At 35.1% G+C, this 65,355-nt stretch overlaps 4 protein-coding genes across 8 annotated transcripts; 2 read left to right on the forward strand and 2 right to left on the reverse strand.

Moving 5' to 3' along the window:
- Positions 1-1,136: 1,136 nt before the first annotated feature.
- Positions 1,137-21,517, reverse strand: LOC128231291 (prolyl 3-hydroxylase 1-like). 3 transcript variants are annotated; one of them, XM_052943918.1, is made up of 19 exons: positions 20,807-21,517; positions 20,467-20,619; positions 19,568-19,739; positions 18,806-18,931; positions 18,138-18,271; positions 16,894-17,007; positions 15,743-15,922; positions 15,166-15,222; positions 14,836-14,995; positions 13,288-13,369; positions 12,924-12,999; positions 12,477-12,609; positions 12,072-12,176; positions 11,627-11,733; positions 7,869-7,994; positions 5,349-5,499; positions 4,127-4,238; positions 3,269-3,341; positions 1,137-2,073 (listed from the first exon to the last, which is right to left on the reverse strand). In XM_052943918.1, exons 1-19 carry the CDS (start codon positions 21,224-21,226, stop codon positions 1,621-1,623), a joined length of 2,934 nt encoding a protein of 977 aa, XP_052799878.1. In that variant the 5' UTR covers positions 21,227-21,517; the 3' UTR covers positions 1,137-1,620. The 3 variants fall into 3 exon arrangements, with proteins under 3 accessions (XP_052799878.1, XP_052799879.1, XP_052799880.1); XM_052943919.1 differs by lacking the exon at positions 7,869-7,994 and adding an exon at positions 10,103-10,198; XM_052943920.1 differs by lacking the exon at positions 7,869-7,994.
- Positions 21,518-21,558: 41 nt separating this feature from the next.
- Positions 21,559-33,873, forward strand: LOC128232794 (leucine-rich repeat-containing protein 56-like). Of its 3 annotated transcripts, none has more exons than XM_052946528.1 (14): positions 21,559-21,656; positions 23,465-23,509; positions 24,235-24,388; positions 24,732-24,880; positions 25,102-25,281; positions 25,628-25,742; positions 26,015-26,201; positions 27,150-27,362; positions 28,023-28,177; positions 28,381-28,401; positions 28,819-28,922; positions 29,311-29,528; positions 31,299-31,716; positions 32,121-33,873. In XM_052946528.1, the coding sequence occupies exons 2-14, from the start codon at positions 23,475-23,477 to the stop codon at positions 32,275-32,277; spliced, it is 2,106 nt and encodes a 701-aa protein (XP_052802488.1). In that variant the 5' UTR covers positions 21,559-21,656; positions 23,465-23,474; the 3' UTR covers positions 32,278-33,873. The 3 variants fall into 3 exon arrangements, with proteins under 3 accessions (XP_052802488.1, XP_052802489.1, XP_052802490.1); XM_052946529.1 differs by having other exon boundaries at positions 29,311-29,510; XM_052946530.1 differs by lacking the exon at positions 28,381-28,401.
- Positions 33,874-35,741: 1,868 nt separating this feature from the next.
- LOC128229963 (uncharacterized) lies at positions 35,742-47,590 on the reverse strand. The gene is made up of 6 exons (XM_052941890.1): positions 47,173-47,590; positions 38,957-39,126; positions 38,514-38,698; positions 38,047-38,182; positions 37,093-37,222; positions 35,742-36,126 (listed from the first exon to the last, which is right to left on the reverse strand). The coding sequence occupies exons 1-6, from the start codon at positions 47,558-47,560 to the stop codon at positions 36,041-36,043; spliced, it is 1,095 nt and encodes a 364-aa protein (XP_052797850.1). The 5' UTR covers positions 47,561-47,590; the 3' UTR covers positions 35,742-36,040.
- A 204-nt stretch (positions 47,591-47,794) lies between these two features.
- Positions 47,795-57,805, forward strand: LOC128231741 (uncharacterized). Its single transcript, XM_052944899.1, has 2 exons — positions 47,795-47,959; positions 49,661-57,805. Exon 2 carries the CDS (start codon positions 49,667-49,669, stop codon positions 52,106-52,108), a length of 2,442 nt encoding a protein of 813 aa, XP_052800859.1. The 5' UTR covers positions 47,795-47,959; positions 49,661-49,666; the 3' UTR covers positions 52,109-57,805.
- The last annotated feature ends 7,550 nt before the right edge of the window (positions 57,806-65,355 follow it).

Consider the following 65,355-nt stretch of genomic DNA (forward strand, 5'->3'; position numbering starts at 1 on the left):
GATGGTCAATGTCTCACGTGATGGTCAATGTCTCACGTGATGGTCAAATGTCTCACGTGATGGTCAATGTCTCATACCATGTGACTCTCTTGGTCAATGTCTCATACCATGTGACTCTGTTGAGGACCATGAAAGTGATGGTCAATGTCTCACGTGATGGTCAATGTCTCATACCATGTGACTCTGTTGGTCAATGTCTCATACCATGTGACTCTGTTGAGGACCATGAAAGTGATGGTCAATGTCTCGAACCATGTGACTCTGTTGAGGACCATGTAAGTGATGGTTAATGCCTCACACCATGCGACTTTGTTGGTCAATGTCTAATACCATGTGATACATTGACCATCACTTTTGAGAACAGTGAAAGTGATGGTCAATGTCTCAAACCATGTGACTCTGCTGAGGACAATGAAAGTGATGGACAATGCCTCATACCATGCGACTCTCTCATACTAGTGGCTGTGGTTAGGGCAATACAATTAAGAGCCAAAGTCTCATACCATGTGGCTGTAATAAAGACTTTGCAAGTACATGTGTAGGTCAATGTCTCATACTATGTGGCTGTGTTGAGGACAGTGAAACAAGTGAAGTCCAAGTTCTCATACCATTTGGCTTAGGTAGGAATTATTAAAATGAAGGTCAAGGTATTATACCATTTTGTTATGTTAATGAAAATGAGGAACAAACAAAACAAAAAGGTCAAGGTTTCATATCATGTGGCTATGGTAAGAACCATGAAAGTGAAGCTCAAGGTCACATACCATGTTGCTATGTAAAGGACTTTGCAAGTGAAGGCTAGGGTCTCATGCCATGTTGCTATGTTAGGAATATGAAAGTGAAGCTCAAAGTCTCATGTGGTTATGTTATGAACTATGAAAGTAAAGGTCAAGGTCTCCTACAATGTGGTTATTAAGTTAGGACTTAACAAGTGATGGCCAAGGAATAATACAAATTTTGCCAAGACTGCAAAGAAAGGTCAACATATCATACCATTTTGCTTTGTTCAAGACTGCAAGGAATATTCACATGAAGCTGGAAGGTCTTATGTGTGGCTATGCTAAGTTATGATCAAGTGACAGGAGTGTATTTCTTTTTTACAAATTGTGTTTGGGGTTTGTTTTAATACAAGAATATAAGAATATATGCAAGTTTTATTTGGTATATTCAGACCATGCATCATGGACATCACTGTGCTTTAAAATAAGCTATAAATGACAAAGATGAGTATGGAATAATGAGCAAAAATGTATTGCATTTTACCGGTATTTTGGCTTTAGAAGCAGCTATATCTAAAGGGGCTCTCTCACATTTTGTTGGGTCAGACAAATTTGTGTTTAATAGTAATGTGAACAGAAAATGATGTGAATGGTAAATAGCCATTATTAATTCAAATATAAATTATATATCATCTATATTTAAACAAACCATAATTATGCTTTAAAGCATATAAAATGCTAATAAAAAACAAATGATTTAAGGCTTCAATTTACAAAATTCTCTTCATCTACTAGAATCTGACTGTTGCTTTTGGTGCTTGAATATAATGGCTAAATTAACAAATTTTGAAAATTTGTTTGCAAAATGAAATCTGCAAGAGAGTCCCTTTTAAAATAATAATCACAATTCATCATGAGATTCTGCCTTCTCACTAAGGTCATCAGGTAAACCCTTTGCATGATCACTTAATGTAGAGTCACTGTGAGCGTCTGAGTGACTGGAATCACTCATATCTGGATATGTTAATTGTTCATCAGGTTTCAATGGCTTTCTGAGGTCACTTTTGTCTTCACTTACACTACTAACAGGATCGTCTGTCAAGCTTTCTTCATGATTTAATATAGCACCTTCCATCTGAGATTCTGATTCCGACTGTTCACTCATTTTGTCACCAGGTTTAAAAAGCTTGTCTATTCTTCTGGAGGCGTGTAACCTGGCTACTTCCTGAAAGTTTGGGTCATGAGTGAACCACATGGCAATGGCACATCTCTGGCCTGAGGTCACAGCCTTCACACCATGGAACTCGCCCGCATTGAAGGCAACCAGCCGCCCACATACTGGACTTACAGAGATCTGAAAAATAACAACAACTAGAGATTTCTATTTTTTTAAAAGCGCTTGTCTTCCCCATTGGGTGGTCGTAGCTGAGATATAATCAATGATAGACATGAAATTGGTACATTTGAAATGTCACTGCCAACAAATCCTATTTCACCCAAGGTTACTGTGACCCTGACCTCAAAATCAATAGGGTTAGTCTACTTATCTTGACCAACTCACATACCAAGTATGAAGATTCCTGGACCCAAAGGATCTCCAATTATTTAACGAAACCATTATTTCACCTTAATGTATCTGCGACCTGACCTACTGATCTCAAAATCAAAAGGGGTCATCTACTGGTCATGACTAACCTGCATACCAAGTAGTCCTTAGTCCAAGTGTTCTTAAGTTATTGAGCGGAAACAAAGTAAGACAAACAGACTGGTGACCAACAAATCGTTTTTCACCACTTTTTACCTACATATCTCAAAATCAATAGGAGTCAACTACTAATCATGACCAACTTGCATACCAAATATGAATTTCCTGGGCCCAAGCATTCTGTAGTTATTGAGAGTATACTGGAATTTTCACCTCAAGGTCACCTTGACCTTTGACCCAGTGATTTCAAAATCAATAGGGGTCATCTCCTTGTCAAGACAAACTGGCATACCAAGAATGAAGTTCCTGGGTGCAAGCATTCTCTAGTTATTGAGCACAAACTATTTTTCACTTTAAGGTCACAGGTAACACATCAATTTTTACCTCAATGTTACCGCCATCTTGACCTTTGACCTACTGATCTCAAATTCAATAGGGGTCATCATAACACACTGGCATACCAAGTATCAAGATTACTGGAGCCTAAGGATCTTCATTTAATGAGCGGAAACCATTTTTATCACCTCAAGGTCACTGTGACATTGACCTTTGATCTACTGATCTCAAAATGAACAGATTTCATCTACTGTTCATAACTAACCTGCATACCAGTATGAAGTTCCTGGGTCAAAGTGTTTTATAGTTACTGAGCGGAAAGAAGTGTGACATACAGACGTATGGACGACAAATATTTGGGTTCATTACTACTATTAAATAGATTAAGTCATTTTATACATGTTTGAATGTGTACAAAATATATGTGTAGCAAATTATTTTGTCATACCATAAAAAAGAGCTATATTACATTTGACATTTGTATGTACTGATACATTATTTCTCATACCTGCTCTGATTTATTTTTGTGGGCAAAGAAAAATTCTCCACCTTCAAAGTCATCATTCAGGTAGAGGACTGCGCTGTAAAAATAAAATGAAATAATGAAAGCTTGTTACATAGAATGTTATAGATAATTAATAAAAACATTACATTTTATGTAACCATGTAAAACAACAAGAAAGGCTGCAATGCAATGAAACCAGGTTCTCAACGACTGACAGTAAAATATGACTCATTTGAAAACATTTTAAAAACAGTTACATGTATTAATAAATGAACTGTAACTTAAGTTACAACTGTTTTTCTATTTTTTGTAACATTGACATTGACAGAGTTTCCCCCGTTTATATAGTCTATTTTTGGTGTCTTTGGTAGACCTTAGGGGCCCCAAATGCATTCCCATGAAAGGTCTTCATAAACTCTCCTTATATACCAAGTTTGGTTACAATATATCACCCACACCTAACTAAAGTTCAGTTTTATACGCAAGTTTGAAGGCGCCCGCCAGGCGGTACAATGATTTACGTCAGTCTAGAACCAGGTTTCACTTTGTAAAAACCTGGTTAAAAACAAAATACCAATGCTCGTCAATTTTTTTCCCTCTACTAAGAGGCATAACTTGATCAAATATTTATATGAATGTATAAATGGAATTTGGAACATACATGTATGTGCCTATTGTCAAAGTTGTTATGTTTAAAATAAATGTAACTGTCATTTTAATCTCTTAAGAGTTTACATGTTTTGGTGAAAAAGGTCTTTGCATAGCACGAGCATTGTTCATTTCCAAGACTAAAACACGTTTGAAAAATTGTGTGTTTCCTGATGAACTTGATCAAACAAATCCTACTATACTGCTGCGTACCTGTAGCTTCTCTGTGTGTAAGCTAGAGGGTCACGGATACACGAGCCATCATCCTGGATCACACAGTTGTCAGCATGGACTGGGTGGCTTAGAGACAACTCTCCTTCTGCACCTGTAAACACCAATTCAATAATAAATGTAATTTGTAAAGTATCCAATATACAATCAAGCATTACATTTGATCAAGATATTGACACTAATGCTAAGTTTGGATGCCTAATGTTATGGTGGAGTCATTTTAAAGGGAATGGATTGCTGATACGGTAACGAATATGTAAACTATATGACCAAAAGTTCACTCAAAATGCTTCTGGAGTTATAAGTCATATACTATCATTGCACATATTAAATCAGACAAAGAGTATCACTGGAAGCAATGGTTGCTCCCCAATCGCCTATTTTCAATGAAAAGGCAGAAATTGAAAAACGATGTGCTGGAAGGTGAATGGTTGAAGCATTATTGTATACAAGTTAAAAAGCACATATTTTCGAAAAATATAAGGTTAATTAGAGATTACTAAATAATTATGCAGGGTAAAATTACAATTCTTGGGTACTTCACTTCCTCTTATCTCCAGTGCAATTTTACATTTTGCTGTGTTTAATATGGTAGGCCAAATTAAATGTATTGACAGGCATAACCAATCTCACTATTGCTAAATATACAGCAGTTGCTCAAGTTTATAGGTCAACCACAACTGTTATTTATCTGGGATAGCTGTCCAACAGACAAGGTGTATGTACTCAAAGTAAAGGTGGCATGGTAGCTGCAGGTATATCTCCATCAGCAGTTGGGTATGCTCACATATGTCCAACAAGGTCAGCCATTGGCTTATCTGATAGGGCGTTCAGATTTCAGTGTAGTCGAAGTGTTGTGAGAATGGCAGATGAAGTTATTCCAACAGCCCAGGGGAAACAGAACAACTGTTTACCTAGGATTGCTGTCTGACCCACAAGGTGTGAGTAGGTTGAAGGTTGAAGTAAAATGGTACGGCAGATGAAGGTATCATTCCTCCGACAGTCAGGAATTCCCACTAATGAAATATGACCACTCACTTCAAGCTAGAAAAATATTAGTTGTATACCTGTCAAAGCTGTCCACCACACACTGTCAAAAATGTGTGCATGTAGTCAAAGTAGCATTGGGGTGGTAGACAGAGGTATCGCTCCACCAGATGAGACTACTTGCCACCAGTGTAGAGGACACAGAACAATCGCTTACCTGGGATGGCTGTACGACACACTAGGTGCGTGTAGTCAAAGTAAAGTGGGCGTGGTAGACGGAGGTATCGCTCCACCAGCAGACGGGCATTTTCGCTGACATCCAGCAAAAGGCGGAGACTAGAGGGTGAGATACGACCTTTCTCCGCAAGCTAAGGGGATACAGGAACCAGGTTATATCAAGGGATGACTTATTGGGGATGCAGGGTCCTGTTTCATTAAAGAATCTCAGTGGCAAATATGCCGAAGCATCAGTGTAACAAGATGAAACTGTTGGTAATCACCTGCTTGATTATGCATACATGTCAGTAGCATCTTATGATACAAACTAAAATAAAAAAAGGAACTATGAAGTTGTTTATAATGACACAAAGGAGAATATAATACTGATTTTGAGATGCGACTAAGATTTTTCAATGAAACTTACTCTGGACACACAACCCATTTCATACTTGAATACAGTTTCTGAAAGTGATATACCAGTTAAAGTTCCACAAGAAAATGAGCTAAACAAAGGATGTTGTATATAAAAAATTTAAACAAACAAAATATCATGAGAGACAAAAGAAAACTTAAGAAATATTTTCATTATTTTTACATAATTCATCACTTTAAATGAAATATGTATTTCAAGAAATTGAAAGAAAAATAATTGCATTACATGCAGCAAACAGAATGTAATGAAATGTGATGTTAGAAACAAATCATACCTATCCCCTACACCTTTACCGCCAAAAAATCATTAAAGATGTTTTAAGATTTTATCATGGAAAGCAATTCTTATATGCCATTAGATAAGGTCTTCAATCTAGTCAGAAAGTTCAACTGATGTCTAAGGGCGCATAGCTCAGAAAATAAGTTGGGTAAATGAAAACAATGTTTGCAATGGTTCAACAATTTACTATGCTAGCCACTTCAACCCATCGTGGTGGCAATGTTTACAATGTATCAAAGTGATATCTGTAAAACTGTGGGAGTAGTTTCACTCCACAAACTCCAAAATAGCCAAAAGTGCCAAGAGTACACAACTCTTACACGAAATCGCTTAAGATCACAAAAAATATACTGTAGTGTAAACCAGGTCTCAGAGTGATTCCTCTTAAACTGTGGGGGTAGTTTGCTCCAAAAAATCCAACTTAACCAAAAGAGCAAAATTCTTATTCAAGGGCACATAACTGAAGGACGTAATTGCTGTATGCCACCAAAAATACACCGGGCACTACTACGGTTGTAATGAGTACCAAGTAATAGAATGCTTCCTCTTAAACCGTGGTAGTAGTTCACTCTACAAACTCCAATATAGCCGAAAGATTTAAGACAAGGCACATAAGACAAAATGGCTGTAAGTCATGACAAATACATGTATACCAGGCACTATTACCAATCATGGCGGTAATGTGTACCATGTATCGGAGTGATACCTCTTGAACTGTGCCTGACCATATAGCAACTTCAATGTACCCCTAACCCACCCCCAACCCCTTCAAAACTTTCATGTTTGTGGGGTTAAAATTTTCATGAAATAAAGCAGTTATCTGTGTTATCTGTGTTTCATGCATTCTTTGACTAGGAAGTAAAACAAAAAAATAAGGTGGACAAAATCATTGATGAATACTTATTTTTTAAAGAAAAAACCCAGAAAATAATGACATAAATGCGAGTGAACAAAAATGAACACAACATAAATGAGATGGAAAGCAGTTCATTGGAAAGTGCATGTTGGTAGACTTTCATGATGTCCCATTCCAGGAATAGAACATGATATCATATTCAAGCAGTTTTAATCAAGAAATGTTATCTTTGATGTAAATTTTTACCATACAGAAAATTTTAAGCAAATTGTTAATAAAAATAGTCATTTCCTTATTTGAGTTAATGTGATATCACGGACCAAAAGGTGCACTGTGCGTGTTAATTGCTCTATAAAACTACCTGAATACAACACCAAGGGGTGCTTGATTGGTAAGAAGAATTGTCTAAATTTACAGAATGGCCTATCAAGTGCAACAGAATTTGATTTCACCGTGATTCCAACTGTTCCATCAGAGGAGGTTGGGTGAGCGGAACCAAAATAGCAGACTTAAGTACTGCAATGTTCACATGAAAGCATCTTCGTCTATAATTACAAGTTTGCAAATGAAAAGAAAAGTACAAAGGCAACGATACACTTTTTCCCTTTTGTATGGTTTCTAATGAACATCATGTCCAAAGGCCAAAATGTAATCAAATCTGTTACTACTTAATAGTAGACTGTTTGGAATTGTCAGAGTAGGGGCCTGTTGTGTTAAAAGATATCTTAATCGTAAATTGAAATTATCCTACTACATATTTTCGTTGTTTTGCTGTATTCTTGTACATTATAACTTCAACCGGTAATAGAAATGAACAAAAGGTTAATGAATTTATTGACGTTTCTATACCTTTAAGATTATCGCAGTTACGATCAAGATCCTTGAATGAAACAGGCCCCATGATTCCATATTAGCAATCAAGCATGCCCCGAGTTATGTGCAATACCAACCATGAGACTCCTACTGATATTCAGACCCTCAAACACTTCAAATTTCGTGTAAGGGGAGACAAATTTTGTAGCGACCGGATTGTGAGACTGGTCATTCCTATATCCATCCCCCTGCAGTTTGCCCAACTGACCAGTACAGAAAATACATACTCTCATATTCACCAACACCAGTATGGATAATGAAAGAATACATGAGGGTATAGGTCTGGATTACATGTAAATATAAGAACAACATGGAATACATACAGCTGCTAAGGAAAAAGATTCGAAACAGGAAAAAATAACTAGTGGAAACTGCCTTCTATACTGCTCTTAAAGTTGATACAAAATTTTACTTTGACCTGCTGGTGCAATAATAAAAATGAACAAAAACCTTGAATATTATAAAGCAGTGTCAAAAAGGCAATTTCCTACAAAAATAGAAAAATCTAAATAAACACACTTTTCTAACTAGACATCGCAGTTAAGGACTTGAACATTTGGAGACATTTCCGGCATTTGTACAAGCTTCCAGTAACTTACATTTCTACTATTGTGATATACAATACTTGTATTCAGACTGCCTTACCTTTTCATTGTAGTTGCTTTGTGACAATCTGTGAGAGAGACACTTTAAAGTTTAAATATTTTTGAAACATTTAAAATCACATGTGTCTAGTTAGAAAAATTGCCATGCATACTTAAGAGAGCTGGCGTCTAGAAGCTGCAAGAGAGAACAGGAGATTAATGGAGTGAGAGACATACAAACAAGTCTGGCTAAAGTCACTCATATAATAAAACAACCACTGTGTTATTGTTACTCTAGGTTAATATGATAATGTTCACATAGATATTCTACAAGATGGCCATGAAAGCCTTACACCTTAAAGCCATAGCTTTCAGAATTTCAGTAAGATTGTAGAAAATATGGTATGGAGACAGACAATTATGTTTTATTTCAAAACACATAACCTAATGACCTTGTTGTCTTGACATGAGCCATATATGGTACTGGAATTAGATGAGAGTGTTAAGTAAAAAACTCCAATCAAGTTTGATGATGAAGAGACTGGGGAAAAGATGTGTTTCTAACATTTGTCCTCATAACCTACTTTTTGACCTGATATGACCCATATCAAAACATGACACAAACCTTTTAATTTCTTATTAAGTTTTAATGAGTATAAAATGTTGACTCTAGAATGTTGACAAGGATTTCCTACGAAATTACCAAACGTTAGTTCTGACTAGTGAACAGACATGATCCATAGCTAATCTTGACCTAAACTTAATAAGGACAAAATGTTGATCAGGATTGGGTAGATATGTTGCTTCTGAAATGTTTACATGGTTGTTCTAGAATTAGATCATGTCGGAATAAACTGTTTAATATAACCTACCCATAAACTAAAAAATCATTAAAACAAAATTTAAACAAAGTTTCATGGAAATTAGAATTGTTACTTACTTCCTGGCAAAAATATAAGTATGAAGTCTGTTGATTTTGGCTATAACCAAAGCTTTAAAAATAAAACATTATATACAAGATTGAAGAAATATCCTGTATGTTATCATTCCACACTAACTACAAATTACACACACTTAAAATAGTTTACAAAAAAACCCCACCAATTTCGATTTTAGAATAAAAAATAAATAACCAACTCTTCGAATATGAATTGGCAATCTGAACACAGAAAGTGTACCTTAGGCCTGTTAATTAACTTTCAAACAAATGAAAGGCAATGGCACAACACACAATCTAGCTAAATTGGCAATACTAAACTATCTAGATTTAATTCAAGTGTATTAGCAAAAGAAACTTTTTTTGCAATGAAATATTATGCAGTCATATATAATGTACAGTATAAAGTTAAATATTTGGCTCCATATCTTTCAGAATGTCTTATATCCCGAGAAAAATTCATCGCCCTTAAAACATCCATGAATGCTTCTCCTTACAACTCTTTTGTGCCATTACCTACTAGACAACAAAAGGGAACTTCATACCATATAGTCATCCTCGGCATTACATATTTTAAAGTCTTAAAAAAGGTAAATAGATAAAGTAAAATACCAAAGTAATATAAGCTATTCTTTTCTGTTAAAAATACATATGCCTTTTAAACAAATGAACTCCTCATCTATATTATCAAAAACTACTTATATCAATGGACTGAACTTCCCTTTTGTAACAAAAAAGCAGCAAACATTAACAACCAAGCCTCTTCACTACAAAATGAGGGCCTCTGTACCTTATAAGCATGCAATATGCTGACACCAGTGAATAATTCAGCGTCAGAGTGTGGGGAGGAGCGGCCGGCATAGCCGTCCCCGCCTATGCCCTCTTTCTGTAATTTCACAAAGAAACAGGTTAGTTTTGGCTTTACGTTATAATAGAGTTTTAGCTGAAGAGTTATGAAGAGGTGCTGCACCCTGTCCCTGTTCAGTAGCACCCTTCTGCTCTAATGGGGACCAGCATGGGTACCATCCTGCCTTAATAGAATTAGATTATAAAAAAATATTTCTTTTCCTTTGATTAAAACTTTCAATATAATCATAAATTTATAAAAAAAAAAAAGTGACATATTTGGCAGTTGAAACCTAATATTACTTAAAATTAAACATATTTCCTGTCATAATCTGTGATAATCAGTATAATATGCCCTCTTCTCCCTTCGCACAGTCTTTTTTCTGCAGCACCCTGTCCTACCAGGCTAAAACCCTACATAAGAATATACAAATTTGGGAATCTATACATAAAAGGTTTATCTGTCAGGAATAGCTTGGCCATTTTTCGAGCTTTCAATTTTTTGCAATTTTATTTTACTTTCTCAACTGACGTAACTCATGTGCATTGTTAGTTACGGGGTTAGTAGGTGACTCAAAATGGGATATACAGGGCAAAGGAAACCATATCATTTGAGAGCAAAGCTCAAGCCCAAAAATGGTTTCCTGCGCCCCTTATATCCCTTGGGTCACCTACTAAAGATGTAACATATATATCACGTCAACAACCTGTATATATTGATAGATGTTTCATTTATTCATTAGAATTGGAAAAAGACGCCATTTGGGTGTGAAAAAAGGATAAGTGACACAACACGGAAAAATATGGGGTCAATGCGTGACAAGTGCTAGACCAATGGCGTTGCGTCATTCATGTTTGAGGCGTGATATATGTCAATATTGAAAACTTCTACATGTAGTATACCCCTGCCTGTTTACTTAAAGCATTTAATTCTACTGACAGCAATAACCACCTGCTAGGCATCAAGAATACTTTCAGCTGCTAATTTAAAATAAAGAAACTTTATGACTCACTACAAAAAAGGATCTGCAAAGAGAATAAGCTTCAATGCATTAGTTGAAAGGACAGCTTCAGCACATACATGCAAAATAGTTTATCACATGTTAAACTGTTCATCTGTCTGAAATATGAAAAGATAATTCCAATGAGAACATGCATTTACACTGTGGCCACTGAAGCGAACAACACACTGTGCGAACATGGACAGGGGATGCAGGTACAGAAGTTACATCTCAAACATGTATAGCTTTCTGCAAGCAAAAATTATTTTCACATGTACATGTATGTACATTTTTCAAATTATTAGCAACAGTAATAGAAAAGAGCCCTATCAATTTCACCTAAAGCAAGTGTACTGTAGTAGGACAACAGTTACTTTTATTTTTCACTTTTGTAATTGGGACAATACTTTTAACAAATAAATACAATTAAAATTAATAAAGAAACAGGTCAAGCATGTGAAGCGTACCTTAGCAATGGCAATGAGCTGGTCACACTCGACGGGTGTAGAGAGGTCATCTGCCACAAACCTCTCTTTCCCTAGTAACTCATCATCTTTTTGAGTAATTTTCACACCTGTGTTCACAAACATGTATAAGGTGTATAATTCAGATCTTTGAAACTATTCGGATCCTGCTAATCGATTTTAGAGTGATCACAAGTCGACTACTAGTATAACGGAATAGTTAAATAGCAGTACTACTAATAATAATTCATTTCAGGGTGTATATAGGTAACTAACGCTTGAAATAATGGACACTGACATCAACTAATTTATTTTTGAGTTATCATAAGGTGACTATTACTATAACCGAGTGGTTCATGGTTTATAGCAGTACTACTAATAATTAATTAAACCATGTTTATAGTAAAACAGTGCTTTAAATAATGGAATGTATTTCAGTATTTATGACCTTGACTGTAAAACTGGTTCAATATATCGGTGGTATCACTGTCTGGAAAGCCTTTGTTTCGATTGGAGTCCAGCTTCTGTAGGAATTTCTTTGCATCATCCAGACCTGTCAATGCAATAATGTCTTGCAAAACAGCAATGTCAGACATGGTTGCTTGGCCTAAATGCACAAAAGATGTACCTTACATTTGACTATTCTTCCAGTTTTAACCCATCAAAACATGTAATGTCTGATGCTTTTAAAGTCCAAGAGAAAGCAATTTCAATGAATGATGAAATTTTATTTCTTGAAACTTTTCCTGAAAAGGTTTTCAGGAGTATTATCATTCAAAATCTGTTCTTTTACAGCAGTTCCGATATTTTTAAATTGCTTATATATCAAACAGGAATACCACTGCATTCTCACCCTGTGCCTTGGGTCTGTACTCAGAGAGTGTCAACACAAGGGCGCAGCGTTCTTGGTCCCAAGCAGGGCTCACGCCATGATGACTCTCCCCTGTGAAGCCCACTAGCTTGCCACACTCAGGCTCCACCTTGGACTGAATACAGGATTTACAAACAGCATACATACTAAGTTAAAGCATAATTTGAATAAGACTTTATGTAAAGGATACTAAAACTGACAAATGTTTGAGCAATGTCAAAAATATTTTAATCAATAAATCTTAAAAAAGGAACACAACTCAGCTCTTTAATGTAATTTGAAGCCACTTTCCATTTTTGTGCTTAAATATGTACATAATTTCCATTAATTAAGTCTTCAACTGGTCACTACAACCTCTAGGACTGGTGTGAAGCGGACAACATCACTAGTACTCTCTCGACCGCTTCATACTTTTCCCTATCACCCTACCTGCACATCCCCGTCATGGCCCATGAAGTAGAACTCCCCAGTCCCCTCTGTGTTGTCTGTCAGGTATGCTACCACACTGCACAAAAGTACGGAATAAGGCACAGCATGTACTACTGTATTATGTATATACTTATAAATCATTTTCCTCAACACTTTTTTTATTTTATTTTTTTATCGTCATGAAAATGTGATATAAATGTAAAAATATTATTAAAACTTAAACCTTTCATATAAATAAATTTAATGTTTTTATTTAAGTTTAATAAATGATAAATCAGTTTATTTTGTTACAACAGACTATGAAACAACCATTACATATGTGATTATAAATGAGAAATGACGGTTTTATTCTCCCAGTTCTTACGTTACTTGATCTCTGTCCTTCCAATCTTTGCCAAGACACGAACCATCCTCTTGTGGCACACAGTCTTCGGAGAGCGATTTCCCTGCAAAACAAATAAACTCTCCAAGATGGACTAGACACTTCAGTTGTTTTAATTTCATGTTTTTTGCAATGGATTATAGAAATTTATCATTGAGATATAATTGATATCTCATTGTTTCAAAACAGTGAAATAACATTTTGCTAAATGTCATCTTTTTAAAAAAAAAAAATTGGTCAGTTTTACTGTTTAAATCAACTATGAGCGGGCACACAGCTGGAACAAAAATTCAATGGCATCATTTCCAAAATAATGTCACGTAAACACTAAATTTGGCACACTTTTCAGAGTGTATGCAATTCAAGTCAGTTTAAATCATTTTTAAACATACAATAAAAAGAATTGTTTCAGTAAGATATCTTTTATATTTCATTTTGTGAACACTGAAAGTTGATATTTTCACTATTTGCTGCACCACTTTCAATGCTCACTCGATGAAATATTATAAGTATCTATCATGTGTTTCCGGTACGGATAGAAAAATCCGACCCGAGGGCACGTGCCAGTAACGAGGCTTGCCGAGTTACCGGCCACGCAGCGTGCCCGAGGGTCGGATTTTTCGATCCGGACCGGAAAAACATGATTGATAATTTTTCTTGCATATCTAAAATTATCAATTTGTGGAAAAAATGACGTTGAAAACGAGATTTTGTACAATTACACCAAAAAGCGCGTGCGACGTTGTTTACTGACGTCATAGCGCGCAGTAACTAAAAATAGCGTTTTTTTTACGAATATTTATTTTCAATTTTAATTAAAAGTCTTGCAAACATATATATTTGATTGCTCTTTATTGAAATGGCATAATATATTTTTCATAAACCATACAATAAATCAAATAAGAAGTGGCGCGTTGTTACGCGTGAATCATCTTACATGGGGTATGTAAGATGGGTTTTTCCAGCACTGGTCACATGACCGGAAACACAGGTCCGGTATGCAAGAAAACAAATATCTAACTGAAACAAACAATTATCCTCTGGCCCAGACTTCTCGAAACTTCTTAAGTCCCTTATAACAGGATTAAGCTAAGCTCACTATTTTTAGTATACAATAAATTGCGTAATAATAATTTCTTTAAGAGTTTTTATACTTTTGAAAGGAATTATCATTACAAAAATCACATTAAACCATTTTTCATTTATCAAGATTCAATTTAAGTATGTATTTTGGCTAAAATAAGCTACTTAAGCCTGTTAAGCTTAAGAAGTTTCGAGAAATTAGGGTCTGTTTGATAAGGAAGAGATAGCCATCTTAATATTTTCATCATTTATCATTGAACATGACCCAACAAATATCAAGCCAGAGATTTGGAACATGCTTCACATGTGTTTCATGTCTTTTGCATTTTTCAATTAATAGCAAACTTTTAAGATTTTGTTCAACTGAATGGACATGGCCACCAACACCAGGCAATAACAAAACCTGATTTTTTTAAATGAAGAAACGGAAAAAGCTAAAACCCTTACCTTTAGTAGCTTGTTCGCCACCATGCCTACAGACAAGTGTTATGTCAGCCACACGGAGACCAGATCGGCTGAAGTATGCTGCCACGTAAGAGCTCATCAGCACATGGGCCCTCAGCAGCAGGCGCAGAGACATCTCAAGATCCTCATTCTCTGATACCAACTGCAAGGAACATTGTTAACAAATAACAACGCATAAAATATTAGTTCATCTTTTCATCTTTGAAATGTATCAATTACAACTTCAATTAAGTTAGGCAAATAACACACAATATCAAAGTGTAAATAGGCAACTGACACAAATAAAGAGTTATCAAATAATCAGTTAATCACCTTTGTGGCCTCGGATATGTTGACCTTCTTCACACCATTGTCATCTCCTGGTTTTGCCTAAAATTCAATGACATGCTGAATCCATTGCATTGTTCATATTGGCTCACATTTTAATTGATTGTTAGTCGTATTGCATTTTTATTTATCTATTTATTCTTATTTATTTTACAATGATCGTGAAACAAGTAATTACAACATTATATTAATCACTCTCATTGGCACGATGTTATGTGAGAGTGTGGTCTCATGCTGTGAGGGAAACTGGAGTACCCATAAGAAGTCCATGTGTCAACTTAGTGTCTTCAAACCAAACTCACATGTGCCTTGGCTGAGAATTAACAAGGTTTGCCTAAGTGAGAAGTGATTGCACTAACCACCCACCTACAGGGCAACCAAACCATGCTCTTTCTTTAAGAAGACACTAGCGAAATTATAAAACTGATCAAACTTAAACAAGCCTGTAATTTTGTTAAAGGCATGTACTCCACAAAAATAAAAAAGTTCTGTTAAAATATTGCTACGTCTAAAAAGTAACTCATATATATATTGAAAATGCTCCACAAACTCAATGCCATACCATAGCTAGATCAGTGAGTGTCTGACATTGGTCTTCTCGTATGAAACTGTCAGCCACAAATCTGTCCTCCCCATTCAGATCCTTCCCCTCCGACTTAAGACGCATCCCAATAGACTCAAACATGGCTACATTCTCCTTTCTGCTTGCCTGGCCAGTGTCAATCTGGTTACCCCATATGTCCTGAAATAATATGTAAACAAAATTATTGTAGTTATCTAATTGTTGTTGTTCATTGCTATGTTCTGCATGCATGTGAACATTATAATAATGACATCAAGTTGCATTCAAATGACAACAAATAATGTAGCTGTCAGGTATGAGCAGTGAACAACTGCCGCTACATCAGCCAGGGTAGCAAAAACTGAAACACAAATCTCTTTATTATTAATTTTATCATTGTGCTGTCTTTTCTGCATATCCGTCACACAAGAAAGGCAGCAGACGTGATGATGAACCCTTTCTTCTTACATCTTCCATTCTATCTTATACATTTTGCATTTTAATACAAAAATATTTGAAAGAACTTGAGAGAAAGTTCTAAAGCAAGCCTAATAACTTTTCCGGAACAAGTTTCATAAAATTTGATATCAAGGCATCCAATTTACAGTTATGTGAATGTTGGATGCCTTGTGACCCCATATCATTTTAACAAGCTTTTTAAGCCTTGAAATATTGCAAAATAAGATCTTTCCCATCCAATGTCAGTTGCAATGAGGAACAAAAATATAAATTTCTATAACTTTATCATGAATAAATAATGAACTTTAGGACATTTATTTTACATATCGATAAACAGAAAGCAATAGCCCTTCAAACTACTGGTATACCAAAATCAGATTGGATCACCAGGCATGAACGTTAAACATTTCAACCAATGGCACAACAAATAGAAAAACTTATTTGTTCATTTGAAATCGTATATGTAAATAAAAATTTAAGTATTTTCATCACATGACATATTAATTTTGTTTCTAAACTGTACATTTTATTCATTTCTTCGTGAATATTATACACGCTTCATTTATAAGGCAAAATGACTTCAATGCTACTTATATTACACTATTGAAACGTCCATTTAATGATAACATCTTCTTCAGTTTAATTTTCACTATTTTTTCATAAAAAATACAGACAATTTTTTTAAGCTATACCTGATCTTTAGAATCCTCTGCTGCAATGAAGTCACTGGACAGAATGTAATGTTCCCTCACAAAGTCCAGCTTGTGATCAATGGCTTGCCACATCTCCACATACTGCTTCACTGCCTAAAATTTACAAAACTTAGAATGTCATACATTTAATAACATACAGTCGAAACTCGATGGCTCGATATTCTAGGGACCAGCCAAAGTACTTCAAGCCTCGAGAATATCGAGCCAAGCGGGATTGCTTACAGAATGTTATTTTTTCATTTGTTAGATAAAGCCTTATTTACCTCGTTTGTTATTGGCTACGCTATCTCCGCAACAGAAGGAAGAGTACTTATTGAGCATAGTTGCACACCCATAAATTTCGTAAAATGACTTATTCGATTATTAGAAAATATCATTTTATTTTTTTATTTATAATAAAAATACATTTATGCAAAAACAAGCAATTGTAAACAGTGGGTAACATAAACATAGCATTAAAAGGTATATCAAAATGCATAGTAATTAAGGGATGGATAACAATTAGAGACAGAACTTAAAGTGATGGCATGTTTATTCAAACTGTTAAACCATTTAAATTCGATAATAATTATAATATCAGTCAAGCAATTTTAATCGATTAGCGCTATGTGCTAAAAGAAGCCAATCAAACAAATCAAGTTGTGAGATTCTTAACTGAACCCGTGAAAATGACATCGACCCAAGCAAACAAATCAAAGTGTGAATTTCTTGTATTGGACCACGAAAACGACTTCGAGCGTGGAGAAATATCGACCCTCAAGATATCGAGCAATCCGATCGAAATTTATATGACCAAAGAGTAAATAAAAATCGGTCCTTTTAATCTGGTTCGAGCCAACGAGGATATCGAGCCATGAGATATCGAGCCAACGAGTTTCGACTGTACATGTATTGAACACTCAATCTCTACATAGGCCATAATCAAGCGGATATCGATTTATATGCTACTATATATATAAAGTTCATTATTGAAATGACAAACATACAACAATTCCATATGAATAAAAGCAAACATTAAAATAAACTGTCTCATGAGGTTGAGACTAAACGGAAATGGTATAAACCACCATATTTATTTTTTCACTCACAGACATCATTTTTATATACATATATTAAATTATTAATGTGCACTAGTAGTACATGTACTGTGGTTGGTAAACTATTGATACTGTCAATAAAACTACACTGTAGGATGCACAGACATTAACACTTCCATTACATACCGGTGTGGGTTTGAAGGAGTTGGGCGAATGTCCAAGTGTAGTGATGTAGTACTTCTTGTTGTTTAACATCTCATCCGTCGACTTGAACAGCAGGAAGTTGGCAATGGCTTCAAATGCCTCTTCAAACTTGCCAGCTACAACAAAGAATGATAGTCATTAAACATTGGTGTAATAGTACAGCCTAATAATGCTACGATGATGACAAAGGTGAGATGATTGCATTGCACTATTGTACCATCATTATACAATTGCTTTAAATAACAGGTAAACAGAAAGGATGGATAAATATCGAAAACCAGGATTCTTATGAACTAAGAAGGATACCATGTTTAATTTGAAAGGTGCAGAAAATGCAGTATTTCTACCTAATGAGGTTATAGTTGATTACTGTAAATCATTTAGGACCCACCAGTCATTTGATATCTGTGCATTTTCAGCTATTAAATACAAGGTTACAATCATGTTATCAGTAATTAATATTTTCCATCAATGCATTATTTAGTAAGTAGTATAAGGTTTAATATAATAATAAAAATAGTAGCATTGTTTTACATTTATATATAGGATCAGGGCAAAAATCTAGTGCCATATGATTGAGTGATAATGAAGTAATGTATCATAACTGGAGCTACACGTAGCCGGAGCTAGCAAAGTGTTAACACCCTTACACTGGTAGTAGGCGTATTGGAGGTAATTGAAGTGTTCCAAGACATAGTCCTTTACTTCATCCATGCCGAATGTAGCCAACTTCTTAAGGCACTTCTGCTTGCACACTAGCACTGCCACATAGTGATCTACAAACATTAAGTGGAATACATTCAGATCAGATGTGCTCCTTAATTAATATATAGTTGTCAGCAAATACAACATTCAGTATGCAGTGGATAAAGTTGACTGATCAGGAGTTGAGAGCTTCCCTTTTACAGTTTTAGAGTTACCAGAATAGGGAAACTAATTACCCATATTCTATATTATTTCGTAGTTTTAATACTTAAATGTGTGTTGTTGCATTTTAACTACCGGTACATGTAATTCATTGTCTAATTCAAGGTCTAGTAATGATGTTTTGGTTGAGTCATATGATTAGAGAATTGTTCAGTGTAAATATTGCATCATTATTAGATTGTATCAGTGTGCGGCAGCTGTCACTGATTGAGTGGTACATGCTGCTGCACTGGTAATTACATTTTAATGTTGCGCAGTACTGATTCACATAATTTCTGATCGCAGAAGCTACTTAAAAAATATATTGAACAAAACTTGAACAATGCCCAAAACTAATTCTAAGCAATGGATTTTTGTTAAATTTTACCAAGTTAAATCAACTGTGTATTGGTCATTTAATTGTTTATTGCTATTAAAACTACTACTGTAGTTAAATCTGAGGATGGTCAATACATGCCAACCCTGGTCAGAAACAGTTTACCTACCAGCTATAGCATTTATGAAGTCAGGAAACATTCCATGGACAAATCCCTTCTCACAACCAAACCTACACCGCTCTTCCTCCCTAAAGTAATCCTGCAGAGACCTTTCAAACAGACTACTGGCCTCCTCCCAATCCCCAACATTGTAGGCATTCAAGCCTTTGATATACAAGCTCTGAAATTTGATAATTTAAGTTTGAATTTGTAAAGAAACTATAAGAATTTAGCATTTAATATACCTTAAATGGGGTATGTATCAATTAATATGTTTCCTCTACAAACAAAGCACCGCAAGCAAATGCCAATAATTGAATGTTGTTCTTTTTTCTTTAAATTGAAAAGTATAACTCAATAGTCATTTAGCCAGAGTTATTTGCCTTGCTACACATGCACTTGCAGTCTCTTGCAACATGTCCTCAAATCTTGAACTAAAGGCTATCACAATACAATGACTGTTAACAGATGAGCTAATAAAAAACATTCAAAAATAAGGACCGGAAGATTCTGAAAACAAGGAGTTACCATGATTATAAAAGAGCGAATGTTAATGCACGTTTGTTATTTTACAAAAGGGGAATAACTCAGCAATTATGAAAGCCAGAATTATGGGTCTAGGCTAGCTATACATGTGTGCATTGTGATTGTCTCTGGAAATATGTTTACATAGTCTCATTTGACTATCTTGGACAGTTTTTCAGTTATGGAAAATGTTATCATTTCCACAAAGAGAACTCTGATGATGGCAACAAAGATATGTCATGACAACTATTTTTTATGCAAAAACGGAAAAGCTGAAAATTACATAGTTACATAATACATTAAAGTTACATATTTAAATTTATCATAATGATTACAAATTCCGATGCTAGCAAGATATTTTTTTTATAAGAAAACAGAAATACCTGATACAGTTTTCTCTCCAAATCTACAAAATCGAGGTTTTCAATGCCACTCAAGCCCCTGTAGTAATGCACACTTTCTGTGATCCTCTCATCATCCTGGTGGCTCACATAGTAGGTGAACGCAGCTGATGCTGCTTCTTTGTATTTCTCATCCTGAAATAAAATTGTTACTTTGTATTTGTTTCTATATTTATTACAGTGTATCTATAGTTTACAGAAAAAAGTATGTTTGAATAGTTTACATATTCACTGCAAAATAGCAAGTTTTTTTAACATGTTACTTTCTTTCAATCAAAAAATAATATAGCAGATAATATATCCCAAATGTCAAGAACGTTACCTTGTAGAAACAGAACGACATGTAGTTATAGGGATTTCTATCTTCAAACTTCAACTGAATAGCGTATGAAGTTTCTTCTTCTGCTCTCAGTCCTAGAAGTTTCTTCTTGCAATGCCGAAGACAGTTACCTTTTTCCAAAATTGTATCAAACAGAATACTACTTGTATCATTTTTATAACATTTCATTCTACAGTCGATTAGAGTATTGTGGTAAAAGTGATAATCCTTCACTGCACTGCTGAACAAGGAAGAACATTCAGACCACTTCCCTTTCTTGTAAGCCTCCATTCCCATTTCATACAGTTTCTCATAGTTGGTCAACTGATCATGTTTCAAAGACAGAACACAATAAATATTTAGAGAGAAAAACAATATAATAGAAAGCTCCATGATTGTTGTTACATACAATTTCATTTTCATAGGTTTTTCCTTTTGAATAATTTCCCATGGGGTTAAGTCATAATTTATTGTAGTTTTCTTCAATGTGAATGTGAAGGCATCATGTCATGTACAAAATGTACATGAATGTTTACGTTTGTAGAAAAAATACGTTTACGTTTACTGAAAAGAAGTCAGTGTCACACATAAGACATTGAATATATCATTATAATTAATCATTTAAATCCTAAAAGAGAACGTGTTGTTTATAGAATCTGTTGCAAATAATAACACTCAGCATCCCAAAACTTCGCTGTAACTTTGCAATCAACTTCCGGTTGAACACGAACTTTTTATTACGCATGCGCTGTGGTGAGAAATTCCAAAATGGCGATAGTGCGTCCGTTGCAACCAAAATGAAAATCGCATGTTTGTCGTGTAACCGTCTCTTGTTTTAAGTTTGTGGATTTTTGTAAGTGAAATACTGTCATATATATATGGTCTTTGCTTTTTTGTAAATGACATCGATTGAATATTCAAGAACATTTTAGCAATTTACGAAATTCCAATTAAAATTGTTCCCATCGTTGTCATGGACCTTATCATGATTTCATAATGACACAGATATATAACACAGGAGAGGTGTTCAACAAACTGAAATAGTTGTAAATGTGTTGCTGGTACTTAACCAGGATAATATTCATGTTTAAGAACCAGCTGCACGGTAAGTTCAAATTATCGGTGGCAATGGGCGCTGGTTAACGTATCGGCCTATAACTGGGTCTAAGTCAGAGGTTCAGGGTTCATCACCACATGATGATAGAACGGATAATCACTCCGGATGGTGAATGGCTCTTAATCTCATGTACATAGCAGACTTTAAAAACTGTACATATGTTTGTCTCTCAAAAGCTTGACAGCTTTAGAAACTAAACCAGTTCATTTATATTTTAAATAAATCTCTTACTTTATCTCAATTTTTGATCCATGCTGACGATAGCTCATATCCTGCTGATGTCATTTATGACATGTCACATGGTACCAGTTCAGAAGTTGTGTTTTGCCAGGCATAATTTTCAACCCTTAGGTATATAATATACTTTATTTGAAGTAAAAGCACATATTTGCCTGACAGGTTAATAAGGGAGGACAGCATTGTGTATGGCCATATGTATTTGAATAATAACCAACAAACCAACTTGTTATATTTGTGTTTCAAAAGTGACGGTAGTCATTTCACTCCTAACATATTTAACAGTTCTTGTTTTAACTTTAACGCCACACCGAGCCCACTTTTTCTCCCTGTTTATTTCTTAGTGTCTAAAGTAAAATGCTGGAGAGGTGCCAAAACAATGCTTGTTTTTGTACATTGTCAAATACCCATGTGTAATACATTATTCATCATCATCATAAGGAATCTATAAATCGTGGATTTCTAATGCTCGTTTCAAGTAAAAAAAATAGTAGAGGTTCATATTGTTGTTTTATGATAGCAAGGAAAGGCGTTCAAACACTTTGTCTTATCAATTAACTTCACATTCATTAAGTCGTACATTGTGACCATGACCTCTAAACCTCTGACAGAATAATAAAATGTTAAACAACAAGTTTTTCGTTATAGAATTGTATTTGTTTTTCAAATATAGTCGAGTTGCATAAATATCACTAATCTATTTCAAACAGTATTCAAATAGGCATAACAAAAATGCAACATAAACAATAAGCAAAAAAAAGAATTACTTCATGAAGCATAACTTCTGCATGCAACACATAACTTAAACAGCACAATAGTATATAACTTTATAAAAGAATGACATTATGATACCTAACACTATGTATGAACTTAACAAACAGTCATACATACTCAATGTGAAAGTAAAAGATAATATGTCAAGAGCACAGCATGAAACATAAATCACAAATGTATGAATTGAAGCAGACACATAAAATAAACCTTTTTGTTTATGCAACATATATGCAGCCAAATGACACAACGAAATACACAATAAACACAGTCATATTTACAATACGCCACAAAACATCAACACAAATTAAGGTTAAGAGACTGGATAAAACTGTTTTCATGAACTAGTTGAAGCAACTCAGCAACTTAACCAAAAAAAGGGTATAAAGCAACCACAGAGTTTTTTACTAAAAATTGACCCTTAAACATTATAGAGCAGAAAAGGCAAAAAGAAAGAAAAAGTAAATTCACAGTTAATAACTATTTACTCAAGAATTAAAATAGTGCAATCCTTTGTTATTAAATTTTATTTTTAGGTATGGTAATATGGCCGTAGCACAGGAAACCAGGCTCCAACACAGGTAGGTATCTTATGTTTGGGGCATTGGTTTTAGTACTGCTTGTTAAATTGTGTATATAATCAAAAGGTTTAAAACAAATTTCTATGTCTATATCTAGGAAATTTTAATCTGTATTTTCTAGCAGGCTGAGTATGAATGTATAACTTTCATTAGGCCTAAAAAAAAAATATGTCCGTTTCAGGTAACCCGACCCTACCTATAAAAATGCGCCGACCCTAACTATTTTTTACTGTTTCTGAGAAAAAAAATATTCGTTAGCGAATAGAGAGTTATGAATGGCAGATAAATGCGAATTGGACGCTTGCCAAGATATTGTAAAGCGCTCAGACGATTAAGATTGGTATTTTTTTGTTATACGTGTTTTGGTTGGTTGTGCAGTATGAATGTACGACAGATTTTGAAAAAAAAAATATAAAATAAAAAAAATTCCCTACCTACCCTACCTAGAAATTGTGGGAAGGTTACCCTAAACAAACTTTTTTTTTTGGCCTTAGGCATATTGCTAAAATTTAAAGCAACATATATTGGCTGAAACCCAACAGTTTATTCAAAAATTGTATTTAGATATTATATATGAATATAAACGGTTAGATCTATATATTTTGTTGTTACTTTATCATTTATGTCCAGTAAAATGCTTTTACTCTGACTGGGACTAGCAGAAGTATCTATCAAATATTATTCATTATTTATAATTAATGACTCAAAATTATAAAACAATACAGTTTGAAGATGGAGCCTGGTATTGAGCGTCCAGGGAGCGCCCTGACACGTGGAGTACAGATAACAGAATTCAATGATTCGAGAGTAAACCCGGAGCCCATTGTACTAGAGGAGACTGATTTACTGCTGGAACAGTTCCTGTCACCAAGAAAACTTGTGAGCTCTCAATTCATTATTCATCATGCGTTTGTTTTTCAACAACCGTGAATTCTTAATTCCCTTTAAAAAGTTCTGAAAACGGCTGACAGCAAAATCATCTTATCTTTATTTTTGAAGTTATTTAATATGTTGTAAAATATAAATTAATGCTTTCTGAGAAAGGCAAACACCTGAAAGGATTTATAAGATTAGATTTGTTAGGGACATCATAGCGGGGAATAAACGTTTTTGTTAATGCCAGAAGCCTTGTACACACGAAATTGCTTTGATGGGTTTTGTGTTGGTTTATAAATACGGTAAAGCCTTTCTCTAACATATCTGTTTCTGATTGTTTATTCAGATGTTGCTGACGGGCGTTGACAACCTGGATGACATTCACCAGCTTGAGATGAAGGTGAACACAACAGACACGAGTCTTGGAAATTTTGGTCAGCTGCTTCACAACCTCAGGCAGCTAAAGGTGTCCAACAGCACCATACCTAAAATCAGGTACCTCACACAACTTCTGTTTTAGGGAGAGTTGATCCTGTTTGTGTAGTTGCATCCATCCATCAGTATTCTGTCGAAGCACCTCTTCAAGATGTGAAGAGGGGGCAGAATTAAGTAACACTGGCAATGATCTTTAATTCCAGATGTAAATAACAGATGTGCCTTATTTATATTAAATGTTGCATGTTGATATATTTAAAAAAAATGCTCATTTGTAACAGGGATCTTGGTTCATCCCTACGGAGCCTGCATGTGTTGTGGGCGTCCCGTTGTGCCCTGCAGGAGCTAGACGGGATTTCGTCTATAATTGGTCTGCGAGAACTCTACCTCTCCTACAACGAGATATCTGACATCAGTCCTGTCAGCATGCTTGAGCACATTGAAATCCTGGATGTGGAGGGGTGAGGTCTTATAATAGTGCAGTTTTTATTTAAATCTTCTGCTTTGCTTGAATGTAAAAATAAAGAATATTCACACAAAAAAACAATCAAAATGTTTATTTCTACCATGTATATTTAATCATCAGTAGCCACAAAAGGTAGAATTTAGGTTACTTAAAAATAAATTCAAAGTATTTAGTTACTTACAAAAGGTCTGTAAATTTGCAGAAAATTTGTCCAGAAAAATGTTTATGAGTACACTGGTCTTACAGGCTTGTGCCCTTTAGTTAATGTACAATCACTTAATAATTAGTTATAATGCCCGAAATGAAGATGGTATGTAACTATGTTATTGTATGCATTTCAGGAACAACCTAGATGATATAGTGCAGGTACAGCACTTGGCCATCTGCAGCCGGTTGACCAACCTCACTCTGGATGGCAACCCATTGTGTAATCAACCAACACCTGCAGAGTTCATTGTAGGTCACAATACATTACATGAAGGCAATTCTGTGACTTTAGTTAAATGTGCAGTATCTGAAGATGGAAAAAATCTATATATAGACGTTTGACATTCAACTGTTGTAAGAAAACGTTGGTTTTGCAAGTTTGTCAAAGTCCCTGTTTTTGACCGTGTGATTGTCTAATGCTTCAAAATCTATATAAAAAAGTTTAATATGGGCTGGATTATTGTAACAGAGTTATTAGGTTATTTAATATATATAATTAAGCCATTGTTGTATCCTCCCAGGAGGAATACGATTACCGGCAGGAGGTGAAGAAAGCTATACCCCACCTGAAGACCCTTGATGATGAGCCACTCATAGATGGGGTGGGATCCTTCCTCAAACATAACGTGTTTGATGCAGACTGGGCATACCTCGAGGAGCTACAGAGAGATATCACACTACAAGATGATTCAGATTCTGTTGTATCAGGTGTGGTTCTGTTTCTGGATTGTTATGCCCCGAAGAGAAGCATATAGTATTTGTACTGTTCATGTGTCCATCCACAACAAAACTTTGTCTGCTCAATTACTTGTTAGCTGTTTCACAAAGGATAATCAAACTTCATTATTAGTTTCCTTGACCAGCAGATGACCCCTATTGTTTTTAGGGTCACTAAGTCAAAGGTCAAGGTCACAATCAATAGTCTTATGAAAATGTTGTCCACACAGTATCAGTTTGACTAGGACCATTAAACTGTATTGGTATGTTGCCTTTGCCCCAACAATTTCTAGAGTCATTGGTCAAAGGTAGCAGGTAATAGTCTTATGAAAACTTATGCGGAAAACGTCTTATGAAAACGTTTTCCGCATAATAATTAAAAAATGGTTTGACCTAGGACTATGAAACAGTGGCCGTTTGCCCTGGGCCAGTAGATGAACTCTAGTCATGTTAATGTTGGTAGGTCAAAGGTAAAAAATTGATGCATTTTTTTCAAATGCATCTGAATCTCAGTGCAAAAGGGCCATGCTTTGACTAAGAGTTGCAAATCAGTTCTCTTTGTTTTATGCCATTCTCTAACTACATTTCATTTATATTTGATAGTGTTGTTTTTATTCGTCCTTTTGTTTCACTATTCATGTAGCTGATGTTATTAGCTAAGAGGACAACTTGCTATATTTCTGGTCAATTTGAGCGCGTTTATCATTTGTGACAGCTCTTTATATACATGTATTTATGTCTTAATGAATATGTTCTTATTTTTATGTGTTAATGATATCTGTTTTTCATCACTTCACTTGAGGGTGTATGTAACATTCTGCAGTAATTATCAATATGAGATAACAAAATTTTATGTGACACATAAAAAAACATTTCCATTATCACAGGCTTGTCATATCCAAATGAGTTGTGTTAACAGCTGTTTATTGTTATACACAGATTCTAGTCGGCCACCCAGTGGTAACCGGCCAAGTACAGCAGCCTTGAAGCCCAACACAGGGTTCCGGCCTGGGTCAGCCCTGAGGCCATCCTCGGGGTTCCGACCAATGACAGCAGGCACACGACCAGCCTCCACAGGACACAGGCCAGCCACAGCTATAGGAGGCATGAGGCCCAGCTCAGGCTCTGGCAGGCCAGGGTCAGGAAGCAAAGGTAATTGGGAAGTTACTGAAAAGTGGTTTGTTATATCACTAAATGATGTGATTTTAATTTGTCCTGCAACAAGTCACATCACTGAATCTTTTCTGTTCTTTATTTTTAAGAAGACTATGTTATAGTTGGACTGTTATTTAGCTGATTAGAGAATTGACTAGTTTGAAAAAAAAATGACTTGATCCTTTTAAGCTTGAAATATATGCAAATGAAGTTGTATTTTTATTATTCCCATACCGGTTTCACCAGAGGGGACTTAAGGTTTACCCTCCGTCCGTATATAAAATGTAGTTTGTTTTTTTCGTCAGACAAATTAATGCAGAGTTATTTCCCTTGACATTAAAAATATAGCCAAATTGGTCCTGTGATAACTTCAAAAAGTGTCAAAGCTAGGTTAATGAAATTTAGTATGTGGAAAAAGGGCAATATGGAGATTATGCACATTATTTTATTTTTTTCGTCAGACAAAGTTATGCAGAGTTATTGCCCTTTACATTTGTTAAAGTTTTCATGGAGATTCTCTTGAGACACGCTCATTCTTTTCACAAGGCTTTAAACCAGTAGGGGACACTTGGCGCCCACTGTGCAGCGCTCTTAATTTGGTTAATTTAGTCCTGTGTCAATGTTTTAAACACGCCAACTATCATGATTTTCTAACAGCGGAGATTGCAGACACAGGAGATGCCAGTGACCTGACCCTTGGGCGTGTGATCTGTGGGAACCCCTCAAAGGCTCTCCTGTCCCGAAGGAGACTCAACCCCGATGCTGCTGGAGAACTTGAGGGGCAGGAACAGGATATAAAGTTTGAACCTAAGGTTTTGTATGTTTTGCAATGAATCTGTTTTCTTCATTTCAGATGAGATTTACAGGTTTTTCGAACCACTGATTTGAGGTTTAAGGAAGAATGACTTGCAAACTGCATGCTAATAAGTTAATTACTTATATTAAAATGTTAACCATCAAATAATTTCGGTTTCAGTAATACTTTTTATGTTATCACTAATAATTTATAACTCAGATAATGCAAGAGCTCAAACAGGTATTGTGGTTTCATTATTAGCATATAATAGACTGTTCCTTTTCTTGACGCTTAACTTTGTCATATTTCTACTTATTTACTAAATCCACAGCATAATATCTTTTAACCTGTCTGCCATCTACTTGAGCACTGAGAATGAAGACTGGGACAACTTGTTTTCTTGTTATTCTTGTCTCACAACACTTGTCTGTTAAATACACAAAAAATTATTTTCTTGTACACACTCACACATAGGCAAATATACTTTATATACTAAAAAATAGTAAATATGAATTACAATCTCATTATAATCATTTCAAATTGGCTAAATTATGAAAATTGTATTTCATGTAATTTTTAGCTAGATGTACTTTTATTGAAATTTCATAGCAGCAAACCTAAAACAGACTGTTATTTAACCATGCATTGCGTTGACAGTTCCAGCATAGAGCAGAGCACACATACGACACTCTGCAGGAGGAGGAGAGAGACCATTCTGAGATTGTTGATGAACTCAAGGCATGGAAGCAACAACATGAAAAGTTAGTAACACATTATTGCTGGTTTTCTGTTTTTTAAGGTAAAAATTGGAGACACTGTCATACTGTGGCAGTGTGCAAAGATTGTATTCAAAACTAAAAAACTATTAAGGACTACAATATATATCAAACAAAACTTGTTACACATAATAACATAAATGATAATGGGCATATAAATCTGTTTATAACATGGTTTGAGCGATGCCCCTTGCCCAACTAAAAACCCTTGTAGGGCTCTTTACACCCTCTTGTTAGATGAGAATGGTTTGAAGAGGTTAAAGCAAGAAAATAATATCATGGAAAGTTGGTTTATTGCCAAACAGCATTTACACTTAAAGAATAAAACATTAATTTTAATTTATCTAAATCAAACCATACATTTGTTCTACAGGAGGATGGAAATTATCCGTCAGAGCAAGGCTCCCCAGGTGTTGCGTATTGATTATGATCAAGCTGATGATGCCATCAGTCTCTCCGGTGACTCAGATGTAGATTCAGACACAGAAGAGTTGTCTCCCATGCGAGACAGTGATACAGAGACGATCCACCGCGTTCAGGACGAGAACATCGGCACTGAGGGAGACCAAAATTGTAAAGTCTTGCCTTCAGGTTCTCCTCTTTTCTCTTGGCTTTGGTTCTCCTCTACAAGGCTCAATAGATACAGGCTGCTTTATGCGCAGTTAACTATGTTCAGTCAGAGGAGGGTTTTCTCCAGCTCTAGCCTTTTATTTTGGGGAAACCTATCATGGGAATCAATTTGCAAAGATAACTCCAAAAATTGAGAATGACTTTTATGATTTGTAAATGAATTTTTCATGGAAAACCCTGCATGTCACTCAAAACTCCAAAGCTATTTCACCCTGAGTCAAGAAACCTTTGTGGAATGTAGATAAAGGGATGAAGTTCTGCACCTGGGGTTTCATTTTGCTGCACTAAGTAAAACCAGAGTAATGGCTTTTCAATTAACAAAAATTGACATTTCAGGACTTTTGTCATTTAAAACTCCTAAACTTTTTTCATCAAGAGTCAAGACACATTGGATGAATGTCATATAAGTGATGAAGCTGTGCACCTGGCTTTTGTTTCCCGCTGTACGTGGTAAAACCAGAGTTATGGTCCTTGAATTAGCAAAATATCATTTCTGGACTTGTGTCGATCAAAACTCCTGATCTATTTCACCTAAAGTCATGAAACTTCGGAGAATGTTATTTAGGTGATGAAGGTGTGCACCTGGGGTTCTGTGTGCTGCTGCACAAAGTATATCCAGAGTTATGGACCTTAAATAGCAAAAAAAAATTGGACTTGTTGAACTTGTGTCGCTCATAACTAAGTTATTATTACTCATGAGATCTTTCAGGAATGTATTTGATGTTATCAAGTTGTGTCATAATTTTGATGCACTTTTATAGAGAATGGAGATAATAATGGCCCTTGCTCTTGTGACAAACTTGGCATATGGGGGCATTGGTGTCCTATGGGCAGATTTCTAGTTTTTAAGATTTTATTCGATATGTTAGTTGGCTTTCTGCATTTTGTCTCGCCAGCTTGAACAATGCTGAAATGCATCTTAAAAGACTTAGGAAACTGTACTGTGATGCTTCATTGTGAACAAGCACCTTTGCCTGTTGAGCCAAGAAGAAACATCTGGACCAGACTGGTGTAACTTTGTTATTGTTTTGGTACCTGGTATTCTTTATTGATTCATGATTTATGTGGAATTATGGCTTACTCTTCATTTCTGTAATTTATTTGAGAAAACATTTTAGCAATGAAGCATTTGCACCTCAAATCTTTTTAATTAAAAGGAGTGTAGTTTTCAAATCCTGGTTATTTAGTGTACAACTTTGTGAATGTGTTTACAAATACTGATACATTGCAGTTTGAATCATTCTGTGCATTTGATCATCCTAATTAATATTTGCATTAGGCTGGATGTTTGGGCATTCTAGGCTTGCTTATTGTAACATACACGGTACACCTGGCACTATAAGCCAGAAAGTTTGCTCTTTCAAGACTACATGTATGACATTTTTTTTGTATTCTGAGCTTTAAATCATCCTTTCTTTGCATAGCCATGTGTGTCAATAAAATTATTTTACAACAATATGGAAACAATATATATATAATATATATCTGTATATACAGTTCATGATCCAATGTTTAAGTAAGGGTTTTGGTCAAATGAAAAACAACATATATTACACATAAAATCCCATTCAAATTGATAAATAAAAACTACAAGGAGATAATAAATAACCGTTTAATTCGCTTGATTTGAATTATGTTCATACTGGTGTATGTTTAACAGTAAATGATTTCATTATCATATTCCATGTATCAAGTTTCACTTGCTTACTGATCCTCGACCTTTTTTTTCAGTTTCAAGCTTTGTACCGGTGTCAGTGTCACCAAATGAGTCCTTAGACACGCCAGTTACAACAAAACCAAGATACAGTGACTCCAGTAAACCAATTAAAAACAAAGTGCGAAGAAATGTATCAGAAGAGGAGGAAAGTGACTCTTTACTTAGATCAAGTGTACAAAAACCCTTTAAAATATCTGACCTAGCTAGCAGGCAGAGAGCTGTGATACCTCCTCCCAGTCAACGGGACGTTGTACGTAAACACATAGACACTAGCAGCCAAGTGAGGGCTCAGAGCCCCCTAGGCAGTCTGTTGTCGCCTGCTCAAGGACCGATGAGAGCTGAGGCGCGTGGAAATGGGGCAATCAGAGTGAACAACACGGGGCTTCCCCCTGCACCCTCATCAGGTGTTCCTATTATCAGCAAGATGAAAAGGTAAGGCCTGGATTACAAATCATATAGATGGGTGAAATAATTGATAAAAATTATTCTTGTTTGTGAATATAATGAAACAATACTATATTTTTTCATTTCTGCAGATAACACATGTCATGACTTTAGGTGTATGGAAAATTGAGCCATTATCTATTTTGGAAACTTTTTAGCATCAAATGTTAATTTGGCTTTTGCAATTCCTTTCACCTTTGATTTAACATATTAAAGAAGTCTTGAACATATATATATATTTTCACACCATAAATGATTAAAATATATCCTTTTCATTTAAACCGATGCAAGCTTAATTAAACTTATGTTTCTGCACAAGACTGTAAATTTACACTAATAAACTAATCAGTAGTTGTATTACTTGTATCAAACCAATTTTACTTGTCTTGCAGGGAAGAGGGTGCTAACCCAGTCATTAAGAGTGGCTCATATGAACGGGCAGTGCCCCTAAACCAGCGCCCGTCTACAGCCCGTGCAGCGCTGGGCATGCGAAGATCTCTGCCCACTGTCCCCTCCCTACCATCCAAACCTGCACCACCCAAGTCCTGAAGCCCTCAACCACTGTTGCAGTGACTCGCATCATCAGCTGAGGGAACCTGGACCAGAAATACCAAAACCATGACCATGCTTGCTTGTAATGGATGAGATTTGGTGCAGTTAACATAGCTCTACATGAGAATGGCATTATTGATTGCCTCAAGAGGTGTTCAATAATCACCCATTGGAATTTAAGATATATTGTATGTGTTTTTTCTAAAACTTTTGAAGCTGGCTTTTATCTGACGAAATTAGTAGATGTTTACTTCTAATAAGTATGCGACTCTGTGCATGTACACTTTCAATCGTACCATACATACTTTTTTGTTTCACTTAGAAATCAATTGAAAAAACAGGATTTAAAATCTGAATGTATCAAAAAAAATTAAGTGATTATGTCTGAGCATTCCTTTTTTATTTTATTTTGACTGTGATATTTAACTCACACTTTGACTGATAAGCTGCCATTTGCTTCAAGTTATGGATATTGGATATGCATTTGTAGAGTAGAAATATTAACAGGGTGTTTTAAATTAAATGATTATTCCCTTATAGGACTTGTTCCATGTTTGCCATTTATTAAGCTGTCTTCAGAATTCCGGTAATTTTCACAATATAGGTAGTAGAACAAAACTGGTGATAAGTATTTTACAAATCCTGAGTATTATGTGTTCATTTTTAACAAAAAAATCATGGTGAATATTTTTCTACTGTTTGTGTGTGGCAGTTTGTTGCATGGTAGTGGCTTTAGTGAAAACTAGAACGACTTTGATATCATAATGCCCCTTTGTTTCACTAACTCCCCACCCAGTATTAACTCTTCCTTCGTTTTCACCATTTGTGTCATTATCATATAATTGTTAATGAATTTTGTTAAGTTTGTGCTCACTTTTTATGTATTTTATCAACGTCTGCTGATGATAATGAAGTAGTGTGCTGCTGAAAATACTTATACACACCAATTGTTTACATGTATTTGCTTTAATAGTTGTGGCGTGCTATACAATGTAAAAGGTTTCATCTTACTTTTCTATTTTTCTGGTACTTGGTCGTTATCACTTATAACTACACATTGTGACTGGTTTTGTTCATGCAATGACAACAAAACGTTGAATTGAAGAGGCAGTAAAGAGGGAACTTGTTTTTATTGGTCTAGTTCACATATAAGTGATTTTCAGTTGTGTTATCATGTCCGGCATTTATTTGCAAAAAAAAACAAGCAATTGTTATTGCTTCACATTATTTTACACATTTTTTTTCTCAATTAAATGGTTGACGCCATTGCACTAAGCTGTCAATTTAATACTTTCATCATTATCATTTCTGAGAGGAAAATTTATATGAAGACAGCGAAAGCCTGCTTGCAGTGGTTGGGTACTTCTTCATATTAGCTTTGGCAAATTAACTGATGTACAGTTCTAGGACAAATTGTTTAAATAAAATGCACGTATCTGCTGCGTAATTATTTCTGGTCTGTATGACAATGCTTTACAAAAAGAAAATTTAAGAATATGTCTAAATAAATGTTCAACATTAATAAATGTTCAACATTTTAAAATTTCTTTGTGGTATGTGATTTATTTATTGTAAATAAAAATTATTTATTTGCATGTTGTGAATCTTCAATGACCATTTTAATACACCTGTCACAAGAGGGGGCATATGGACTCTCCTGCATATCAAGAGTGAGAGTTTGCCAATCTTTACAGCCTTATGGTACATGGCACACTTCTGAGCACCCTATTCATGATGATACAGTAAAATAGTCATTTTTACCATGTTCAAATGTTGGTTTATACATACCGGTAACTTCAATAATTCTTCCACCTTGCCAAACACTTACAAACTTTAATAAATTAACTACAACTATAATATCAATTAAAGCTGATGAATACCCCCACTCTCTGCCTTGACACAGGAATGGTAACCAGTTTTTGAAAAGGGGCTTTAACTCCATAAAGCATTTTTGGATTGTTACTGAAGTCGAATTTGACCTTTATTTTACAGTGTTAAATGTATAATAAAATTTGTTTTAATCCATTGTACCTGAAATCATCAAGTTGACATTTAAGTGCAAGAGGGGCCATAACTTTTCAAAAAATGTTAGTAAACAAGTCAAACTTGACCTGTATTTTATGGAGTTTAATAAGTGCAGTAAAAATATTTAAAGCTGTCAACCCTTCTGGACACCATTTTTTTTGGTTTTGAGGGGGACTTAACTCTGTTTAAATATAGTTACTGAACTTGACCTGGTTTTATGGCGTTCAACATTCCCGGTGTACTTCGTTTAATCTGGAGACACTTTCATGAGTTATTGTCCAGACATAGTATTTTTGGCGATTTTTGGCATTTTTTTAGTAGAAAAAGTAAAATAACATAAAAACTAATGGTGGGTGACCAAAGTCAGTTTAAACTTTGTTTGTTTGGTGTAGAAATGGGTATCAATAATTTTTTTAATCCATTAAACCTTTTGTGAGTTATTGTCCATACACAAATTTGGCAAATTCCAAGTTAAAAATGAGACATGACATGGTCAAAAGATAGTGGTTTGTAACCAGAGTTGAGCTTGACCTGTATTTTATGGTGTTAAACATGTGTACCAAAAAAAGAATTTCAATCCATCAGGAGTTATTGTGCATACATCATATTATGGTGAATTCCAATGGGCACAAAACTCCATAAAAAATCTGTGAATGGTAGGTAACCTAGGTCAAACATTACCTTTATTATTTTGATGGTGTTTCACATTATTTCTCACAATTAATTTTAACTGTTGACCTTTTCATAATTTATTATCTGAACAAAATGAACTGACCGACTGAACAACAAGATTACTGCTATATACCTCCTTCAACTTATTTTGGGGTATAAATGGAAATTATTAAACAGTACAGTATCTATTTGAGACGTACCGGTAGGCACAAAGATTAAAGACAAGAAAGAGTCATGCCTCTTAGGAAATTGTTACTAAATTTTGTAAACTTGGTTAGACTCTTTTGACTCAGATAGGATTGTTTAAGTGACAGTCAACTTAATGGGACTGAAACTTGGACCAGTTATTTTCTATGTATTTTACATTTATAATTAGTTCCCCACCAATGTGTCAGGGTTTTCTAAATGTAAAAGATATGAAGTTATAAAGTTTAAATTATTTAAAGTGTCATCATAAATTGTTGAAAAACAGTCATGTGACAAGAAACTAATTTGACCTCATGCTATGCTCTACCTGAACGCAGCATATTTTAGTACTTTCTCTTTAGAAATTTAATCTCAAAACAAAATGTATCCCATTGGCAATACAAATTGCAAGATTTAACAGAAGTACCAAAAGGTAACAACTTGAATACAAAAATAATACAATATTCAAACAGATGTTGGACCCTTTAAAACTGTGTAAGGACAAAATCAAGCAATCACATGTTCTCCAGGAAACAAGTTGACAGGGTACTGCTCAGTCGACCATTTAACACAAACAATGTCAGTGGTAATTTTATTTCATTACATATTAAATGCACACTAAGTATAATCAAAAGAACAATAATTTCTATTTTTAAAATGTTGAAAATGTATTAGGGCAAAAATTTCTTTCTTTATTTCAAACATTGTACAATAGCCTTTAAGTAGGCAGCTATAAACAGTCAATTAAAGAAAAAAGAAAACTGGTTTAACTAGGGTCTAGTGCGTTAAAAGTAAATTGATGAAAACACTGGAATGTTTTTGCTGTTAAGAGTAATCCATGACAATCCCCTGTTGACCACACTCTCTTATCTGGAAGCTAGATGCCTATAGAAATTAGGTAACCAATGCTTGGACCATCTCCCGTAGCAACCCAGCCATCCCAAACATCATTCTGCAACATTACTGAAAAAAAAACAGGTACCGTCCATTCTATTTTTAAATCAAGCTGATAGAGAATTGTTAAGAATAAAATAATTCTTAAGATCTTTGTATTTGGTCTTCATGTATAGCTTCAATTACGAGAGGCATTCAGTATTCACGCTATAATACTGACTACTGAGTGTAAACAAATGTCTATGAATGTTGTGCTTGCTGATAAAGCTATGTTTCAGTTACAATTTTGAAAATTGATTTTAAAGATTTGGCCAACAGGCACCTATATACTATCTAGACCGACACATGACGGACGGACGGGTTAATCACTTTAGGGCAAGCATAAAAATTTTGCTGAGCCCTTATCAGGAACAAAACTTGGCTGTGTAGTTAACAGTAACAATTGTCAAGGTTATAAATTCAGTGTGTGTATAGCACGAGCTAAATTGTGTCAACTGCTACGTCAAACATTTTGCTTCGAATGAAGACTTCAAACAAAGATAACTTCACTATTTCATCACCATTTTAAAACATAGTGCAGTCTATGCTGCTTATGGAACCTCGCCTTCAGTCTTTTACAAGAGTTTGATTGAGAGTTTAGTTTCTTTAAACACCTTGACAAACCTTTTCACAAAACGGCCGTCTGACAGAGCACTGTCAAAACATTATTTTGGAAACAAGTTTGTTAAAGTGTTTGATGAAACTAATCATCTTATCAAACTCCGGTAATAAATTATATATTACGTAACTGCAAAAGATCTTTTTATTACCAAGTTTTTAATAGATAAATTTAAAAATCTGGTAATTGTCGTATTATTCATTTTCATAAAAGCAAATATATTTTCTTATTGTTAGCGATTTACCATACATAATCTTAGTATTTATAATCTTCAATATCAGAGGCAAAGGATTGATTTTCAACAGTATGCAATCCATGAGATTCCCCTTTTGTTATACCAAATCAGTACATGTAAGTTATGTACATAATTATCTTACAAGCATCTCCAGGCTCCATAAAGGCAAGCAGGGTGTTGCATGAGTCTCTGCAGTTCTTGTGAGGTCGAGCTAACAGACGTCGCTGTCCGCTCCCCTGGATGTACAGCTGAATAGGGTGCATGGTCAGAGGCTGAAATAAAAACATGATTTAATTTCCATTGCGATGGAACTAGCTTCTCACTACCCTGAGCCCCTAGTCATTCACATACCAAGTCTAGGTTTGAGACTGAACTCCAAACCACAAATTTTAATTTTGTAAAAAATCACTCTTAAAAGATTGGTAAACAAATGCTGCGATACAAATAATTTGTTCTACAATTAAGCACGCAATTTGCGCAAAAGAAGTTGTATCAACGATTTTATGGAGCATTAAGTAATTCACTTTTCGGAATCCCAGATGGTAAAGCCATCTATTGTGTAGAGTCTTAGTTAGAGACTAAGAAAAGCACAATTTTAATTTTGCTGTAAAAATGATGTTACTATTAAAAATATTGTTAAAATTGTTGTGTATGTTATAAGATCATTTGTCAAAATTAGTTCAGTTACAGTTATTTTAAACATTTAGAATTCAGTCTTTAGAGTCTCGAACTCAGACTTATGTTAGTAAACCACTAATAAAGATGTGTTGTAACTCTACAAATATTTTAGGGCTTTTCCAGTAAAACATATATTAACCGACAGGGGGGAAGGCAATTATTTAAATAGTATATGGTTGGGTTGTCTTTTTTCGCTAATTTGGACCACGAAAGGGTAAATGTGCTTCTGTAGGGGGGTGGTATATTTTGAAAGTGCCTCCCCCCTGGGGGTTATATATGTTTAAATGGAATAGCCCTTAGCAATAATGATGAGAATTGCTTAGTACGTATGTACTTTGTTTAGCATAAAATATGACGATATGTTTCTGAACTTAGGTCAATAATTATAATGTAAATAATAAAACATTTAAAGTCATACCAGCTCAAATGTTGGTGAGTTTGGTCCCAAGATAAAGACATGCTTCTCCAATGGTATCTCATGTTTTTCTGGCACCACCTTTGGTCTGGGAAAGAGACCCCTTAACACAACACTGGCAGTTACAGACTGGGAAAACCTGGCAGGAGAGACAAAAAAACAAACATTTTAATTGTGGAGTAATATTTAAAAGTTGCATATGTAATTACAAGTTTTGAAATCCTCACACACAACACCTCTACATGAACTATGTTATCTTAACATCATCTATGGGTTCTGTTCCAATAAAAACTTTAAGGTTTCATCTTGCTATGATAAAGTAAAAGTATCACAAAAATCTTCACAATACTTCTACATTTGCACAAACATTTTCAAAATTGTTTTGTTCAGATCATTTTATAAAAATACTTAAATGTCTTGAACAATCCCCACCACATAAAGTAAACTAATAGGCAAGTGAATCATTATACCAATCAATTCTAATGGAACTGGATGTGTTGACTTGTTCACCAAGGTCCGACTCAAAGATGTCCCCGAGACTTCTGATGTGAACATCCAGACTGGTGACCTTGTACAAGCTCTCAAGCAAGACCTCCCTGTTCAACTTGTATGTGTTCCTAAGGTCCTGGTAATCCACATTCCTGTCTTGAACCCCCTATGTATATATTGATGCAAGATATTTGTTAAATTTCATGGCACATAATTTATACCCTGAGTATTAGTATACAAAACATTTTTATATGATATGTGAATACTAATTTGTAAAATTACACTCAGGCACCCATGTGAGTTGTATTTTAAACAAAATCTGAATATATATGTATGAGCACCAGTATTGTTAAAGTACTTTCATAAAAATTTAAAATAAAATACATTCTGAAATTGGATCTGCTTTATTTACAATAACACGAACCTTCAAATGAACTGGTTTAAAAGCATGAGCAAAGGCTTTGAATCTTTCTTCAGTGAAATCCGTTGCATTCATCACTTTCAGGTTCTTGAAGTTCTCACACACTTTGCATTCGTAGTTGAACTCTTCCACATAGTAAGGGTTGTCGACAATACATTCGGCGTTATAGTACTCTGAAATGAAACAACAGTAGCAGAAATTAGCAAAAGCCTGAAAGCCCTCTACTATCTAAATGCTTTTCGGGCAAACCGGTATCTGCTATTTTTTCTTTCTCCTTTCAAGCCAATTTTTGGTAGTTTCTTGTGTGGTAAAGACACATGAAAGTACCCTGAAAAAATGGGGGACATAGTTTTCCCAGTCCCGGTCTCCTCCATTCTCTGTTTGGAATATTATACAGTAGTTTTCGGCCGTGATTTAGAAGGTTCCAATGATCTTGGGATAATAGGATTACATTTGATTAAGAAAACAAACAGAACATCAGAAATTAGAAGAAAATGATGCACCATTTATTTCATATTTAAAATCAATAAATCAAATCACAATTTAGGGCAATGCAAAGACATATTATATGGAACAAGAGCTGTCACAGTATGTGACGAATGCCCCCGAATGTGACATTGACCTATGAACAAGGTCAGTACATGAAAATTGGATCTTGCCTTTACGTGTCAAATACATAAGGCAAGTTATTTTAAATTGCCTTTAAACATAAAAAATACCACCTATACTTGACAACCTACATTGTTATGTCCTTATAAGCAGCATTCCATTGTGAATAAACACTAAGTGTGACCTTGAACTTAGAGGTAGGGACATGGGTCTTGCACGTGACACGTCGTCTTGGTATGTGGAACACATGTGGAAGTTATATTAAATTATGTCCTTACAAGGAAAAGTTACAGCCCGGACACGACAACCTATGCTCTATGTCCTATATGCAGCACTCCATTGTGAATAAACACTAAGTGTGACCTTGACCTTAGAGGTAGGGACACAGGTCTTGCACGCAACACGTCGTCTTTGTATGTGGAACACATGTGGCAAGTTATTTTAAAATCTGTCCATACAAGGGAAAGTTACAGCCCGGACACAACAACCTACACTCTATGTCCTTATATGCAACACTCCATTGTGAATAAACACTAAGTGTGACCTTGAACTTAGAGGTAGGGACACGGGTCTTGCACGCGACACGTCGTATTGGTATGTGGAACACATGTGGAAGTTATTTTTAAATTATGTCCTTACAAGGGAAAGTTACAGTCCGGACACGACAACCTTGAGTTACATACCTTGTTTCTTTCTTGTATATCAAAGCCATTAAATATCTTCAGATGTGTTGTTTATATCTGTATATGTACCCAAAATGATATTTATCAACATTTTAGACACACACTATGAGCCAGATGCCTTTGGTGGAAATGAGATTTGGACAACGGGTCGATGTCATGTTTATATACAACTGGCCAAATGAACGTATAAGTCACCTTATTACAAACGTGATTTATATTTTACCAACCAAGATATTGTTACTATCTTAATGTTGGCAAACAATATGCACTAACTAATGTTGTCCATATAAAGGGTCCGCATATAAACAGCCGCTTCAGAGTCATTTGACGTTGTTTTTGCTTGTTTATGTCGTCTAACGCGGAGCAGAGCGAATTTTCGAATTAATGTCTTTAACTTTTACATTTTCAATATTTGAAACAGTTTTGAAGCTACGAGTCTTCAAAATATACCAATTATGTCAGCATTGAGACGTCTGTCATTGTTTTTTTGTGTTTCAGCTACAATAACCGATATTTTCATCAACTCTTTATTTACTGCTATCAAAATTCCCTCTCAAGTGCGTCTTGTGGAAACGTTCACGGGCAAGTATTTTTTTTTTTCTTTTGTTTAACATATTTTATTTTTAATGCGTCTAAAACGTAAATGTCCTTATATGCAACATTCCATTGTGAATAAACACTAAGTGTGACCTTGACCTTAGAGATAGGGACACGGGTCTTGCACGCGACACGTTGTCTTGGTGTGTGGAAGACATGTAGCAAGTTATTTTAAAATCTGTCCATACAAGGGAAAGTTACAGCCCGGACACGAGTTATTGAGCCGGACACACGGACGGACGGTGCGATTTTAATATGCCCACCTTCAAGGGCATAAAAATATCAAGCAAATACACATGTACTAAATTTGTAGTCATGAATAACTTAAAAATCTTTTCAATATTATATTTTTGAAAAACTAAAATTAAGAGGTATACCAGTGAAAGAAACAATTCATGACTATGTCATTAAAGTATATCAATCAATTTAATTCAGTTCTGCTGAGAATTTGAACATTCTTTTGACCCTAATTATTAATTCAACAAATGAGATCTTTATTGTGTCCGGCACTACACATTTCACTGTTAAAGTATTTTCTGAATCAGCTTTCAATTGAAGACTTAATAATTTTAGGCAATTTGATGATTGTTTTAGTTCTTGACATCACTGGTGAAAGTAAAACGATGGCTTCATGGTTTGTTTCAGGAGTAATATCAGGTAATTCCACTGAGGTTTTAATGGTTTGGCCATTTCCTAGCTTTATTTTCTTACTAGCGCTAGAATTATCGGGAGCAAGACAAATCGGCCCCTTACCAAATCGGCCTACTACCAATTCGGCCCCTAAGACGTTTCGGCCCTGCCATTTCGTCCCCTTAATTAAAATGACTCGAGACGTTTCGGCCCCTTAGTGATTTTCAACAGAGACATTTCGGCCCCTTAATTTTATTTTATTTTTTATCTTGAGTATAAAGAAAAACATTGTAGGTCGTCTTATAAATGTAAATGAGATCTGTAAATAAGTTGTAAATAACATCTTTAAATTTACAAATAGACAAATATGCATGAAAAACATTGATATGACTGATATAAAAAATATAATTAAAATCTAAATAACTATTAACCCTGATTTTTAATATAAAATGTTATAAAATCTAAGAAAGTTTAATTCATCATTAAAGACTTCAAAGAAAATGTGTCTTTGAACCATGCATTCTTTACAAGACAAACGGTAAGTGTTATGGGTGTGAAAAAGACATTCAAAGACGTGTGAATGAATAATTGTCTTTATTTTTTAATGTTATTTACAGTTGATTAAAGAAGATTTGAGTAATATAAACACCGTAAGTATATATATTAAATCGTTTCTAAAATTGGGTACCATTTATTTTAAACGTGTTGGTGTGCTACTGTTAAATTTTCGTGTATTGGACATTATTAACGCGTTGTTGTTCTACTTTTATTTTATTGTGTAATGGAATTTTGTTAAAAATTGTAATGTCTGATTCGGATTTTGTATTGAGTGAGATAAGGTTGTGAGACCATTGGCAGCATCGAGTCTGCGATACAGGTAGGTGCAAGTAATATGTTTTATAGACACAAAAAAACGTATATAAATGTATAACACTATCCAGGTATGGCTATGTTTACCGCTGAGTACTCCCATAACTTATGTAATTTAGATTAAAATGCACGTACCGCCAAAGGTATATCAAAGCTGTTGTCATTGACACTGGACTGGCTTTCGTGGTTTTTATTTTGCAATCATTCCTGATTACACGCGTGTCTGACTTGTGATTCCCTAGTATAATTTTTTTGCTATGTTTCTTTGTTATGTTTATTGTATCAAAAACGGTAGTGTTTAAACATAATTCTGTAGATCCTTAGGACATACGCGATGTACATATTCTTGTTTCTTTTGTGTTGTATATACCTTGCGGTATGTAAAACACCGAAATCATTACCTTTTCATATTATACCTTAATATTGATAACATTCTCAAAATATTTTTTTATCAAACTTATGATAGAATAGAACATTATGTTATTAAGCAAGGTTTTTAAAAATGCCTTTACGTTTCAACCATTAATTTGTTATGTATGTGGTATACTATTGCTCCAGAATAATTATAAATTATTGTTTTTGACAATTCGTGTTTTATCTATACATAATTAGGAAATAATGTTTGTTTTTATAGATATGACTTGCAAACAAGTGACAACTGGATAGTTCTACAGAATTTCTACAACAAATATGCATTTTAAAAAGAGTAAAACAATATATCCGTAATAAAATAATAATATTCTGTTTGAGGTGCGAAGAGATAATTGGTATTATTTTGTAAGTGTGAGAATTAGCGGTTGGGAAAGTCGGAACAAACCTTGTACACGTATTTATAAGGTTGTAGACACAAAGTGTCATACTTCCAACGCCTGATACCCCTGTGGAATGTGACAATTCGCGATAAGACCGTCTGTCTAAAAACACCTTTTAAGCCAGTATGGTTTTGCATACGTATTCAATATAAGATTAATAATAGGTTTTTTTTCATCCTTACCTGATTTAAAATATAAATTCATAAAATGTATAACTTATGTCTTACCATGTGTTTGTTTATTATGCCCCCTTTTGAAAAAAGTGGGGTATATTGTTTTGCACATGTCGGTCGGTCTGTCTGTCTGTCTGTCTGTCTGTCTGTCTGTCTGTCTGTCGGTCGGAATACCAAATGGTTTCCGATCAATAACTTGAGAACGCTTTGACCGAGGGACCTCATACTTGGTATGTGTATTGGTCATCACCAGCAGATGAACCCTATTGATTTTGAGGTCAGTGGGTCAAAGGTCAAGGTCAGTGTGACCTTTACATGAAAAATGGTTTCCGATCAATAACTTGAGAACGCTTTGACCCAGGAACCTCATACTTGGTATGTGTATTGGTCATCACCAGCAGATGAACCCTATTGATTTTGAGGTCAGTGGGTCAAAGGTCAAGGTCAGTGTGACCTTTACATGAAAAACGGTTTCCGATCAATAACTTGAGAACGCTTTGACCCAGGAACCTCATACTTGGTATGTGTATTGGTCATCACCAGCAGATGAACCCTATTGATTTTGAGGTCAGTGGGTCGAAGGTCAAGGTCAGTGTGACCTTTACATGAAAAACGGTTTCCGATCAATAACTTGAGAACGCTTTGACCCAGGAACCTCATACTTGGTAGGTGTATTGGTCATGACCAGCAGATGAACCCTATTGATTTTGAGGTCAGTGGGTCAAAGGTCAAGGTCAGTGTGACCTTAACATGAAAAACGGTTTCCGATCAATAACTTGAGAACGCTTTGACCCAGGGACCTCATACTAGGTAGGCTTATTGGTCATGACCAGCAGATGAACCCTATTGATTTTGAGGTCAGTGGGTCAAAGGTCAAGGTCAGTGTGACTGTAAGCTGAAAAAAGGTTTTCTGATTGTCCATATTTATGCCCCCTTTTGAAAAAAGTGGGGTATATTGTTTTGCACATGTCGGTCGGTCGGTCGGTCGGTCGGTCTGTCTGTCGGTCGGTCGGAATACCAAATGGTTTCCGATCAATAACTTGAGAACGCTTTGACCGAGGGACCTCATACTTGGTATGTGTATTGGTCATCACCAGCAGATGAACCCTATTGATTTTGAGGTCAGTGGGTCAAAGGTCAAGGTCAGTGTGACCTTTACATGAAAAACGGTTTCCGATCAATAACTTGAGAACGCTTTGACCCAGGAACCTCATACTTGGTAGGTGTATTGGTCATGACCAGCAGATGAACCCTATTGATTTTGAGGTCAGTGGGTCAAAGGTCAAGGTCAGTGTGACCTTAACATGAAAAACGGTTTCCGATCAATAACTTGAGAACGCTTTGACCCAGGGACCTCATACTAGGTAGGCTTATTGGTCATGACCAGCAGATGAACCCTATTGATTTTGAGGTCAGTGGGTCAAAGGTCAAGGTCAGTGTGACCTTAACATGAAAAACGGTTTCCGATCAATAACTTGAGAACGCTTTGACCCAGGGACCTCATACTAGGTAGGCTTATTGGTCATGACCAGCAGATGAACCCTATTGATTTTGAGGTCAGTGGGTCAAAGGTCAAGGTCAGTGTGACTGTAAGCTGAAAAAAGGTTTTCTGATTGTCCATATTTTATTTTCTTATATAGTAGACAGTAGAAATTTATATGTCACTAAATGCATGAGTTGAAGTATCAGTTTTCAGTGAACATCTAGTTTAATTATGCCCCCCTTCGAAGCAGAGGGGTTATATAATTGCTTTGCACATGTCGGTCGGTCTGTTGGAAGACCAAAGCTTGTCCGAGTGATAACTCAACAATTCCCGGACCTATGGTCATCAAACTTGACATGAAGATTAGGTATGACCAGTAGATGACCTGCCTCATATGCATCCAATGACAAATCAGCTGTCATTTCAGTCCATGCATATTTCATTCAATTGTCCAAATATTTCTGGCAACTTGGCGCTCAGGGGGCATAATGTTTGACAAACATCTCTTGTTTATTATTAAATTGTAGTTAATAAGAAGATGTACTGTATATTAGTTCTTTTCATAAATCATTATCCATCAATTCAGATGTTTCGCAGTTCGCCACTGCGGAATCGTTCCTTGATGAAACTTCAAATGAGGTATCAGCTCTAGACGCCAGGATCATGTATGAGTGGGACTCATACGATTCGCATGATGTCACCTGCGAGGAGTTCCTGAAAAATGTTGGTGCCTACGGCGGGCGATATGGGTTTGGTCGAGACTGATGTTAGACAATGGACATGTCATTATACATAATATTAGCAACATGTTTAATATTTAAAGATTATTTAAAAAAAAAAATGAAGTTTAATTTTTTTTCTTCAACTCTATTTCGTTTTATAAAAATATCTCATGAATAAATCTTTACATGTTTTCAAGTGTACAGATATTTTCTTTAAATCTTATTTTTATCTATACCTTTGTATGTATGTATATAGCTTTGTCTATTAAAATTAAAAAAATGAAATTACATGTTTTTTTACTTATATTTAGAAATAAAAAAAATATATATAAATAAGGGCCGAAACGTCTCGGTAATCAGGGGCCGAAACGTCTACGGGATGGGGACGATTTGGTAAGGGGCCGAAAAGGTAACCGTTTGAGCTAGGGGCCGATTTGGTAAGGGGCCGATTTGTCTGGTAGCCGAATTATCCTTTTTCATTAATCTCGATTGTTGAACGTTTACTTTTCACTAGAGAGTCAAATAATATATTGCTGTTTTCAGTGACAGCCATTTCTTTGGCTTATTTAGAATCTGGCACAGCCATTTCATTAAGAGTCACTTGGTTTAAGCTTTTTTTCTCCAAATTGTACTTGCTCACTAACACAATTTATATTATCATAATAGAATCGAAACACAATAAAAACTTCTATTGAAATCCATCGAAATAGTATCACTGATATAACATGTAATTCGCAATATTATCGAAACGGTCAATCACTAATTAATATATAATACATTTTTTACACTGCTTCAATCCAGAATTGCAATTCATGAAATGGGTCGGACATGCAAACTTGCATTGTAATTATAAATTGTTGCACAATTCATCAAAGTGGACTCGCTGACAAGTTTAACACCTGAATGTCCACTGTCAATTATCAAAATAGATGGACCTGCTTACATTATATAATGTTTGTTTTAATAAAAAGCTGAAGAACAATAGCCCACCTATACAACATTCAGTTACTACTGTATACACTTGCCTACCTCAAACTTCATCTATTATCTTTTATAAAAATGAGCATAAAATATGCAACTTAAATAACAGCAAAAAATGCAAAGTTCATTGTAATTGCATCTAAGTTGATATCTATAACAAATTGCATAAATTAAGTCATGAACTTTATAAATTTTATTCTGTTTTGTAACATATTTAGAGGGAATAAGATTGTTGATTTTGTTTACCGATCATCAGCAACCTAATAAATTGTCTTATGCCATCAGTTTTTTCAATATCTAGAAACCAGGAATTTGGAGACGGCCTGAGACCAGGGAGAGACTCGGAAATAGTACCACCCACAAAAAGGTGAAACTTTTTCAGAGAGAAAATTATATCAAGAAACTGGGCTCAATAAAAAATCGTCATGCTCCTAAAAAGAAGCAACTTTTAGTTTATTAAATATAAAATATTCCAGACCTACCTAACCTCTTGTATCCTTTTGAACAAATATAATGCCTTATGTTGTTGTTTTTATGCACAAAACATGCCATGCTTTTGTTAATAATCTTTTTTTTGGCCTGATCTAAAATAAATCATGACTGGATATTTCCTTTCCTTGGCTTTAACTTAAGACTTTTTATTTGATTATTAATTTTACCAGTTATGTTCATCCATCTGTGAACTGGAAGTGTTGACAGCCGCAAAGATCGAAAAATTGCGTAGCCGTAAGGTTGGAGAGTTCTTGAAACGAAATCAGCTGAAGGCTTGTGGGTTTCAATCAGAAATAACCCGCCACAGATTGCTGCAATCAGCAGAAGACAAGCCAGAATCCATATCTTCAGGAGAACCCGGAAGTAATGAAAGCACTTTCTTGCAATGTTTTTTGGGGAATTTATCAATTCATTTTGGTTGCTGTCCAATGACAGTGCTTTATCAATGCAGAATTTTATTTCTTCTTCAGTAAGACCCATATCTTTGGCCTCTTGTTTGAGATCAGAAACATTTTCTCTCAAATACACAAGATATTCAGCCGCCGATCTCTCCATCTCGATTCGGTTGAAAGGTAACAACCTCGTTTTGGCACTAATTGAATTTCATATTCCATAAATATAATTAAAAAGAATGAGCGAATTTCTTTACATCTGCATGTTATATATTTCATTTTTATATTCTAATTTTAAACTATATTAAAATGAAATATTTTTATTTAAATAATTTCCATGAAATAGCCTTGTGTTTTTATCTTTTCAAACTTGAAAGCAAATATCTTTATGAACTATGTTTTCACACCAATCTGTAAACAAGCATGGCGGCTAAGTTGTTAGAATGAATAATATTGACAAATGTCGGCCTAATTTACCACTTTCATATCGCATTTTTAGCAAAGCATCTGCCTGTATGATAAATAAAATACGTTCGAGTATATAAACCAATGTAAAGGACAGGTATATGACTATTTATTGCATAATTTGTGTTTTGTTTGTATTTGCATAATGTCAAGAATTACAGTATTGTCCCTTCTTTGTAATGAAATGTGTTTGGTTGAGTGTCTGATATTATACTTTATGTGTAAAGTAATTATTTTCATTAAATATCAGGGACTATCTAAGGTAGTTGATCTAAATTGAAATCATGTTCTTATTTACAAACTAAATAGTAAACAAAATTTGCATTCTTTTGTAATTTTATTTTTCGCATCTTATTTATTATTCTGTAGGCAGCTAGGCCACCAAATAATAACCATTATATGGAATCTACCATTGGCAGCTCAACAATACATATTTAACATGTGACTAAATACTGCGCGCATGGGCATATCAACCTGTGCGCTGTTAGAATTGGGGTGGCCAACGACCGAATTTGACCTAATTTACATTACCAATCTGCTCTTACAGCTACAGCATGCGCTGTGCATGAGTACCTTGATAAGAAAGCGCTGTAATTAGTATTTATTATATGTTTTGGGATTAATATAGTTCTAATAAGATGTGTTTTTGCGTTATTGTGCAATAAAATGCAATTATTTGTTTATTGACGAGTAATAAAATGCAATATAAAACGAAGAATGCACAAATAGTGGCAAAATTTACATGGACTAAAACAAAATAAATACATGTATTTATCTTACGTTAACATTTTGGCCATGGCTGTGGATTCAAGTACTGGAGATTAAAAGTATAATTTGGGTCATGGGGCTTGGGCTGGGTTTTTCTCGGCATAACCCAGAAATCTCTTCTGGAAAAGACATGGAGCATATTGAAGATGCAATTAAATGCTTATTTATTGTAAGATATCAAACCAAAATGTTTGAAATGAAATTGTAATATTGAAATGAAATTATAATATTTCATTTCACAGATAAACTGTTTTATGGTGGTTGTAATTCATTCATTAGTACAATTTCTATTATAGTTAGCTTTGATCGCTGGTGATCCATGCATGTTTCACTAAGACTTTGCAATCCTTAAACTTAAAAGCAGTGTACTAGTCAAGCGCGCTGTCTGTTTAACAGCTTATGATTATTTTTGAAGCAAATTGGTATCCATAAATTGCAGATACACATACTTTAAAATATCTGCTTATATAAATCTGTCCCCATGATTTGTGCTTTGTAACCACATACTCTATAAGCATTCTTATTTACCCAAAGAAAGTTTATCGAAAAGGTCTAGACTGGTTGCATTATTTTAATGCTTTCGGGACTGAATCTACTGAAGCAACTTCCTTCAACTACAGGCATTTGGCTCTGCCTAGTTGTATGAATGTAAGCCGTGAAACCATATCAATATGGGGACATAATGTTTTCATGAGACAAACACAATTGAGTACATAATTATGAACCTCATTAAATAGAAACTAAGAAGATGTCTATATCCATGGTTTACAGACAAATTGATGTATACAAAATTTATCTCTAGACTTAGGTGTACCAGTACTCAAATGGTTTTTGAAATACACATTTATTCTAAAAAGAAAGGAGTACCACTATCTTGATCAGTCATTTTCGATCAATTCCACTGTAAACTCTATAATGTCAAAATGTTTTTTACTCAAAGTTTATTCTGGTACAACTCCTACAGAAAAGAATATGCGATAGTGTAGCACATCTATCAATTTATCTGACTTAAACTTTTTATGTTTTCCAGGTGAGGATGAGTGAAGGTGGGCTCCCACCTGGGATGTCTTTCCCACAGAAGGTCCATACAGAAGATGAAGACTTTGTTATTGAACTGGACGAGAGCCACATGGGCGGTCCCCATGATGGTTTTGGGATGGATGACAGATCACGTTGCAAGCGAAGAAAACGATGTGGTCAGTGTGGTCCATGTCAGGTTAAAGAAAATTGTATGAAGTGCCACTTCTGTATCAGAAAAGATGTTTTGAAGCAAACATGTATATATCGCAAGTGTGTGTACTTGCGGTCAAAACCAAAGCCTTACAGCCGCCCTCACCAGAGCCCACAAGGGCGGAGTGTCTCTCCACCAAGGGATGTTGTCAACTCTTTGCAAGTAAAGTCTCCTTCATCAGTACATTCAGGTGTACCTTTCCCGGAGTCTGGAGTGCTTCTTCCTGATGCAAGGCCTGAAGGACATCCCTTCTTCCCATCTCACCTACCTCAACAAAACCCTGCTGCGACTGGGCCTGCTGTTACACCAAACAATGGCTATCTGTCTCCCCTAAACCCTGTGATGGAACGCACTCCCTCCCTACCGAATGCTGCTGGCAATAATAATATGAATATGCAGATGAACATGAGCCCTCACCCTCATGTTCAGAACAATGCAACCTCACCACCAGTTCCGAAATCATCTGATCACACTTCACCCATCATCCCTCAGCCTGTAAACAGTCCGATGGCAGCTGTACCTGGCATTCCAACATCCATAACAACATGCAGCAATATGCCTCATATTCCAGCACCTATGCCACATGTAGGACCAACAATTCCATCAGTAATGCCGCAGATGAACAACGGCTCAATAACTGGCATGCCGCACCTGCCAGCTATGGGGGGTGTTGCCTCATTTGGAGAGAGAAGTATGAACGATTTTAGAACACCAGACCAGTTCACCATTGGTCCTCATCACCCACATGCCCATTTCCCACCCGTCCCCCCACACATGACCCATAGAGAACCTACTGGAATATTTGAACACTCAAGACTTTCTCATATGAACTTTAATCATCCTTCAAATCCAATGGATTCGTTAGGAAGGGGACCAAATGATTCATCATGCATGTATCACCCAGGCTTACCATACAGTATGCCAGGACATTTTCAACCAAGTGGACCATCTTTTCTGACTGGTGCTGCTGAAATGAACCCATTTAGATCAAACTTTTTAAACTCATTTCCTCCAGGGTATTCGTATCCTCCGGACAGGTACAGGGAGGGGTTTGGACCTCTCCCTTTTTCTAGATTAGGAATGTCAACTTCAACATCATTCCCACAATACCCTGGACAGACTGGAGGATATGGTGTGGGAAACTCTCTATCTCAACAGTACTACAATTCTCAGCACGGGTGTCCAAAAAACGGCTCGCGCCCTCCTGTTTCACCCAGCATTGACGATGTGAAGGTGATTCAGGAAGGGTATAACAATAATGAAATTAGTCAAAATAACTCTGTATCAGAGATGTGTAACCCAAAGTCTAGTGATGATGGCGCGAAAAAGATAAGTGATTCAGGGTGTAGGAATGGTGATGAATTCAGCTTTCCTTCTCTTGGCTTCTGGAGAAAAGATGGCAAGATAAAATCAGAAAAGCTGGATACCTTTCCTTGCAGTGCATTTTCACAGAGAATGGAACCCATGAGACCTTGGGAAGAACTATATTTACCCCATGCTATGATGAGAAATGACCTTGTGTCTCCACAGAGCTCAAGGTCATTACACTTTGATCCGCTTTTATCACCTTGGTATAGTCCAAGACGAGACGATGTGCGTAGTCGTGCAAGTACAAGTACGTTGTCCTCAGACTTTGAAAGTGAAGTTATTGGTATTGACGACCAGCAGGTCAATGCTTTAATAAGATCTGATGGATGCAACAGTATCGAGATTGAGCTTGATAACAGGTCAGTTAGTTCCAGTGATGCATCTCCACGAAAACTGGCATCAAGAAGTTCAACAGTGGGCGGGTTTACCTCACTGGATAAAACCAGCTATTTTCAGCCCATTGCAAGGTCAGTAAGCAGTGACTGCATGTCGGAAGAAGAAAGAGAAAATTCATTCAAAAAGGCTTTTAATTTATTCAAACCAGGGGACAGTTATAAGTTACAAAACAAAATATTCAACCCAGCTTTCAAAAATTTATTCAATTCAGACATGAATAAAGATGAAAATGTAGCAACAAAGCCAACTACTAGTATTGTACAAACAAGGTCGTTTTTCAAAGACAGTGTGTGTATACAGCAGGATCTGGGGGAGGAGGGTACCTTGCAGCTGGAACTGCCTGGTAACAAGGTCTACATAGAGAATGTTGTCTTCTCCGATGAACTGCTTAGCAACAGCAGCAATGTGGAGGAACTGAAGAGCTTTATCAAGGGAGGTCACTCTTACATTGTGACTGACTCAAACCAAGCAGAAACGGCTTAAGGTGCTGGTCAGCCATCAAAAACATTGTAGTCATTGAAGCATATCAGTTAGCCAGGTATTCATTTAAAAGTATACTGTTTATTCATTTAACATATGATGTGCAACAACAATTTCATTAACGAAATCCTCAAAACATCATAATTATTCAATCTAAATTTCTATTAATATTTTGAAAGGCAGCATATAGTTTTATTTCTATATAAACAGTTGTATGTAGGCATTGTCAAAGTGCAAGACTGTTCACATTGGTATTAGTAATACATGATTTGTTTCATGATTTTTTTTCCTCTTAAATTTTGACCAGAAAACCAACCTTCATACACAACAAGAAAAGTTCAGATATCATTTTACACAATATGTTTTATTATATTATTGTTTTTATTGCAGACCTTTTCTTCCAACCTAAGGAAGTTGTCATTTTTTTATTTTTTTTATTACTCTTGTGTTAATGATTCAATTTCTTAATAACTAATTAGCCATAATTCAGTAAATGACAGTGTACTATAAATGAAAAAAAGTTTTAATGAAATTGTGCAATACCACATACTTTAAAGATTTTATTTTTGTCAGTGCAGCATATGGCATTTTGAAGAAGACTTATTTGTAAGTGTTTTAGCAGATGTCTGTATTTAATATAATTCAATTGAACAATAATGTTTTGAATGTGAGTGGGTGATGGTAAATACTGTAATTAAATACAGTAAATGAACAATGCTTGATGTTTAGTTATGTTTCTGTTATTGAAGTTTTATTATATATAGCGCTCTACTCTGCATGTTCATTGTATATATACCCTTTTTGTTAAAAGATGCAATATTATTTCCTTCGGATGTTACACAAATTGTTATATTAATGATTGAATCTGTTTGTTTTAACGATAATTTTCCGTTAATGAATTAAATTTGTAATAATGAAATTTACACTTGCACATGCACTTTTTACCTATATAATAACTAATTGTTGTGAATCTTGTTTTATTTTTACATGTTTTGTAGTAATCTCTTAAAGGTATTGTTTGAACTGTTATATATGTAAATATTATATAAAAATGTACTATAATTCAAATTGCACAGTTTAAGAAAAGTTCTGACAGTAGCTTTGACTAATTATGCTTTGTACAGAGATAATTGCCATTAAGATGTAAATTTAATTGTTAAATGATGATTACACAACTGAAGTCATCTCATATATGCCATAAATTAAATACTTGAAAAGTCAAACATTAAAGAAAATATTGCAACACGTTCAATAACAATATCCCCCTAAGTGAGGCAAAAGGCCTTTCATTTCTGGGCAAAATCCCTTGGGAGACCTTAAGAAATATGGCAAGTATCAGATACTGCCCCTTTTTTTAGATGCAATTAAAAAAAAACTGGGATAATGTCAAAATCGCCCGGGGTTGTCTCCAGAAATATTGATTTTTCTCCTTTTTTTACAGGAAGTCTTTTTCTATTTTAAAACAAAAGCAAAACTACAGCTAAAGCAAAAATATAATAAAACTTGTGTTTTCTTTTGAGTTGTGATACAAGTATGTTATAATTATCCTTTGAAAAAAAAAAAGTAAAGATTCAGGACTGCAACACTTTCAGTAATGGAAGTATATATTTATAATGGTTGCTTTGATATTCATCAAAATGCCATAACATTATATACTAGCGGAAAAAAGAACCAGTGCATGTAACGAACTATGTCTAAAATAATGTCAAGTGGATCAATGATTACATGTTGTTTACCTCATCTATATATTTGAAACATAAATGGAACTGTGATAAAGAGGAACACTTTCTCAACGCATCTGACAGTGGTCAGAATTAAGTTATCTCAAACATGTTATTTCTTGGTTTATTTAAGAACATGACTACTGTTGCATACACAGTCTCTTTATTCCGCAAGTATAATTTGTAAATCTTCGTCTTTGTAAATTGTAATTTTAGTGCAAACTCTGTACATTAACTGATGACAGTGTTACTGTTTCAAATATTTATCACTAATTCCAAACAAAATGTTTCAGTATGTTATATTTTTACTTAATACGTGCATTGAATATTGTGTGTTTTTAATTTTTAGTGCTATGATGTCTAGTCAGCAAGTTCATGTTGTAAGAATGTGTTAAATCTCTGTAAACATTTAAAACACAAATACCGGTAGTTATGTACAGCCAATTCAGGTCATGTCTTTGGTAACAGTGGTTGAAATTAGAACGAACTCCTACCCCGGGCCCTTATTACAGGGCTTACTGGCACTGATTATGGATCTGTCTGGCACTGCTGACAAACTAGCGTGGCACTCTCTCTTCTGGCAAATGCCTTTGGTCTCAATGGCGGAAAAAAATCCCAAAGTTGAAATAGTTTTTCAATTCTTGAGAAATCTATTGAAACATAATTTTCAGAACTTTTCGCTTTAGCATCCCACACTAGAGCATGATTATCGATTTTCAGTGATATGCAGTAAATCACAGCCCAAAACCACTACAGGGCCTGGCTTGATATCTGGACACTCCCCACCACCCATCTCGAAAAGTGTTGACAACTTTTAAATTCACATGGGGGACTCTGTTTGGCACTGCTAACCAAGCTACCTGGCACTGCGTATGGGTCTCACCGTCTGTCTCGCACTGCTTATACCTCTTTTGTGGCTACCCGGCACTATTTAAGTGTCTGGCAGCCATTGCATTACGGGGCCTCGATAGTATTTTTTGTTCTAGTGTTCATAGGTTTTATACTTCATTATGTAGTTTTGCTTGCAGACCTTAATTTAATTGACCATTTAACATTATGGTGTGTAATTATTCCGAAATGGAAAATATTGAGAAACAGAAGTTTCTGTACTTTCTATTTTGAATGATCTCTTATTATGCAATAAAAAAGTGAACAATTTATAAATGACACAAATTTAACTCAAACTCTGCATAGAAGTGTTGTTTTTTTATATGGTTAAAGTAAAGAAATGATGATTGTAATTTAAAGGGAGGTTATACATGATTGTTAGTTATAGGTAGATTAAATAAACATCAATTAGACTATTTTAAACTTAACAAAATCACTGGAAAGATAAAGTTAACTCAAGAGAAGGATTATGATAGAGAAGGGTAAATTCAGGAGAACCAGGCCCAAATTTCTGTTTACTAAAGGCATATTAGTGTTTTGTAGCTTTATCTCTGGTTGTGACACCTTAATAATCTATGGTTAGAGACTTGCCATTTTATTGTTGACATGGGAAAAACTTGCATATTAACATAAATGCAGAATCAAGGATGTTATCAAATCAATTATTAATGGCTTAAAGCATTTTAGGTTCTTAAATTATTTTAACCTTTGCTGTTCTGATTCTGAAAGATTTTTTACGCCTTTACATGAATTAGCATTTGATATGTCCTGCTAATGTGTTAGGCAAGTTTTGTTTTGAATCATTACATGTGTTTTTCTCAAATATAGATACTGTGCATGTTCACCTTGTAATACAGCGGTTATAGCCTTGATTAATATTTTATTAATTAATTGTGGGATTCTAATGTTTGTTGTAATAGTAATTTTATTAGTATATATACATACATAAAAGGGATGATTTATCAAAACATATTTGAAGAATATTTTTTTGTAAATATCATCAAAATGCCACATCTTTTTATGTATTCACCAATAGCTCTTATGAAGCATACAATTATGAATTATACTTACTGTTTGTGATGTACCTTTATAGTGAAAAGTGGATGAGCAATTTGATGCAAATCCTTTTTTAAAAAATTTGGAATCAATGAGGCATTATGCAGCAAATTTTATTAAACTGTATTATGTATTCTTTCTTATAATGAAGTAACCTGTGTGAACCTTTCATTGGATGTTTACATATACTAGTATACTGATTAGCTTTTATATTTGCAAATATATTTACAGAGTACCTGTATGGCATATGTCATGTTTAAGGATGTAAAGTTTATTGGAGGTAAACATGTCTGTACATTAAAAAAAACATGATGTCAGTACATTAATAAAAAAACATGATGTCTGTACATTAATTAAAAATAGCCTGTAAATACTTTATCTGAACTTTGGTGAGGCTTGTCAGTGCTGTCAATGTTGCATTTGTCTCGTGTTTGTTGTGAAAGGTTACAATGCACCTGTTATGTTAGGTGGATTTTTTATTAGATTATTTTGGTGCCATCTTTCTGGCAAATTACATGAAGAATGTTAAGGTGTCCCTTTTTTGGGGGAAAGGCTTTGAAATACTTTTTGTATAAGTGTTAACAAAACTCATAGAACAGAATACAAAAACAAATATAAAGCATTCTGTGTAAAATAGTTTAGAACATGATTGCAGTATTATTGGCTGTTGCAAAAGAAAGTTTGCATTGCGATCTACTTTATTGTGTTTCCAATATGAATAGGGATAAATAGTGTTTTTCCTCAAGTTGCCTGTCAATCCGTCAGCCAGTCTGTTGAAGTGTTCATCACAAATCTTGTCTGTTCCATATTTCATGAAATATATTGAAATATTTTCCTACAAATGTTTATCATATTGAGACGATGTGTAGAGGGCAAGTTTCAACTAGCTTGGTTCAAGGTCAAGGTCACATGGGTCAAAAGTCAATCTCTTGAACTGCTTGACAGAGTTATTCTGGATTTTATAATAACTGGCCACAAATGTTCACCATAGTGAGGCGATGTGCAGAGCACCTGTTATATCCAACTCAGTTCAAGGTCAAGGTTACACTTAAGTCAAAGGACATATGGCTATAATATGATTATATTTTGTGCCCACTACATATCATTTGAACCGCTTGAAGGATTTCAAAATAACTTACTAAAAATGTTCACAATATTCAGATAATGTTCAGAGTGCATGTTACAACCAGCTCAGTGGTAAAATGTCATATGACTACATTTTGTTTCTGCTCCATATCTCTTGAACAGCATGAGGGATTATGGAATTACTTACCACAAATGTTCACCATACTGAGACGTCATGATGTGCATAGGGCATAGTTTAAGGTCACACTTAGAGGTCATATGACTATATTTTGTGTTTGCTCCATTTCTCTTGAACTTGCCACAAATGTTCACCATGATGAGCTGACGTCATACTTAGAAGTTAAAACATATTGCGACAGTGATTTTTTATTACAAAAATAACCGTCTTGTTTGAATATGTTTCACAATATTTTTCTCTTTAAAACTGTATTTCCTATTTTGTATAGAAATTTAAAGAAAATTAGGTATCATCAACTTTCTATTCATTTTCATTTTAAACAATTTACTTTTTTTATACTACAAAACTCCTGAAGAAATTTTTTTTGAAAGGGGACACTTTTTGCAACTGACAATAGGTTGACGATGTGAAATAGTACCATCACAATTCATTATGTTATACATTTTTGCATAAATAGTATTCATAAGTACCAGGGTACTTATAATATTATGTCATGTGCTGAACATATATGCCAAACTTTGTTTATAAATATTTATGATCTGAACTGCATTTAACACATATGTTGACATGTTGATTTGTTTTCATTGATTATAACCAGATATTTTGTGCGGTCCTTACTTGGGTTGTGAACAAATGTATTTCTTGAGCAATAGACATTTTAATATGTTGTCTCTCCGTGTTCTATATCGGTGTCATATGGTACATGTAGTTTATTCATCTTCATAGACCAAGTACATCAAACCTAGTTAGAAAATAAACTGTATAAATGATTCTCTTTTTTCTTTTGTGTTCTTTATGTATACGTTGTGAAGTTTGGTTATAGTACTGGCTAATCATGTTCTATTTAGGTATATGAATTTAATATTAACAAGATCTGGGGAAGGTTTTTTTATTTTTTTAAAAACTGAAAGTAATTAAATTGCACAGCTGTAATACAATTCTTATCAAGACCAATATTTGTTGAAGTGATTCAAGTTACAGACTTGCCATATATTATAATACTGAAAAAGTAAGGCCTTAAAATGTACGTCTCTCTCACAAGCAATATTTAAACAAAAATAGTTGAAGCTGTCAGAGTATCATTTGTTTGGTTATAATAACTTAACCCTGCAACTGTTGTCAAATAGAAACAAGTTTTTCTACTATCAGTTGTTGAAAACCTAGTTTTTTTGCACAGCGACATTTCATGTTATTCTTTAGTTCAATGTTAAAATTTCAATATCTCAAAGTTGTGATATCATTCTCAGTTGATTATTTTAAATAAAATGTATTCTTTCCTATATATACATAATATTAACACTGACTATGAAATTATTTCACTTGTCAACTAAAATTAAAATAGTAGTTGGTCACAAGGTATCCTAAATTCACACAATGGGGTATCTGACACCTTATTTGATACCTTAATTTTTGTTGTGTTTTAACAAGACCTGAGCAGCTTTAAGATGCACTCTTACTCCCAAATAAGATTTACCACAATAAAAACAATTGTTTTAATACATCAAAAAGGATGAATAATTGTCGAAAACAATGGTTTTATGAAGGATACCGAGTTTAATTTGAAGTAAAGGTGCAGAATACACAGTATTTTTACCTTATTAAACAATAGCAGATCACAGTAAATATGTTAGCACACACCAATCATTTAATATTTTCGCGTTTTCAGCTATTAAGTACACGGTTACAATCTAGATATCAGTAATTATTTTTTCCCATACATGTAGATGCATTATTTTGTAAGTAGTTAAAGGTTTATTACCCAAAATTTACGTTTGTTATACATGTGTATGTATTGATTTTGAATAGTCCTGAGTGTCACTTTAAATCTCACCATTATGTTTGGAGGTTGACTGAGAGCACAACAGTAAGTTTTTATTGGCAAGTCGGCATCTTGCCTCGGGCCATTTACAACTGGTGTACAATAGTTATATGGCCATGACACAAATGTTATACAAAATAATACAATGTAATACACAATAACAAGTTGTGTTAAAAAGAGTGTTTTGTCCCAAGTTTAAATATAGTTGAAACATGAAAACAAGCATTGTACTATTCATTATGATTTAAATGAACAGATTGTATAATACAGCTCGAAATTAGGGGACAGCTAATGTTCGGAGCTTTTCCTCTCGGAATTGCATACATGGCAATATTGATAATAACATGAGTGACATGTTCACAAGATGGCAAATTCTTAAACTTAACTAAGCAAGTGCAGTTTGATTTTGTACAACATTCCTTGTGTAAATCTCTGTCAGCCAAACAGCAAAAGGAAATGATATTGAATTCAACAATATTCTGTGTACATATTCTTCTCTGGACAATATTCTGTATAGTATACTGTATATATTTTTTTCTCTGAAAATATTATGGACTTTACCTCTCTAAATTTCCAATTTATGTTAGGATAATCTAAATCGGTGTCAATTGGTGTCTTAATTTTATATTACCAATACAATCTAATATTTCTAATATTTCTTGTTCTTGAAGTCACATTTGAAAATTCTGTAAATACTCCATTTTGACCAATTAGAAAATATCAGAAAAGCAAAAATAGCGTATCAGCTCTTAGTAAAATGCCCATACAGAAAGGTAGTTTTATTTCAGTTTAAACAATTAACATAGTTATATATAAATTAATGAAATAGGTCAAAATGACCCTTGTTCATTGACAAGTTCATGCATGTCGATCTGCGAGTTAATACCTTAACTGAAACAAAATTTAGCATTTAAGCACAATATGACATTATAATGGACCATATTAAAACATGGATACGTTAGATTGTATATAGATTGTTATACTTGTAAAATACAATTTTGGTATGTCAAATTTGCATTCGTTGCCTTCTTTAGATTTAATTTCTAAAGTATCAATATTTGCAATTAATGACTTATTCAGTTCCAACTAGCGGATCGGGGGGGGGGGGGGGGGGGATCTAAAAATCGTCTATCTTTCCCCTTTTTATTTCCATAAAAGCTGAAAAAAAGTAACAAAATACGGCGAAAATGCACGATTTCGGCCCAGAAATGATTAAACAAATCTAATGGAAGTCCCCCACACTTAAAACCCAAACAATTCGGTTCTGAGAGAGGGGCACAAGTCAAAGGGTTAACAGTTTTCTGTTTTCAAAAGCTCTGTTATACCAGTGAGGTATATAACTGTAATTACATCCTTATATATATATAGATATATATATAGGCGCATTACTTCTTGTTAGTATATATAGCGCACATTAGATTGGCAAAGAAGGGCATCAGGAAACGCAGGTAACATTTACAAAGCGCAGATAATGCGTACTTTGTATTGGTCTCAAGCACTTCATTCATGTAGTTATACTGTTAATCAAATATATTCACATTGTACGGCATGCTCTTGTATGCATTGTGAACATGTGCTGCGTTGCTGACTTCAAACTGCTTTGGCATCTTCCATCATCTTGGCACAGTAGGTACTCCTAGATACAATGTGTCCAGCTTGCTGTCGAGGACTTCCAAAAAACGGTCATCTCGGAGACTGCTTAGTGTCGACAGTCGCCTTGGCAGCGTCCTGGCCCTCGGATGCAGATAAGTTTCGTGCTGCAGCGTGCGGCTCGGACTGTCACTATGGCTTAATATCTCATACGCCAAAGAAATGCCGAACAAGAAGTCCAATGAGCCCATTTGTGCCTTGACTCCAACGAGTCTTGCTCTTCTCTCAGAATATTTACAAGATTCATAAGTGCTGTCCGAGAAAAACTTAAGTACAGAGTAATTGTCCAACACACTCTTGCAACAGTAGGGCGTTTCTGGGGACATCTTCATTAGGGACTGGACTCGAATATCACGTCTCTCTTCGGCATCTAAAGAGTTCCGCATCGTCTTTGACCCACCCATGGTGTCTCCAACAGCCAGTTTAATGCATGACTATTGCAGTGGGTGTAGATGTTGCTAGCCCCATTGTAGCCTTGGCCTCTGCAGTTATGAATGGCAAGATTCATTCGGACCAGTCTTTTATGACGGATGTTAGAGTTGCAGCATCTATGGACGGAACCATAAACAATCCAATTAAGTCCTTACCTACTTTCAGGTTGGCATAATAACGACCTGCTCACGGTTGGATGTATCTGTTGCTTCCTTATAAAACAAAATTCAAAGATAACAAGAACTGTCGTGGGACAGTGTACTCGACTATACGACACTTTGTCTTAGAAATAGATGCATTAATAATGATATATGTGCCTGTCAAAAACAATGAAGGGCAATAAGTTGTGAATAAGTTTAATATGGAGTTACGTAGCCTAATTGTGTGATGGTCGTGAACAACAGTTACTGTGCGAAGTATAAAGTATATTGAATGAACATTATTTAGCGTAAACATATATTTTTCAACAAGTGTGAAGAAAGTCATGATAACTAATACTAAGTCACTCTCGTTGGCACGGTATTGCGGTGTGGTCTTGTGTTGTGGGGGAAACCGGAGTACCCGGAGTAAACCCACCATGAAAAGAAGCACGTGCGCTAACCAAGTACTGCGCTAACCGGGCAATAAATACTGTTGAGATCTGATTTAAAATCCTAAGTTGCCTTAAAACTTTAACCAAACTTTCCATGTCGATCAATGGCCATAATTTGTATTATGGATACTATGGTTTTATGGAACCTAATTTGGTGATGACTGTCAAAAACTGTGTGTAGTATGGAGTCATTGAACGGACGTTTACTGAGACCTGAGATAAATCCTCAAGTTGCCCAAAACTTTGACCAATTTTTTATGTCGATCAAGGGCCACAATTTCTATTTAGGATGATAGGGACAGGTGTGTCGGAGCCATAGCCAGAGGCGGCGCGGCTCCGAATTTTAAAAATTTGTGGTCCCGAACTAATAAATTTATTGTAGCCGCGGGCTCGCTTGCTGAAATATATTTGATAACCGCCCCTATCATTGCCATGCGTCCTTTCACAACATCAGCGGACGGGCAAAGTAGCGAATGTGTCACCTGCGTAACCAAGGATACTTGACAGTGTATTATGCATAAATTGATAAATGAGCAGTTTATAGACTACGTGAAATCTAAAAAATACACTGAATAAAACACAGAGACCGAATTCAATATGGTAAGAAAACACAATTAATCGAACAAAAATACCAATTAATGTTTATACTGATTGTATTCTCAATATTTTTATTATAATACATGACCACACGTTGTTTCTTTATATAATATACCCATTGACCCTTTAGTGAAGTATGGAAGAGCTAAATCAACTTCAAAACTTTAAATTTCCCAAAAGGTCGTTTGGAATTTATAAGAACACAGAGCAGAGATAATTTTAGGCCATATGGGTTGAAATCCATTATGGTTTTACTTCATGTCATATAACTTTAACATACAGTTCATGGAGATCATGAGTCACTGCAGGATTGTGTGGATGTCAATTTTTGTCTGTTATACTTTTAAAAGCGATTGTTGGGCATTATTGAGCACGTTTGTATGTGAATATTTCACATAATGTTAGAGATATTCTTGCCATGATTCAAGAAAAACACAGAATTGAAAAAAAATCTGAAAACAAAACAAAAAAAATATGTTAAAGAGGGTCGATCCTAGTATTGTTCAAACTGCCTCTAAAGTAAGAGGTTAAAGGGCCCAATTATTCATCAGTTATTGACCTTTACCTCTACCCACTGATCTCAAAATCAATAGGGTTCATCTACTGGTCAAGACTAATCTGCCAACCAAGTTTGAGGTTCCTTTGACCAAGCGTTTTTGGAAACGGGTTTTCACTCAATGTCACCTCGGCCTGACCCACTGACCAAAAGGTTCATCTACTGGTCCTAAGTGATATGCCTACCAAGTTTGAGGTACCTGGGAATGACAGTTTTCAGTTAATGCTCGGATACGGATCGTCAGCTCAAGGCCAACACGACCTTGATCTTTGACCTCAAAATCAATCAGGCTCACCTCTGGTCATGACCAACCTGCCTACCAAGTACAAGATCTGTGGGCCCCAGTGTTCTTTAGTTTTTGATTGGAAACAAATCATCAGCTCAAGGACGACACGACCTTTGACCTTAGACAAATTGACTACAAAATAAAAAGGGTTTACTTACTTAGGGCCCCAGCGTTTTTTAGTAATTGATAAATAAAAACATATGACCATGGACTTGACCTTAGACAAACTGACGTTTAAATCAACATGGTTCTAACTGCCGGTCATGACCAACATTCCTACTTAATATGAGGTCCCCGGACCCCAGCGTTCCTAAGGTATTGATCGAGAACGGATTTTCAGCTCAACCAAGATCTTAAACTTTCACCAAGTTGGTCGTCACTTGGCCCAAAATTTATTCAGTTATTGATCGGAAGCAGATTTTCAGCTTCAGGTCACTGCAACCTTGACCCTTGACCTCAAAATAAATAGGCTTTATGTACTTGTCATGACCAACCTGCATAACAAGTTTAAGGTCCCTTGGACTGAGCGATCTTCAGAAATTGATCGGAAACGAAATATCAGCTCGACGTTAACCTTTGTCCTACTGACCTCAAAATCAGTAGGGTTCATCTGCTGGTCATTACGAACCTGTTTACCAAGTTTGAGGTCCCTGTGCCATAGCAGTATTCAGTTTGTGGTCGGAAAGGATGATAAGCTCAAGTTCACCATGACCTTTGAATCAATTTTCTCTAAATCAAGGGTTAGGGTTAGTCAAGACCAACCTTCCTACCAAGTTTGAGGACCATTGGCTTGTGTGATCCTAAGTTATCAGAAACCGCGGGGACGGATGGACGGAACAATAGCCCCATTAAACATGTATGTGTCAATAGAAACTAACGAACACCTACCTTTTATGGACTCGTAGCCTAGCTAGGTTACCTAGGACAGATGGACGAAGAAGACAGTCCGATAACTATATGTTGCCTATCGTGAGCATACATATTATTTTTCCTATCTTCAAGGACACAAATGAAAACTTGCATTACAAAATCATCGTTATTGCTCAGGCTGGGCGAATAATTGGTACTGCCTTACCGGTAGCCTTTGTAACAAAGAATACATGTAGACACCAGGATGCATGATGGTTACACACCACCATTGTCATTTCCTTTATAATTCAATGTGAAATGATTATTTTTAGACAACATTTAAAGGCATTTCGAGCGAATGCAGACTATGATCAACATATATATTCTTAAAGTACAAGCTCCTAAGAAAAATCTCTCCACTTGAAAAACAAACTCTAAAAATTGCACAGTCCGCCATGACAGATCTTCCAAAATGACCTCTCAACTATAGGGCAGCAGTTTATGGTTAAATCTCTATTCTAAATGATAAATCAAGCAATAATAGATACTCAAGGTATAAAAGTTTCAGGGATAATGATATTTTTTTTATTTACAGTGTATTGAGCATGTGAAAACATGTCTATCAGTCATAAAAACATTTTTTATTGAGAATTTTCCTACATCACGGAAGTACATATGACGCAATGATGACGTCATTCCTGATGCAGCTGTTTATCACGCCGTGGGACATAATACAACATATCAAGATTCCACTATAAAATGTTCTCATACTAGAAAAGCTAAGTATTCTCTTTGGTTTTAACCCTAGAGGATGTTAAGCTTTGCTAATATGTGACAAAATTATAATCTTAGAGGGCATTTAGCTTTCCTTGTATGTGAACAAGAGGGTATCAAAAATGTTTACATACTAGCAATGCTATTTAAATATTATCTAGGGTATTAACCCTGACAAAACAATTACCTTTGATGATCTTAATTAGTAGTTGTATTATGTTCCATGACTAAAACAGCGAAAAGTTTGGCTTTACACTAGTTTAGTCCAAATAAGACTATGTGTATGTATTTCTTTAGAACTTGCGATCAAGGATAACCCGTGAAAGTGCAAGCACTTATTTCCAACGGGGTCCTTTGTTTTTGCTGAAGGGACAGCACGCTGAAGAGACAGTGGTGGGATACAAGGAAGTCCGGGTGCGAGACCCTAGCTCTTTTTCGAAGAGACCCCTTGGTTTTTTTACGTGCTCGGTGTAAAGCAAAAAGTGAAATAAATGAAATGACTAGACTTGACTTGACTTGACTTGAATTGAATGAAATGAAATGAATGAATGGCGGAGTAAGCCAAAGTCCCCGTGCAAACAATTTATGTCACACAGTATTCGTCAATAGGTTTCACACTTAACTAACATCCCCTCAAACGTCAATTCTCGGAACCGCAACTGCTCTGCATCATACATTCTAGTATCTGCACATACATGACAAAGAACACGTGTTGTATTTCAAGGGAGGCAAATATTGGCTACTTAAATAACGATGCTCCAGGTGC

Source organism: Mya arenaria, chromosome 4 (genome assembly GCF_026914265.1).
Source record: "Mya arenaria isolate MELC-2E11 chromosome 4, ASM2691426v1".
Classification (NCBI taxonomy): domain Eukaryota; kingdom Metazoa; phylum Mollusca; class Bivalvia; order Myida; family Myidae; genus Mya; species Mya arenaria.

Bases quoted from the DNA above. Each gene is read 5' to 3' on its own strand.
- LOC128231291 (XM_052943918.1), bottom strand. From the start codon at position 21,226: ATGAAAATGAAATTGTATGTAACAACAATCATGGAGCTTTCTATTATA. The intron at 15,223-15,742 runs GTATGGCATTGA...ATTGAATTTTAG, and splicing joins CACTCACTGATCTAGCTATG to GCAAAACCAGGAGATGACAA. The intron at 14,996-15,165 runs GTGATTAACTGA...TGTTCCTTGCAG, and splicing joins ACATATCCGAGGCCACAAAG to TTGGTATCAGAGAATGAGGA.
- LOC128232794 (XM_052946528.1), top strand. From the start codon at position 23,475: ATGGCCGTAGCACAGGAAACCAGGCTCCAACACAG. The intron at 24,389-24,731 runs GTGAGCTCTCAA...TTGTTTATTCAG, and splicing joins TCCTGTCACCAAGAAAACTT to ATGTTGCTGACGGGCGTTGA. The intron at 25,743-26,014 runs GTAGGTCACAAT...GTATCCTCCCAG, and splicing joins CAACACCTGCAGAGTTCATT to GAGGAATACGATTACCGGCA.
- LOC128229963 (XM_052941890.1), bottom strand. From the start codon at position 47,560: ATGGAGAGATCGGCGGCTGAATATCTTGTGTATTTGAGAGAAAATGTT. The intron at 37,223-38,046 runs GTATGACTTTAA...TTTTTATTTCAG, and splicing joins ACTCACCAACATTTGAGCTG to CCTCTGACCATGCACCCTAT. The intron at 36,127-37,092 runs GTAAGATAATTA...TTTTTTTTTCAG, and splicing joins TATGGAGCCTGGAGATGCTT to TAATGTTGCAGAATGATGTT.
- LOC128231741 (XM_052944899.1), top strand. From the start codon at position 49,667: ATGAGTGAAGGTGGGCTCCCACCTGGGATGTCTTTCCCACAGAAGGTC.